Raw genomic sequence first — 72,089 nt, 5'->3', positions numbered from 1 at the left:
CTATTATAGTAACTAAACCTTAAAATATATAGAAATAACCGTTTTTTACTACATGTATATTTACATAACCTAATTGTACAACTAAGAACCTAAAATTAAAAAGCTTAAAAAAATATATAATATGATGACTAAAATATATTATTAAAAGGGGTCCCTTTAGGCAACGTTCCGAAGATACTGGCAGCGTTCCCTCTTTGAATAGCTAGACTAATTCTTTGTCCAAGGTAGCTGCCAGCTCTTCGGTCTTCTGTGATGTCGACTAACCTTTTCTTTATTTCTTTGAAAAGTCTTATAGCGCTAGGACCCCACGGACCAAGGGTCTCGACACCGAATGGGACAAAATCATATTCGGAGCCTATACCCCTGTATTTACATGTTTTGGCTTTTTCAGCCAGTTTTTTTTTTTTTTTGGTTCCATGTACATGGGATGGGCCAGCGTGTCTGCACAGGTTGCATCCCATACCAGCACCAGGCCCATCTTCCATGGAGTCAAACTCATACCGTCCGGTCTCTTACCATCGTCTCTTGCAATACCAGTCGGCTCAAGTAGACTTGGTACGTTGACAGTGGCAAGGGACCGGCGTATGATATCGTTAAGTGCGGCATGTCTCGAGAAACGGGCTGCACTTTTTTGGCATGACAGTCCGTGATGTCCTAGTTTGTCGACATCACTGCCACAGGGACATTTGTGAGGAGCGCAGACCGGAACTCCAAGCCGTAGACAGATACTATTTGTATGTTACCACTACAAGAGTACTTCAACGAAATAAATATATAAAGCATCCTGCTTGGTGGTTGAAATAGGCAGACAAAGGTACTCACGCAGAGGAAAAAGCATATCCCATCGTATAACAAAGAAACTATTTTATGATATCTATAATATATCACAATATAATTTGCATGCCTTTAGATAATCTGCTGAACATATTGTAGTCCATGTAACAATGACATAGAAATTATTCGAATATATGTACTTAATATAAGCACTTTGGAATAATCATATTTTTTATTCTACCACACATTTGGAACGCACACCGATCACAAGAAGAATGAGCAAAAAGCTTGTTGCTCTGTTAAATAGGTGTTGTTAAGAATTACGAACTGTATTGTGAAGAGATCTGTTTATAAATTAGAAAAGAAAATTTGGAACGAAATCTAATCATAAGAAGAATGAGCAAGAAAGAGTGTTGCTCTAGTAAATAAGTGTTATTAAGAATTACGATCTTTATTGTGAAGAGATCTGTTTATAAATTTAAAAAACAAACTTGGAACGCAAACTGATCACAAGAAGAATGAGCAAGAAAGCGTGTTGCTCTAGTAAATAAGCGTTGTTCAGAATTTTGACCTTGAGTATTCTAAAAAAGTCTGTTTATAAGTTTAAAAAAAAAACGACTAACCCCTCGTACTGTTCATGTTTTGCATAAACAACCACAAATAGAAATATTACCACCAAAGCCTTCATAGCTCTTCAACAACCACGCTCGAATTAAATCTAAAACTCAAAAACAATGTATTTAGTACAACTTCCAAGTAGTACTGAATCATTAATTATATCTAATATCCATCAAAATGTCTAAGATTATGTGATAAATATATATTTAGTATTAACAAAATTAGTTTTTTAAATAAGGATTTTGACGCATTAAGAGATTATTGTAATATGTACATATAAGGAATCATATTTAGTATGTTTGTGTTTTTAAGACTCGAAGGTCGGTAAGTTCAAGTTCATCATTACATAGTATAAAACAAAGTCGCTGTCGCTGTCTGTCCGTCCCTATGTATGCTTAAATCTTTAAAACTACGCAAATTTTGAAGCGGTTATTTTAATAGATAGAGTGATTCTAGAGGAAGGTTTATATACATAATACATGTACACCCGGGCGAAGCCGGGCGTGTAGCTAGTTATTTATACAGTACATTTTTAACCACTCAGCCACATCAATTTTATTATAATTATTGATCCATCGGTCGTAGTAGTTTAGTCGGCTTCTTCAGTTGAGAAGAACTGGTAAGAAAGTTAACAAGTAATTAAAATATTTTTTTACATCAATCAAATCGTCAGTCCATGGATTGACTTAAAAATTTATACAATATCTCATTTATACACTGTTTTGTTTTTAATATTATTTATTATTTTTAAGACCGTTTCTATAACAAAAACAAAGTCTAAATCATTTACACATGCGCGACATTTTTATCAAAAATTTTGTCATTTATGCGCTTAAAAAAAATACCCTACAATCCAGTTTGGATAATTAATTTAATTGAGAACAACGGGTAAGAAATTCTACCCATAAATTTTTCATTTAATGAGCCTTTTCACACTGTTTTTTAATACTTCTAATCCCATGTTTGCTATATAGTCATTTCCTAATTGTTTTAAAACAAAGTTGTAGAACTAGAAATTATCTTTATTCAAACTTAATATGAGCACTTTTGAATAGTCATACAATATTTTTTTTATTCTAGTGCTCATTCCGAAAGCAAACTCGTCACAAGAACGTGCACGTTCTTGTGACGAGAGACAATATTTGCGTGTTGCTCTTTTAAATAAATTTTGTTCTGCAACGCATATTTTGAATTATGTATGAATACTAGCTTTTGCCCGCTGCTTCGCTCTCGTTAAGAAGTATTATTATTAATTAGGTATATGCTTTACTTTTATTTACTTTCTTAGGGGATGCCTACGTCATAGTAGCTTTATGCATGCAAAGTCTCAGCCCGATCGGTTTAAAATTGACAAAGTTTCATACAAACTTTCATCCCCCATTTTATCCCCTTAGGGGTGGAATTTATCAAAATCCTTTCTTAGCGGATGCCTACGTTATAACGTCTACCTGCATGCCAAATTTCAGCCCGATCCGTCCAGTGGTTTGGGCTGTGCGTTGATAGATCACTATGTCAGTCACCTTTGAGTTATATATATTTAGATAGATAAACTGCTTATTTTTATTTAAGTGGAATTTCCAACAAGCTGCTGGCTACCTCATGACATATGAATTAAAAATACATATACCCCTACATTTTTACCCTTCTATCACCAACCCCTATTTTTAATAGAGATTTTAATTTATTATGAATAACCTTACATATGAATGATACATATGAATGATATTAAAATAAATGTAAATTGTCTATGTGTTCACAGCACTGATTACGGCAATTTACCAGGGTAGCGCCGATACACCACACCCTTCGGCCAGTAGTCCTCCTTCATGAAGGTGGTCAGCAGCTGGGAACTCGAGTCACAAACGCCTTGAAACGCGTGTTATGGTGACCCTCAATGTTAGGTTACTTTTGGTCCGTATGTAGTCGACAATGTCCTGCTCCTTAGTGGCGTAGTGTAGGCGGGACAGGTACATTGCCGTGGTCGGTATAGCAGCACGCAACACGAAGTTGGGCCTCGTGAGTGCAGTACCACAGTGGTTCCGGTTGGCCCTCTTTATGTGCCTCTTCTTCTGTACTATAACGAAGCCATAGGCATACGCTAAAGATTTTCCTTTATTGCAAGAATTTCCTTCAAATCACAAAATAGGCATAAAATAGTCACTCAAAACAAAGATTATGTTTTTATATCTGTGTGGAATTAGATTATGATTAATAATAAATGATTAATACAAAGTAGGTTAAGTTGTATCTACTTATATTGATAAAATGGATTACAATAAAAGTGCGTGTATGGTTTTCTGTACATTTGTTCTCTGAAAGTGATCAAGGACATTTGATCATAATGCTGAAGTCATTATTTTTAGTGACTCTGTCTTTCTTGCTGGTATTTGCCAAACATGAGCAATATGAAGGGTAATTGTTTTGTTTATAACTAAGTAACGTTCGGTTTAGCACACCGCCTTAATTCTGATGGTTGTGGGTTCGATTCCTCGCACGATTCACACTTTATCCATGAATATGATTATTTGTATCGGTCTATGTAATTTCTATGTATATTATGTATATTTATGGATGATAATGGAATGGTGTGGTGTAAAGGCGACGGATGAGAGACGACTGCATGCAACTGAAATGCGAATGTTGAGATGGATGTGTGGTGTGACGAGGATAGACAAGATAAAGAATGAATACATCAGAGGAAGTATGAAAGTAGCGCCGGTGTCGGAGAGGTTAAAGAGTAATCGTCTATCGTGGTATGGGCATGTAATGCATAAGAATGAAGATCATATCCTAAGGACGGTGTTACATATGAATGTGGATGGTTATAAGGGTAGAAGAAGACCGAAAAAGAGATGGATGGACTGTGTGAAAGATGATATGGTGAGAAAGGGAGTAAATAACGGGATGACTGCGAACAGAGATGAATGGAAGAGAAAAACATATTACGCCGACCACAAATAAATGGGATAAGGAAGAAGCAGATGATGAATGGAACGGTGCATCCGTCTACGCTAACGGTGCTCTGATTGGGCACCAGTAGAGGAAGATAACAAAAATATGTATTTACTAGCTATGCTCGCGGTTTCACCTTAAATTTAAATAAAAAATATAGCCTACATGCTATTCTAATGTATAAGCTATATTACTGTAAAGTTTCATTAAAATCCGTTCAGTAGTTTTTGCGTGAAAGAGTAACTTGTAACTCTTGGAAATTGTAAACCCCAAATGAATATGTGACACGTTAGAAAGTGCATATATGTCTGTACTGTTTCCACAGATTAGTCTTGTAATCTATGAAGTTGAGAATAATTACTCTGTACATTAGAAATGTGTTTTTGGTAATGCCGGTAACGGAAATGTGGTCTATTACAAAAGTACATATCCAGACGATGAACTGTTTGTATCTTGTTACAATAAAAATCTTATTAGCAAAACGTAATTCGTGTCATTATACATCACACATCCATACTCACAAGTATAAGTAAAAAAATATTATAAACTACAATTCTTCGATTAGTATAGATTAGGATTCGCACGGATGTACATGTATTATATATATAAACCATCCTCTTGAATCGCTCTACCTATTAAAAAAAACCGCTTCAAAAACCGCTGCGTAGTTTTAAAGATTTAAGCATACACAGGGACAGACAGCGACAGCAACTTTGTTTTATACTATGTTATAGGGGCGCACTCTGGCTGAGTGTAAATTGGGCATAACACTTCCCTAAGTGATCACGGAAGTGAGCAGCGCGAGAGTGGAAACACTTCCCATGCCATTGGCGCTGCCACTCGCGCTGCCCGGCGCTCCCTCGATTGTCGGTTTTTCGTGCGCGAGTCAAAGGACTGGCAGCGCGAGTGGTAGCGTGTTTTTACATTCAGCCCTCTCGCTCAGTTGTCGCCCGGCAATATTTCCGGCAGCGCGAGTGGCAGGGGAAGCGGCTGAATGTAAACGTAGCATTAATGATGATGATAATGATACTTGTTATTCCAGTTACGCAGTTTATGAAGTTACAGTGACCGATGTGGAACAAGCCAAACTCATCAGCCAATTGGAAAACAGCGTCCAGATCGATATCCTGACCCATGTTATACCAGGAAGATCAGGTCAAGTCCTAGTACCAAAAGACCAGAAGGAGTACATCCAAAACCAACTTTCTTCTTTGGGAATAGAATACAGAGTTGTTACTGAAAATGTCAGAGAGTAAGTCTTAGTAAATATCTCAATATTTTTTAAACTAAAATAGCAGTTTATGTCAACTATATACATGAAGAGATCACGTCATTATTTACAATAAATCTTTAATAATGGCAGTGGTATAACGGTTTAGCACACTGCCATACTTTTCGATGGACACGAGTTCGATTTCTAGCATAGTTCAAATATTTGTATTCATGAGTATGATTATTTGTATTGATCTGTTTCCTATGTATTTAGAAAGAAAAAAGTGTTCTAAATGTTTATATCAGTTGTCAAGAAACCATATTACAAGCTTTGCTTTACTTGAGACTAGATGGCGATTAGATTTAATAAACCTTAAATTTAATAACCCTATTTAATAATAATAGGGTTTTACCCTAACAGAATAAATACAAATGTTTCAACCGTGGGAGGAATTGAACCCGCGACCACCCGACGTAAAGCTAAACCGCTAGACCACCGAGGCCGTTTTTCATTTATGAAGGAATAAATTATTGTTACAGACAACTACTTCTTGAAGATGAAAAGTTGGCGGCCCCATCGAGAAAAAGTCCATTCCCAAGGCTTGGACTATCTTTTGACACCATTCATAATTACAGCATTGTGAGTTAAATTATATTTATTTTATATATTGTGGTCATTCAATTAATCATTATTTGGTTTAGTTCTGGATCAATATTTTGGACCCCGAGCCTCGAACAGGTCAATGTTTTTTTTATCTTTATATATATAAACTAGCTTCACACCCCGTATTCACACGGGTGTACTGTACATGTATTGAATATATATAAACTTTCCTCTAGAATCATTATCTATCTATCTATTAAAAAAAACCGCCTCAAACTCCGTTGCGTAGTTTTTAAGATTTAAACATACATAAGGACAGACAGCGACAGCGATTTGGTTTTATACTATGTAATGATTAGTATCACGTTGTTTGTACCCGTTGGAATCCTAAACTACTGGACCGATTACAAATTTGATTTGCATATTGCGTGCAATTTGATCCAACTTGAAAGATAGGATAGCTTACATCTCTATTGCCACAGCAACGTGTGAGTAGTATTCTCCCGGTTGAACTTCTTAAATGGTTAAGATGTATTATAAAGCCTAGTCATGTACTATGTAGGTATTCTTGAGTATTCGTTCTGTCTCTATTAAGAGACGTTGCATCTTCCCTTACCCAAGCGAGATAGCAATACTTTATTTATGCTACTATGATGGCAAACAAGCATATTGCCCATCTGATGGTAAACAGTTACCGTCTCCTATGGACGCCTGAAACACCAGGGGTGTCACGTGCGCTTTGCCGACCCTTAAGAAACCTTAATATACCCTTCTTGAAAAACCCCTCCAATGTACTTGGCTTACTCTATTATTACAGTAAATATGAAACATTTTTTTTATCAAATTTTTATAACGATCTTGGTTTGTTCATGCGAATGAGCTAAAGATCTTCTTTGGTGAAAAACCTCTCGTTAATTTGGGACTAGATGGCGCTGTGTGGAAATCTCCTGGTTTATTATTAATAATGTCAGATTAGTTTTAGTTAGTTAGTTTAGTTTAAGACCTGTATATGATTGTGGCTAAATCAAATTTATTGTTATAGTTACCCCATCTTGCCGAATAGTTTCTAACGTGGCAAGTGATTGACTAGTAATCCCGGTATGGCAGATCTTTGGACAGAATATTTCATATATTTTTGTTACCAATAATAAAAATAAAAAAAGTTGTGTCAATATTCATACTAGTAGTAACATAGCACATACAGCTATGACACGCTCGTCATCCTACTGCAACTGCGCGACATGCAATATTGTGCATCTGTGGCGCATTACGTTTTGCGCGGGAAAATAAAAAAGACTTTAAAAAGATCGCATACAGCTATGGCATGCTCGTCATCCTACTGCGACTGCGCGCTGTGCAATATTGTGCATCTGTGGCGCATTACGTTTTGCGCGGGAAAATAACAAAGTTTTTAAAAAGATCGCATACAGCTATGGCATATGCGCGCTGTGCATATTGTGCATCTGTCATTACGTTTTGCGCGGGAAAGTAACAAAGTTTTTAAAAAGATCGCATACAGCTACGACTGCGCGCGCTGTGCAATATTGTGCATCTGTGGCGCATTACGTTTTGCGCGAGAAAATAAAAAAGACTTTAGAAAGATCGCATACAGCTATAACATGGTCGTCATCCTACTGCGACTGCACGCTATGCAATAGCATCTGTGGCGCATTACTTTTGCGCGGGAAAATAAAAAACAAAAATGGCTTCATCTGCAGACATACTGATTAATTCTTGTGCTCTTCATTATTAATTACTTTATAAGAATTATGGCTGCAATTTTTTTTATTATAATAAAATACCTGTATACACAACAAACCGAAATATAAACTATACTATATAATACAAGTAATCCCTCGTATCTTTAATCTAATACCGGTCAAGAATGACATAATCTTGTTAGGAATATCACATATGTTATTGTTACCATTAATAAATGTACCATAATTTCCAGGTAGACCAATATCTGGTTGACTTGGCTAATCAATACCCTGATATTGTCACTGTGGCGTCAGCTGGAAGTAGTTTTGAAGGCAGAGACGTCAAATATTTGAAGATCTCAACAAGTATACCGTGAAGTTGTCACGGTATAAATATAATAGATAATGTTAACATTACGTTGTCTTCCAATTTTGAAGATGAGATTGCAGTATGGCAGTGAAATTACAGGGTAAATTATGATATCATAGTAGTAGTTCATGAGTAGTTATGTAATAGGTTGCAAAGAAGCTAACGGCCCACCTAATGATGGTAAGCGACGAACACCGTTGGTTATTCTATGGACAGTACTAAGGATATCACGTTATCACGTCACACCCATGATACTATTTCCTATGTTGCCAATACAGAGCACCTTTCGAATCGCTTATACTTATGTATTGCTATACCAGAGGACTCTTATCCTGTAATGTCACTGCTTAATCTACACTCTACGACCGAAACAGTTTATAAAGCATGCTGCTTGGTGGTGAAATTGAGGTGTCCACTGTACCCCGGTTACCTGATTTATGATATCATGATATCTGTGGTGTTTCATATACATAGACCATGGTTGACGCACCAACTATCGCATATATATATGAATCTAGACTTTGGCCAGGGACGGATCTACCTAAGGGCTTTTTGGGCTACAGCCCAGGGCCCGAGGATACAAAGGGCCCCCAGTTCCCATTGAAATGATATTTATAATATAAAAAAAAATTCTTTGGCAACCCTGAGATCAATCAACACTGCATATGTCAATAGTGCGCGTCTATCGAAAGGAACGGGGAATTTCTGGTCGCTTGTTTTTTACTTGTGTATTTTTTTTTTGTTGAGTAATATGAATTATATTACTCCACTAAAAAATAGGGTAGGCCCTAAGTAGATTTAGGCCAGGGCCCCACAATTTCATGATCTGCTGACTCGTGACTGACTGACCTGATGACTGACTTTGGTTACTGCAATTACTGGTACATAAAAATAAATAGATGTCTCTTAAACATAAACGTTTAAAATTATTAGAATCTTATGATAAACTTACTTGACTTAGTAATAAACTTTTTAATTATGATTATATGTATATTTACATATGTAATAATGATAATGAATAGAATAGAAATAATCTCAATGCAATGCAAATAAACCTAATAAAGCACTTTTGAACACTCTTACTATCTTTAGTCTTATATATTATAAGCGCTGAAATTTGTGAGTGTGGATGGATGGATGGCTGGATGTTTGTTACTCTTTCATGCAAAAACTACTAAATTTATATTTTATCTAAATTTTCAATAATATAGCTTATACATCAGAATATCACATAGACTATAAACTTCGCTGAAACCGCGGGAAGTCATATATATTTCTTTAACTCTGCCGTTAATTCGGAAAGTAGACTCATCGCAAGCAGAAAGGGCATGAAACTTTCGTGTTGCGTCTAAATAAATGTTCAACATTACATATTTAGGATTTTGTGTCAATACAAACTGCTAAATAGCATTGCATTGTTTTTAGGATACAAGCAAACCAATAGTATACCTGGAATAGGTTCTTCACGCCCGTGAGTGGATCACCCTTCCAGCATCCCTATACGCCATTGAAAGCCTCGTACTTAATGTCACTGAACACGACTTGGTAGAGGATATTGATTGGATCATCATGCCGATTGTCAATCCTGATGGATATGAATTCACTCACAGCGAGGTAAGTTTGATTTTTTTTATATCTAACTATTTTATTGTAGGTGTACAGCCAATGTTATTTTTAATGGATGATGGAATGATGTATCCTCCTACATCCAGAGTTTATGCTAGCAAGGCACCAATGGAGGACAATAAGATGAAAGCTATATCAATTTGAAATAATGTAACAGTAGAATTTCACGAAGCCAAAATAGAATTCCACTATTTCAAATAATAGAACTCTGGCTCTCGATCTGAAATAATTGTGAAGGAGAAAAATTGATGGAAAACAAATAATATAGTTCTCAATAAACATTTATATTTGCAGTTTCGTTTCTGGAGGAAGAACCTAGCCACTGGCTACGAAGATGGCGACTCCTGCTTTGGTGTAGACCTGAACAGAAATTTCGACATCTTCTGGAGCAACGCATCCAGTACCAATGTTTGTTCTGAAACCTTCCACGGCGGAGCACCTTTCTCAGAACCGGAAACCAGAAATGTCCAAAGTATTTTAGATGCTTTCGGATCTCGGATCGAACTCTTCGTTGACATCCATAGTCACGGCAGTTTAATCTTATATGGTTGGGGTATAGGTTCATTACCGCCTAATGCTCTTTTAATAAACTTGGTAGCAGTCGGTATGGCCCAGGAAATAAATAATGTTAAATGGCCATCAAAAATTGATTACACAGTGCAACGTGCACTCCGTGTTATATGCCGCTTCTGGTATAGCAAGTGACTATGCTTTACATAGGGGTATACCTCTAACGTATACGTATGAACTGCCTGCTTACAGAGGAATTGGAGGGTTGGAAGGTTTCCTTGTTGATCCTGATTTCATTGAACAGGCTGCCTTCGAAACTTGGGAGGGACTTAAGTTTGGCGCTAGATTTGCCAGAGATAATTATAGAAGAAGACATTTGTAATAAGTTACTGAAATCAGTAATTGTTTATTGTTATATAAATTTCAAAGTTGTATGAAATGAATACAAATTTAAATAATATATAATTGTTTTACTTTTTCATGGAAAGAAACTTGTAAAAAGTTAATAGATTTTAAATATACTTGTACTTATAGATAGTTTTATTTTAGAAGGAATAAAAATATCTACAATAATTGTTCCATCCATTAAAACCCCCACTGATCGAGGATATTGGCAGGTAATATCAAAATCTCAATCAAGTCAGCTTTCAAACAGAAAAAATGCATCAAAATCTGTCTATTCTATTTCAAGCTATTTTTTAATAATCATAATCTCAGGACAATTCACACAGCGCCATTTAGACCCAAGTTAAGCTAGCTAAAGCTTGTGTTATAGGTACTAGATAACTAATACAAATACATAGATTTTTTTTTCGTAAATAAATAAAACAAATGTTTGTGCCGTGCGAGAAATCGAATCAGGGACCATCTGAAGTAAGGCGGTGTGCTAAGCCGCTAGACCACCGAGGCCGCCTAGTATATAATATGATAACGTGATACTAGTATTGTTGTTTATGTATATAGGCGACGGCTACCACTTACCATCAGGTGGGCGTTGTTGACAACTTATTTATCATTCTAATTATAAATATATATATATCATATATACATAGGATAAAACTTATCTATATATCAAACTTCATATAAATCAGTCTAGTAATTTGTGTGATAGAACATGATATCACATGATAACGTGATGTCAATAATGTTGTTTATATATATATATATATATACAATTACATAGTTGAACTTGTGGAGATTAATAAAAAAACGCCATGATGGTATTTTTACATCTCTCTAATAATTTTTATTTTTAAATCAAATAATAATAACCTAATAATAATAATAATAACCCCCCTACGGGGCCACCTTGTCGTGGTGGGGGGGCTTACAGGGAGCAGTACTACAATAGAGGTCATTACATCTAGACCTGACCCCAATTTGGGAGGAACTTAAATATATGAAGCCAAAACATCTATAGGTTTTAATTACTCTCTCTAAACTAACGGTCCCAAACCTACAGAAGTGAATGATATGTCGAATAGAAGATATAATTTACGGCCGCTGCCCGGGGGTCGCCGGGGCGTATCTGGAGCCGATGCTGGATACCACAGAATGCGATCCATTGGCGACGGCGAGTTGAACAGGCGGACTCACGTCGAAGAATATATTACAGCCGATAATCGTCCATCTTCAGTAGCATCTGAATGTAATCAGTTATCGTATCCATCAACACAATCTTCATTATCTACAGAAACATTATCATCCTTATCATCTCCTCAAAATAAATCACCTCTATCTTCACCATCGTCATCTTTCACCTCATCTTATTCCTCCGATGATGTTGTACAGACAGCAAGCTCTGCTGAATTACCTGTACCCATCTTGGCAGGCCAACGTGTGCGTAAAAAATGGACTGATGATATGAACATATTTATCATGCGCACATTTTTCATACTTACTTCATTAGGAACCAATACACGGTCATATTTAACACCACTTTATGAAAAATTCATTGAAAAATTCCCTGAAATGCAAGTCACAAAACAAAGAGTAGGAGATCAACGTAGAGTAATCGAACGAAGAGGACTATTGAATACCGAAAAAATGAATATAATAAAAAGAGAAGTCAGTATTATCTTAAAAGAAAAAGAACAATGTGATACGAGATCGAACGCAATAAGCCAACAAAATAATAGTAATGGAACGAAAAGAATGAAATGGTCCGATTCACTGAATGAATCTATAATATCAGAATATTATAATATTACAGCACTTGAAACAAATAAAACTGGATATAGGCAGGCATTACACAAGGCAGTAATTAAGAAACATCCAGAACTAGCTCATGTGACTGAACAAAGAATTGCAGATCAACGTAGAACGATAATTAGTAACAACTTAATAGACTCCAATAAATTGCAACATATACGGGATAAGATTGCTCAAAAACTCTTTGAAACCACTAATACAAACAATATTTCTGTTTTTATCACAAGTCAACATCCAACAGATAACTGTACGGAAACTCAACAAACTAATGAAACTGAAATAAATGAAATATCGTCAATATCTGAAACTCAAGAGCAATGTACAAGAACAGAAGATGAACCTAAAACAATTTACTTATCATCAGAACGAAAAAGTGAAATCGAATCTCTATTTCAACACACCTACAACACTTTTAAAAATTCTGATCCCACGTCCAGACCATACATACCTAAACAAAATTCTTCAAAAAAATTGGCTACTATAGTAAATTACATAAATAATTATATTATAATAAAACATATTACTTCATATACTGACTTTCAAACAATGCAAACTATAATATATTGTGCTGCATATACTGCTGCTGTACATAATGGTACTAAATTAACAAATTACAGTAATAACAAATACCAAGCAAATAGAACACCACGATGGCAAATACGTCTGGAAAATAAAATAAAAGATCTTAGGGCAAAGATAGGGTGGCTTACAGAGTACAGCAGAGGTAATCATAGTGGTGTATTACAATATCGTGTAAATATGATAAAACAACAGTTCAAAATACATTCTAAACATGAACATGAAAATACGGATGTGTCGCACTTTATGGATACATTAAAACAGAAATTAAATGCTACAGCTAACCGACTGCGGAGATATAAAGAAACCACAGCTAGAAAAAAGCAAAACGCTCAATTTTATAATAGTGAACAAACATTTTACCGATCTTTATCAAAACAAAACGACAATTCTTCATTTGATACGCCTTCTCCAGAAAACCTTCATGAATTTTGGTCAAATCTGTGGTCCATACCCGTAAAACATAAAGAAAATAATTGGCTAGAACAAGATAGGGAACTTACATCTCATGTAACAAACATGCAATTTGAAGATATTACTCTCGAAACATTAAAACTAATTATCTCAAAAACACATAATTGGAAAGCTACTGGTACTGACAATATTCATAATTTTTGGTATAAAAAATTCACTAGCATCCATTCTCTATTACTGCATCATATAAATCAGTTTATCCAATGTCCCGATAAATTACCTCTTTACCTGGCACAAGGCAAAACATATATGTTACAAAAAGATACATCAGATACTACATGTATCTGATGTATCTTTTTGTTACCTACCCAGCTAAATATAGACCCATTACTTGCTTACAAACGCTTTATAAGATCATAACGTCATGCATAAGTGATGCAATATATAAACATATATATAATAATAACATACTTACCGAAGCACAAAAAGGTTGTCGCAAAAATAGTCAGGGCTGTAAGGAACAACTTGTTATTGATGCAGTAGTATTAAAACAGGCATACACCAACAAACGAAATATCTATACTACATATATAGATTACAAAAAAGCTTATGACTCTGTTCCACACTCTTGGCTCTTATATATATTACATCATTACAAAATACATCCTACAATAATTAATTTTTTAAAAAACACTATGCACAATTGGAAAACAAAACTAATACTAAGTAACATAGAGACAAACACAATCGACATACGCAGGGGCATATTTCAAGGTGATGCTCTTAGCCCTCTTTGGTTTTGTAGCCCTAAACCCGTTATCTAACCTTCTAAATAACAGTAATAAAGGATATAAAATTAAATTCGATAACACCTATCACACTTTATCACATCTAATGTATATGGATGATATCAAATTGTTTGGCAGTACTTTTCAAGAACTCAAAAATCTTATTGACATCACGCAAATTTTTCTCTACAGATATACACATGGAATTTGGAATTGATAAATGTAAAATGCAGTCAGTTCATAGAGGTAAAATTGAATATAACACATACCAACTCATAAATCAGGAAATAATAGATCCATTAAACCAAATTGAGAGTTATAAGTACTTGGGATACCAACAATCACAATACATACATCAAAGGGAAAGTAAAGCAAAATTGACTAAACAGTTTAAATATCGGTTACATAAGGTCCTTAAAACATACTTAAATGCACGGAACACCATTAAAGCAATAAATACATATGCAATTCCCATACTTACTTATTCATTTGGAGTCATTCAATGGTCACAAACTGATTTGAAAAATCTGCAACGATCTGTTAATACAACAATGACTTATTATCGAAAACATCATCCCAGATCTTGTACCCAGAGACTTACTCTACCAAAACACGAAGGAGGACAGGGGTTTAATTGATGTACAAAATTTACATAATAGACTAATAAAATCCCTACGATTATTCTTCATAAACCGGGCAAACCATTCATTATTACATAAAGCGATAGTAGAGTCAGATAAGAGATTCACACCACTTAACTTAAATGACAAAACTATACAACCTAACGAAACAATTACCCAACAACAGAAAAAAATTGATATCTGGACACAAAAATCTTTACACGGAAGACACCGATTAGACTTGATGAACCCAAAGTTGATAAAGCATATATCAAACGCGTGGCTCAAGCAAGGCGAGTTGTTCCCTGAATATATAAGGGTTTTAATGGCCATACAGGACCAAGTAATTGACACAAAAAATTACAAAACATATAATTCGTGACAGTACAATTGGGAATGACGCGTAAAAAGTGCCATAATTGTAGTCCTGAAACAATACAACATATAACTGGTGCATGTAAATCAATAACACAATCTGACTATAAACACAGACACGACCAGGTTGCTGCAATAGTACATCAATACTTAGCCACTAAATATCAATTAATCACCGAAAAATTAGCCTACTATAAATACACCCCGCAGATAGTACTCGACTCTCCCGATTACAGGTTGTATTGGGACAGGACTATAATAACAGACAAAACTGTACATCACAATAGACCAGATATAACGCTACATGATAAGAAAAATAAAATAGTTTACCTTATAGATATTGCAATACCAAATACACATAATCTTCTATCAACACATACAGAAAAAATTACTAAGTATACTGATCTAGCATATAGAACTAAAAATACAATGGCAGTTAGAAACAGTGAAAACTCTCCCAATTATTTTCTATCGTCCAATTGTCATCCCAATATATATACATATATCAAGATATTACAACTTCACCCACTTACCTTTCATCCTTCTCCAAAAAGCTGTAATAAAAAACACTTGTAGAATAGTCCGCAAATTTTTGTCTTCCACTTAAAAATTATCCATCCTCATTCATAATTTATACTGTCATTGTTTGGTGATTTTTACCCGCAATGATCAGTCTATTGCCCCATCTATGGGAGATATATAATATATATATATATATAAATAATAATAATAATAACCTCAGGACAATTCACACAGCGCCATCTAGACCCAAGTTAAGCTAGCTAAAGCTTGTGTTATGGGTACTAGACAACTGATACAAATACATAGATATTTTTTTTTTCGTAAATACATACATATTATACATAGAAAACACCCAGACCGATACAAACAATCATACTCATGAATACAAATGTTTGTGCCGTGCGAGGAATCGAACCCGCGACCATCGGTAGTAAGGCGGTGTGCTAAACCGCTAGACCACCGAGGCCGTCAATAAATTCGAAGTGCGAATAAATTCGAAATTCAAAATACATACAAAATAGTTTTTATGTCTCCTACACTGGACGTTTTCTATGTATATTACGTATCAATTTACAAAAAACAATTACAACTTATTATTTATATCAGTTGTCTAGTAACCATAACACAAGCTCAGCATAGCTTGGGACTAGATTGCGGCGTGTGAATTGTTCAGGGGAATTATTAGGTATTATTAATTATATAAAAAACTAACTTTTGCCCGCACCTTCGCTCGCGTTCATTTATCCTCTTAGCGGTGGAATTCATCAAAATCCTTTCTTAGGGGATACCTACATCATAGTAACTTTATGCATGCAAAGTCTCAGTCCGATCGGTTCGAAATTGACAAAGTTTCATACAAACTTTCATCCCCTATTTTATCCCCTTGGGGGTAGAATTAATCAAAATACTTTCTTAGCGGATGCTTACGTCATAACATCTACCTGCATGCCAAATTTCAGCCCGATCCGTCCAGTAGTTTGCACTGGACGGATCGGACAAAGTTTCAGTCACCTTTGAGTTATATATATTTAGATATATAAGTGTGATTTACGTTTACTACGTAATACGTTCAGTTTTATGCGAGTCATGTACATTTGCATTTTACAGTATCCATCCAAAAGCCATTAAAGAACCTCAGAAGTTATCAAGAATGCTAAACGATGGATTAACCTACTGATAACATATCAACTTGGTGACTTATCCGGATTCATAGATATGAAAAATATTCTTTCACAATGATTTTTATTGTAACAAAGATTACAATGTATATAATGTAATATTGATAAAGATTTTATGAAACACAGCAAAGCACACAAAGCAAACTGGATTATGACTGAAACCCGGTGAAATAAAAGTCAAAATTCTCTTCACTCTTGACTTCATTCATTTCTTCCCTTCATTTTTGAAAAAATACGATATAATAAAACAACATACTCTTTACTAAAACATTTTTTATAATAATATATACAAAATAAATTACAACACAATCACGATACAAATATATCGCCGGCCTTTCTTGCACCTACAACAATACCCGCCCAAGTTTCACGACACACCTGTTCAATATATACTGGGTCTAAATGGAATCCATTAAGACCACCAGAAAGACCAGGCAGCTCATAGGTATATGCCAATGGAATACCAATATGATGAGCGTAATCTTCGGACGCTCCAGATGCTGCATATCCAATAACGAGGACTGCATTACCTACTACATATCTTGGGAAATGGGATAAGGAATGGGCAACGATTTCTTCAGCCATTGCAATACCAACTACGTGCAAATCGAATGCGTTCCAAGATAAACTACCATCGTGCCCCCATGGGTACAATATCATGCTTCCATAGCTATGCATGGTGAGATACAGAGCGATTCTGCCAAGGTATTTGTGGAGAAGATTATCGACAGCTCTAGTTTCCACTTCAGAGAAAGCTTGACTGCCTGCATAGTTATCAGCGCACGGAATGTTACTAGTTCCAACTGTGTTCCAGAAGAAATCGTAGTTGCGGTTTCCGTCGACTCCTGGACATGTTGTACTCACGTTACTTTGATCTGTAGAGCGAGTTTTGCGCCAAAACCGGGTCTGAAATTAAACAGAGAATCTATAAAATCTATTAAATTCATATCCAGCCAATACAGAGGTAATTTTTGTAAAACTTGTCTGCATCTTCAATATTTCAATCACTAAGTAAATTGTATGAAGTTTGAAGGATGAAATAGGGCAGTGAAATTACAGAACCGGTGTTACGAGTATATACGGCCTCCTCACCGATTACGATTTTATAATAGCTTAGTTGTCAAATATAAATTGACATCAGTGTAAATATATTATAAAAAAGGATAATACAATTATTCTGCTGCAAACGTACATTATTATTATTTATAAGTAAACATATCATCTCAACAAAAAAGAACCCGACCACAACAACCGGTATGATAAATTAGTCTTCATCAAATGCCAACGCATGAGGAGCATCACATTATTCACACATTTATTACGTGGTGTAAATAATAGAGTATTATCCATCGTAGGTACTATTTATATCTACAGAAGATAGTTGTCACTTTTCATCTGATAATAATAATAATCTCAGGACAATTCACACAGCGCCATCTAGACCTAAGTTCAGCTAGTTAAAGCTTGTGTTATGGGTACTAGATAACTGATACATATACATAGATTTGTTTTTGTAAATACATATATATTATACATAGAAAACAACCAGACCTATACAAAAAAACATACTCATTAATACAAATGTTTGTGTCGTGCGAGGAATCGAACCCGCGACCAGCGGTCGTAAAGCGGTGTGCCAGACCGCTAGACCACCGAGGTCGTCAGATGAGCTGTCAACTTACGTTAAAAATGAAGTATGTAATTAATGTATGTAAGCTCATGTTTCATACTAGAACTGTATGAAAGACGAGCATCTAAATATATATAACTCAAAGGTGACTGACTGACATAGTGATCTATCAACGCATAGCCCAAACCACTGGTCGGATTGGGCTGAAATTTGGCATGCAGTTAGATATTATGACGTAGGCTTCCGCTAAGAAAGGATTTTGATTAATTCTATCCCCAAGGGGATAAAATAGGGGATGAAAGTTTGTATGAAACTTTGTCAATTTTAATCCGATCGGGATGAGTGCAATGCAAAGTGCATGCATAAAGCTACTATGACGTAGAAAAGATTTTGATAAATTTCTCTCCTAAGGGGATAAATTGACGCAAGCGAAGCCGCGGGCAAAAGCTAGTATAAGATATGACCGTAAAATTAGAGGCCACAAAAATTTAATTCTAATGATGATTATGGTGTTATTCATATAGATGAGAATTACCACTTTTTATCAATTGACAGCTTTTCCTTTCCAATTTAATAAAAATATACATTAATTTTCTACTCACATCTGTAAAAGTGTATTTGTATCCATCAGGATTTACTACAGGTATGAGGATCCAGTCGAAACGCTCTAAGAGGTCAGGCTCTGTCACATCTTCTAGAAGCTTGTGTATAGCCCACGTTACTGTTGGGGGAGAAATCCACTCCCTAGCATGGATACCACCATCGATAAAAATGACAGGCTTGCTAGTATCCTCGAAATTGGTTGTAGATATCTTCAGGTAGTTGATGGGACGTCCTTCAAAGGAGTTATCAGCGATGGCTAGAGTGGCTACGTCTGGATACCGGCTAGCAACGTCAGCGAGATAGGCATCGATCTAGTATAAATAATAACACGAATAAATTAGAAGATGACGACATAGTCTTCTTGTATGGGTATCTCTGTAACACTAAATTTCATCAGCTTCTTCTAGAAGCTGCATTTCATTTTAAAGAATGAGATTTACCATCGAAATTACATGATTTAGAGGCAAGGCAACTTAGCTCTCAGAAAGGACAACGCATGAGAGATACCATGGGTGTTATAAAGTATTTTGTATAGCCCGTGATAGTGTTCATATGTATGCGACAACTTTTACTTTCTAACAGGTGAGCTTGTTTGGACTTTCCGATTATATTATAATTATATAAAATACTACCTATCCCGCAAACGTTGTTATACCTTAAAATAAAATAAAAAATTAGGGGTGGACTACCCCTAACATTTAGGAGGATGAAAAATAAATGTTGACCGATTCTCAGACCTACTCAATACGCTCACAAAATTTCATGATAATCGGACAAGCCGTTTCAGAGGAGTATGAGAACGACAACTGTGACACGAGAATTTTATATATAAGATTATTATTTATAACAATTTTGATATCAAATTGTTGACATCAAAATTGTTCAGTTTGAGTTCAGTTACCAAGGATTTAGGGATTTGAATCCATCGCTACTGCAGGGGGCGAGTCTAACTATGCTGCCTATCGTTTTGTTTTTTTTTATCGCTGCTTCTATCACTATAGAATCAGTCAGAAATATTACTTGCCACAGCCAGATTTTCTGATGCTGGTCTAATATAAACTCGTTGTTTGTGTCTAAGTCTGGTAGTAAACCACGACTATTATTATTTATTACTAGCTGTACATGCGACTTTGTCCGTGTGAAATTTAACTTAATTATCTCAAATAATAAAATAAACGTAACCTATGTTACTCCTTATTACATCAGATACCTGCCAAAAAAAGTCCCGTCAAAATCGGTGCAGCCATTTCAGACATTAGCCGGAACAAACAGACAGACAGACATAGATTGTAAAAAATGTTATTTCTCTGTACGTACCGTATTCATATTCACATGCATGTAGTAAAAGACGGTTCTTTCAATATTACAAACAGACACTCCAATTTTATTTATATGTATAGATGTATTTATAATTATTATCTTCATCACTTACCACTTCCAATTCTTGATAATTGTCATATGGCAACTCTTTACCGTTTCGGGCAAGATTTTCTTTCCTTCTAGACTCAATGGCTACATCATCCAGATCTAAAGCACTGGAACAATAGAAATAGACAAATTAATGAATAACTAATTATACTATTATTAAAAAAGTTGAAGAGTTTCATTGTTATTTTGACGTACTTGAGAAAAAAATTACGCTTTTGAGAAAACTTTCTAAATTTATTAGGCCAATTCTAGAGGTAGAGAATAGTCTACAAAACATCATACGACAAGTATTAGGAGCTGAGCAAAGAAAAAGCGTCAGATTGCGACACTAAGCGAAAAAGAATAAGCGTGGTCACGGGATGCAATATGATGCGTTACAGCATTTGACAATAGTGGCCGCCATTTTGTTAAACCAATTTATACGTGAAGCTGTAGTGCAAAGGAAACTATCAATACTAATACATTTAAAGTAATACAAATACTACATAAGAGATAAAATTTTGTGAGTTTTGATCGGATTGTGAAAATTCTTTTAGTATCGGATAGCCCATTTATTGAGGTAGATTATACCTATGCTATATTAAATTGCAGCGAAAAATATTACAAAAACGGGCAAAATGTTACGCAGACTGGGTCAGGTATTACAATAAAATATGGTAAAAAAATCTAATATTTTTCTAAAATTATGTTTAAAATAACGTTAGATTAGTCGCTTTATCTAACGTCACGTAACTCTCGTAGTGTTTTGTATAAATAAATAATCTCAGAACAATTCACACAGCACCATCTAGAAATAAGTTAAGCTAAAGCTTGTGTTAAGGGCACTAGATAATTGATACAAATATTTAGATTTTTTTCGTAAATACATAGAAATAGAAATAGAAATAGAAATAATCTTTATACAAATAAATATATTATACATAAAAATCTCCCAGACCGATACAAACAATGACACTCATGAATACAAATGTTCGTGCTGTGCGAGGAATCGAACCCGCGACCACCAAGTAAGGCGGTGTGCTAAAATGCTGGACCATCGTGGCCATCAAAGTATACTTAGATATATATACTGTTCTAATAACTAGTGTAAGTTAGAGCAGCAACATTTAAGAATCAAAACACACAAGTTCCAACCCTACAATGCGTATCTTTACTCCTATCGCCGATCTTATCCTTCCTTTACACCTACAACAAAAGAAAATTTTGAAAGGAATATTTCCGAGGAAATGTTCATAACCAATTTAATGAATCGACATGGCTCCGATAATTAATAATTAGTCACGTTTATATTAATATTGGTAATCAATATTATCTATATTATTAATACATTATTGTACAGCGTATCTTAATTATTTCATGATTATAACAAATACAACATTATCATAATATCAATGAATATAAAAATCATATTTTATTGATAGTAATGGCGATGCGTTATAAGAAACTTTACCAAAATTGCATTAAAAATAGTTGTATATTCCGAAATAGAAATTTGTAATTGTACAAGGCTCGTAATAAAATTCAAAAGTTTTTACGACCACTACGATATTATTATTATACGATATATTACGATACGATTATTCATTAAGTAAGAATATCTTTGTACATTCAATCTACCCAAATGCATGCCAAATTTCATGACAATTGTGATCACTCCACGCCTTTAAGATGCCAAGAGATAACAAACAACAATAGAAAAATACATTTTCACATTGCAATAATAATATTGATATAATAAAAATTTTAATTATTCCTATTGAATATTAATATATATACAAGCAATATTAAATATTACAACATAACAGAGGTAGAATACAATGCATACATCAACAAATTCCTAGAAAGCCGAAAGGCCGAGCGTCGCCGGTATCACGCTGACATGCGATATCTTCACTTCGGGTCTTCCGCAGGTCCGTGTGGACCGCTGGGTATGAGCCCCGAGCTTGCGCTCCTTGCAAGGATATTCTGCTGAGGTGAACCACCCCAGCGTCGTTCTTTTACCGGCCGTGGAGGTGGGCGAGGTCACGCAGGTTCGCTTCGCGCGTCAACCGGACGACGAACTGCTCCACCGATGGGACCTTGAGGTCGCGGGCGATCACGTCATTACGTACCGTCCGGCATTTGTGCACAGATGGAGGGCGGCGTTCTGTTGGACCTGCAGTCTCCTCCGCTGTGAGGCCGAGCACAGTGCGTACCATGCGGGGGCGGCATTGTGAGCCGCGGACGAATGTAGGTCTTATATTCTCTCTCTCATTAAAACAGCCACAATAGCCTCAATGCATTACAGTCGGTTTTCGACAATAATCTTGCAATTTAATATTGTTGGAAAAAAAACTAATATTAAAAGCTATCTTCTCAGATTTCTTGGATAATTGGTGTAATTCTAATAATTATTGCATGCTCATAATAAGTTAACAAAAATATATAAATAAAGTGACTAAAAATTATCAGAATAATATAAGTTAAATAGTAATATAAGAAATGCATGTAATATCATTATTTTGGAAAATAAAAGGCTTTTTTATTTATTTATTTATTTATCTTCTCAGATTTCTTAGTTAAGAGTTATTGAATACCAGCTATCTGTTCTGGATTCGGACTAGTATCGTTTTATTATATAAAATTACTCTTGTATAGATTTATATATATGTATAAATTTACTCTTGGATTGCTCTCTTAGATCTTTATTGTGTACTAGCTACCAGCCCAGCCCTTTCGCAGGGATATACTTGTATTATACATATAAACTTCAATTCATACTATGTTAAGAAGAAAGTAGAAAGTTTTTTTTTAATATTGAAAATGAATATGCTCTAATGTTAATAAAAGATAACTTCACGACTGTTGTCTCATATGGGATAGTCACAGTCAAATCAAAATCAAACCAAATTTATTTGCGATAATTTTTATTTGAATCCAACATACCAGAAGTTTGTTTTATTAACTTATTTTATAAATATATAGCCATCACTAGAGAATCAGTCGGAAATATTAATTTAATAACAATATTTGAAGTTACGATCTTTCGGTTTGAGTCATGGTAATAAACCACTAGACTACAACACATACACGTATTTACTAAATATATTCTTAAAATTTATGACCACGTCGCTGTAATGCCTAATTTCTTATGGACGTGAAGTAAAAACATATATATATGCTGTTATCTCAAGCTAATATATTTGGGAGTATAAAAAAATACTAACTTAGCCAACAGCCACACGAAGCTCCAAAATGAATAGCATGTTATAAATTTATTTCTAAGAAAATGTAAATGCCAATTAAACTATTGAATGTTTCTTCTTTCTTATTATATTCAAGACTTGCTGTGCCCGCTGCTGCAGTCGCGTCGAATTTACAGCCTATACGTTATTCTGATGTATAAACTATATTATTGAAAGGTTTAATTAAAATCCATTCAGTAGTTTTTCCATCAAATATCCATCCATTCATCCACACTCACAAACTTCCGCGTTTATAATATTAGTAAGTTTAACTCACGTTTTCACATCAGCAGAGTGAATCCTGTAAGCGATGCCCTTTTCTTCCAATGCTTTAATAAATCCATCCTGGTGCTCTGGTTTCACTAGAACCACTCCCTCACGTTCTATGTTAGCATAACTAAGAACATCCAACTCGAATTCTTCGGCCAATGGACCAATAGACCTTAGTTGCTCCTGAGATTTTGGTCCATAATAGTAGGACTTCCATCTGGAATTAGAAATAGTAATGATCTTATTAAATTAAATTATTTATGTCGGCCTCAGTGGTTTAGCGGTATTGTACACCGGTTACTTCCGAGGGCTACGGGTGCGATTACTCGCACAGAACCGGGATTTGATTGAATTGAATGAGGGATAGATCGGAACCACCGATCGATCCCTCATTCAATTCGAACGGGGATCGATGTTACGACGGCCTGAGCCGAGTTTCAAACCCACAGCGCTGTATCTAAAGTCCTAGCCGTCAGGAGGGAGTTGGCCTTCAGCCGCTCCATAAGTCCTTCCACAGGTTTGGGTGCCATTTGCACTCGCTTTCTGTCGTCCGGTGACGCTGTAAAGACCGGCTAAGAAGCAATAGTAGAGTAGCCCCAAAAAAACGATACAAATATTTGTTTCTTGAGTATGGATGTATTAATTGGGTGTTTTCTATAAACATGATATATGTAGTTACAAAAAAATGTATCTAAGTATTTATATCAATCTAGTACCCGTAACCCTACACTGCTTAGTTTGAAACTAGATGGCGTATGAATTGATCTTGATTATTAATTAATTTTAAAACAAGAACATTGTCTCAATACAACGTAGTTTTCATTATAATTTCCATAATCTATTCTTAATCTATATCAATACTGTATAAGCCACAACAACTTTGCAGTTTCATGTCTGTAAACATAATAGTTTGAGAGATTTCGTGGCTGATCAGTTTCTTAGTCTTTGATTGATCCACATTCCCCTAAACTTCTTAACTAACTTTATCCTTATATGATCCTGATACTATAGAAGTGGAAATTTAATACGCTGGTGGGAGAGGGGATTATTAATAATGGGAACTAGTGATTTCATTCCTAATAATCCCCTTCATGTTAGATCACACTACGCTCGGTTCCCCTTGGATTCTCATATTTAATTCTGAATGAATTCACCACGATGGGCTGACTGACCTGACTTCATCCTTATCTTATCATCATATTGGTACTAAACAATTAATAGAAATACTTAAATATGTACATATTTTTATATCTATACGTACATAATATACATAGAAAAGACCCAGATCAATACAAACAATCATACTCAGGAATACTAATGTTTAGAGAGTGCGAGGAATAAAACCAGCATCCTTCGCTGTGTTATTTTTTTAATACAACGAAAATAATAATCTCAGGAAAATTCACACAACGCCTACGTAAATAATATAAATCCATCGTTATTTTTTTAACATAGAAAACAACAGATACAAACAATTGTAAATACAAATGTTTGTGCCGTCAGGAATCGAACCCGCGACCATCACACACAGCGCCATCATCAAAACTTTTGTTATCGTTCTTCTCCTTCAAAAATAACTATAACAAATATGTCTTTATTAATTACATAGCAAAATATGTTTATTACATTACTTAATAGATATGACAATAACGAAAACATATTAATAGCGCGTTTTAGAAATTTGTATGCAAAAATACAGCGCCATCTAGTTGTACTAGTATGAAACAATATTGATTCGAACAGCTTCGGCAACCAGATGACGTTTCAAACAGTGAACACTAGTCTTCCAAACAACATTCATTGTAGTAGTATGTCGCAGATCACTTATGGGGCAGGACATAGCCCTTCCGGTGACGGCGATAATTTTTTTTTTGTGGATGATATTGTACACCTGCCCGCGCCAACGGTTTACGCTGGCGGGGCACCAATGGAAGATGATTAAATGAACATGAGGTCAGGTCAGTTAGCCCATCGTAACAAATTCACCAGGAATTTATCACATGGTTTCCAGAGGGAACCTCAACCTGACATGAGATGGTACATTGCTTGGAATGGGTTTTTTAATCCATATTACTCACAATCCCCTTCCCGCCCCGCGATCAGGTTTCCGCACTGAAGGTTTGTGGTCTCACAGATGCTAATAGTAGCGGATTTAGCGTGATCTATAGGTTCCATAAAACCAAGTAGCCTAATTTTTGGACCCTAATATCTACAACGTCTAGAAATATAAATTAGCAACTCACCCAGCATACTGTTCATGTTTTGCGTACACCGCCACACAAAGAAGTAACACCGTTAACAGCTTCATCGTTACACTACATTCACGATTATACAAAACTAGAAATATTTTTAGGCTTTATAAATTCTCGTATTGCTGATAAATGAATGTAATTAATTAGATATGCATGTATCATAATCTGATAAATATCAATTTTATTAAGGAAACATGAATCAAAAATTGTAGATAAATGTCTGTGATCTACAAAAAGTTATTTTATATTTAACGTTTTAATTGAGTGTCATGGCCTAGTGGCAAAATATCAGGAGTTCGAAGCTGGTAGTTATTATTATCAAATTGTACGTCATTTGCTGTTTGACTATACATCTGGTGATGGACAGTGATGACACTGATATTATATAAAAACCACAGAAATGGCTCTAGGTACGCCCCTGGCAGTTTGATTCGTTGATTCAAATACACCTAACTAAACGAAGGTCACTATGGGAGACCTTGGCTTTGTAAGAATGGATCAAGTATTGCATTTATCATGATATCTAATTTTAACAATACCTCTATCTACCCTACTTAGGATAATAAACGTAAAGGTATATTATTATCATTATTTGATTTCATAATTTTTTTTTTATTGAGAGATTTAGGCTATTAATGTGTGCAGTACAAGTGCTATAGACCTGTAGCACAGCGATCTATTATCCTCACCCTTTTCCAAAATTTGGTTCCCAGCCCCGTGAGGAACAAGATTTGAAGGATATTTTTAGGAGCGATGGTTTTTATCTCCTCAGGATTGGGTATATACTTTCCAAAGCAAATTTCGTTACTGCATGTGTGGACTACAAACACATAGGATGTGATTTCTCCTGCTGTTGTGTTTCCTGTGTGCGTTTTCTTTAATTTGTCAAAATCTGCAAAATTTATTGAGCACTGACTCAAATTTGCTACATATGTGTTTTTTCAATTTGCAGTGTCATTGAGAAACCTATCATGGGTTTTATGCATAGCAATATTTCTATCAAAAATGATTAGTCTATTGGAGTATGTGATTTGAGTGTCATTGAGAAACCTAGTCATGATTAGAAATAGGTTTTTGAATGTGTACTGATTTAAAAAACCCATGAATAATGTGTGCTAATCTTTGCATTTTCCGTTAGTGATTCAGTGCTTCCTGTTTGGTTATTAGATTGTGACGTTCCAGTTTTAGGCATCGAAGAACGCCACAGAAAGGTTCAGGGCCCTGTTGGGCGGTATTTGTCCCTAACTTTACCAGATGGTCGGTATTTCCATTGGCCAATGTTTGAATACCCGGAGACCCAACTTAATATAATATTATTTCTGCTTCCTACATCATTTAGTAGCAAGTTAAAGTATCTAATGAGTTTAGATCGGTTTTCGTATAAGTGAAGTACTAGAAAAGCAGCTAGGCTGTCCGAATAAATGAATATATTCTCATTGATGTAGTTAAGGCTTAAAATTAGTTCCAAGCATCGTATTAAATTGTAGAGCCTGTATAGTCGCAGATTTTGGGCTTTACTCCGCATATTCCGTATCCTATATTTTGGATTCGTCTGTGAAACAAATTAAGTCTTGCTATCTGACTCTTTCTTATGAAATAATAGGGTACCGAGAAGTATATTTCTATTATGTGTCATAACACAGAGATTATAGTAAAAACTGACTATATATATCGCCTTTGCAGCATGCGGAGGTATAATAAAATTAAAATGGAAATTAAAGAGTTCATTATAACTTTCATAGACTGAAAATATCAGTGGTAAAACGTTTAACTACACCGACTTACTTCCGATGATTTCGGATTCGATTCCATACATTGATTACAGACTTATATAATTATTTTTCTTATTAGATATTTTCTTATTTCAACTATTAGTATGGTTAACAGTATTAATGTTATTGGGTTTATAATCAATAATCTTAAAGAATAGACTTTTTTTAATAGGTTAGTATAGGGTTAGGATCTTTATAAAAATCTTTCGCGTATACAATGTTACATTATCAGCGATTAACTTTTATATCATTTTCAAACCAATTTCATATACTTTCAATCAGATAATAGGACAAGTGTAAAAAATAAAAAGCACAGTTTTATATTAATTAGTGTTTAATGAAACATTACAAGAAATCATAATTCAATTACGTTCTGCATAGGGAACAAATAAGTCACCAGCTCCTCGAGCGCCTGCAACAATACCTTCCCAAGTTTCATAGCAGACCTGCTGAATATACCTCGGGTTTAAATGGAATCCATTAAGACCACTATCAAGTCCTGGCAACTCCACGGTATACGACAGCGGAACTCCAATGAAGTGAGCATAATCTTCAGATGCACCGGACGTTGGATATCCAATAACGAGTACGGAATTTCCTACGGTATATCTAGGGAAATGAGGTAAGGACAGAGCGAAAATTTCATCAGCCATCGCAACACCAACTATTTGGAGAGCGAACGCGTTATTGGAGAGGCTACCATCATGACCCCAAGGGTACAGGAACATACTTCCATAGCTGTGTATAGTCAGATAAAGGGCTATTCTGTGCAGATGCTCGTGGAGAAGACTTTGTACTACCCTCGTCTCTGCTTCAGAAAACGCTTGGCTACCAGCGAATGTGTCAGCACAAGCATTGTTGCTAGTTCCGACTGTATTCCAGAAGAAATCGAAGTTTCTGTTTCCATCTACACCTGGACAGGTTTCGCTAATACTGCTTTGGTCTGTTGAACGAGTTTTGCGCCAAAACCGAGTCTGAAATCAAATAAAAACAATTAAAAATATTGTATTTTATTTCATAGCAAAACCGATTTTAAACGATCATTAATTTGTGTGAATTTGGAAATTGAGTTTAAAATTTATCACCGTAATTGATCCAGAAGTTATTCCATGTCGTATCACCAAGTAAATAGTGTGATATTCTTCCTACCTCTCTATTTCCGAATAAATATTCTTCAGATAAATGGAACAAGATATTTGTCTCGAGCTCTATAAGTCTTAGTTCCTCTTGATGAGGAAAGGTAACATATATAACGGATTAATCGTAAAACCGATAAAAGGGACTAACCCTAAGTTAGAGCCATATACAATCTTAATCTTTATTAATATTATAAATGTGAATGTAGGGACATATGTCATGCTTTCACACAAAAACTACTGAACCTGTCATTATGAAATTTTGTACACATGGTCTTGGAGGTATAAGAATAAATATAGGATACATTTTATTAAAAAAATAACATTTAGCTACTTCAGCGCTATCTAGCAGCCAGTAATGAAGTTATTTAATTCAATGCAAGTGAAGTCGCCGGTAAAAGCTAGTAATATTATAAACGCGAAAGTTTGTAAGTATGGATGTTTGTTACTCTTTCACGCAAAAACTATTTAACAGATTTTGATGAAACTTTACAGTAATATACATCAGAATAACAAATAGGCTATAATTTTCAAGCAGGGAAAGCAACAGGTATACCTAATATTTAAATAAATTTAACTGTGTATTTGAATTATCCTCAACACTAAAAACTTACGATTGCAAATAAATGGCTACCTCATTAACGTATTAATAAAAGTTTTAGAATGAATATATATGATACAATTAACTCAATAAACTCGATCAGAGTACTTCATTCAATAAAAGTCCAAAATTTCATTGTGATATAAATTTTATAATATCACTCACGGTTGTAAAGGAGAATTTGTATCCATCGGGATTAACTACGGGTAACAGGATCCAGTCGAACCGATCCAAAAGGTCAGGTTCAGTCACGTTCTCTAAAAGTTTGTGTATGGCCCAAGTGACTGTTGGAGGAGAAATCCACTCTCTCGCGTGAATACCACCATCAATAAAGATGACTGGCTTGCTGTTGTTCTCGAAATTGGTGGTAGAAATCTTTAGGTAATATATGGGACGACCTTCGAAGGAATTGCCGCCTAAAACCAAAGTGGCTCTGTCTGGATATCTGCTGGCAACATCGATGAGGTAATCATCAATCTGAAAGAGAGAATGCAATATTATTGTCTACCTAAGTAGTAAACGTTATTACTGCCCTACAACGCTTCCTAATTATTCTTAAAGGTTATCTGATGCTGAATGCCATACTTCATTAAGCTCACCTTTTTGTATAAGTTTCATTGTGCAATAAAGTATGAATAAAATAAATAATTGCTGTTGTAAATTGAGGCATCAGTGAACCTTTGGTAATAAGGTATTAAAGACTTTGTCAAACTAGTCCAAAACTGTTAGTCGCAGGCGCAGCTGACATTTACAGTTTTACCGAACGATATAGTGGCTTATACAAAAGGCATTTCAAACCCACGGAATGACTTATGGAGGAACTATATACATGAAATTGTTTTGATAATATGAAAACAGAAAATGTAAATTTAGTGCGATGTAGATTTAGCGCCATCTAACGCTGAAAAGGTAAAGTGCTAACAGTTATTGGTGAAATGACAATAGATATACAGTATCTAAAACATCATCAGAACATCTGTTAAACCATATTTACTGAGCGAAGCTAATTCATTAAACGATTACTTGAATAATGAGCGTGCATGGCAATAGTTATTCATGCACGAGATTTTCATTTAATATTAGACATAGACATCTATATAAATATACATTGTAAATAAACTGGATTTAAAAAAAAGTAATTCAATGGAGTTTCTTGAAGGTCTTCTCAATTGGATCTATATACTTAACTGGACTGTAGGGAAAAAAATATAATTATGAAATTTGACGCTCATAAGCGGCTAAAATGTCTACACGTATAAGAAAAAAAACGCAAATCTCGTACTCACCACTTCAATTTCTTGATAATTATCGTATGGGAACTCTCTTCCGGATCGAGCCAGATTTTCTCGGCGTCTTGTCTCAATAGCTATGTCGTCTAGATCTAGAGCGCTGAAAATTAATAAAAGTAAATGAAATATTTGGAAATAGCAATAGAAAAACTAACAAACTGAATAGTCATATATTTTTGATTCTATCATTTATTCGGGAAGGAGACTCATCAGAAGAAGAATGAGTATGAAATAAATGTTGTTCAGAATTCGTATCATATCATCAATTCATTCAGATTTAGAATTTTATGTGAAACAAACAAACTGACAAATAGCAATAATGACGAAAGTAAATAAATGTAGTAGCTACTAGAGTAACAAAATAGAATAATGGAAAAAGAATAAAAGTAACAATAGGTAGATAATATTTTCTGAGGAAAATATAGTAGAAACGGAATAAAGTAAAGCAATAAAGAGTAGCTACGGCATACAGCATTAGTATAATAAAAAACTGCCTTACAATAACCAAACTTCTTATCAATCAAAACAAAAAAATACTTGATAGTTGGAATATATGAGGTGAAATATATTCAAAGTAAAAAGTTACATAGTATACAACAAAGTCGCTTCAGCTGTCTTTTCGCTTAAATCTTTTGAATTACGCAACGAATTTTATTTCATGCAGTATTTAGTAATAAATAGTGATTCAAGAGGAACGTTTATATGAATATTAAATGTACACCCGTGCGAAGTTGGCATGGGTAACTATAGCTATAAATAAATAAATTGTTATACTTGTAAAGAACCATTTCAAGATAATATTATTTCTTATGCAATATTGTTAATCACGTACATTGATTAATCATTAATGACGTCGATGTTAATACTGGTATTAACATTATCCTAACTAATACTTATTAGAATACATTGTAATCTAAAATATTTGTACACTGTTTATTATAACGACATGGAATATTTCAACTATCATTTAGTAGGCTGCTAATTATTTCATTGTATATTCTATTTAATGAAATAATGAAAATCATTTGAAACATAATAATAATGATATCCAGGATAATTCATATAGCATCAATCTCAAACTTAGCAAAGCTAGCTACTAGTCAATTGATGGAAATTCTTTGATACATTTTTTTTGTTAATACATAATATACGTAGAAAATACCCAGATCGATAAAAATAATAATACTCATGAATACTAATTTTTGTATAGTGCGAGAAAACGATTTAGCTACCATAGGAAATAAGGCCTTTGCTAACCTAGGCAGGCAATCGAGACAGTCTCTAATAAAAAGAGGTATACTGTCTAAAGAGACTAGAGAATCTCTAATCAAAGTCCCTATGAGGCTAGCAGTATTTATATGCTGAATCGCTAAAGCAATAGATACTTTAATATATCGATCGATATAAACTTTAAAACTCTTTAGACTGTAAAGAGTAGACGCATAAAATTCGTGGGTACTTCAGTTTTACCTATTTCAGCAGCCAAGCAGCTTGATTTGTAAGGTGTGTTTCGATCGCTGAATGCAGATTAGGTGGGGAAATTATAGGATGAGAAGTATGACATCTTAGTTCTCTGGAATGGCAATGCATAAGTGGTAACATGGGTGTTATATCGTGACATGCGTGGTGCTGCTCCTGTATATAAACGACGGTCACTCATTAACCATCTAGTAGCCTGTCATCTTGTTTGCTATTCCAATTACAAAATAAAAACAAGATTAACAGTTTAAATGAATCATTAAAACTTTAACTCACTTTTTGACATCAGCAGTGTGAATCCTGTACGCGATGCCCTGTTCTTCCAAAGCCTTGGTAAATCCATCTTGGTGTTCTGGCTTTACGAGAACTACGCCCTCCCGCCCTAAGATTGGATGACTAAGAATATCCAATTCAAATTCCTGAGCTAATGGCCCAATAGATTGCAGATGCTCTTGAGACTTGGGTCCTACATAATAGGATTTCCATCTGAAATTGAATTTATAATAAAGTTCTAAATTATATATGTAGATTTGAAGAAGACAACTTAAAAAATACCAGATTGTTAGCATGTTTCATTAATATTGATGATGTCTTGATATTTCATCATAGCAACAACCATGAACACACGAATACTTATTTGGATTTTCTGGTGTCTTGGATCCGTTCTTTTTTTATCTTTACATATAAATAATTACTATGTCAATAATACACAAAAAGCACCTAATTTTGTGTACATTTTACCAAATTAGGTGTTATTTGCGTAAGTTCATTTCAATACTACAAGATTGGTCGCCGAACCATCAACACTAGGCTTCTAAGCTCCGAACTCTATTCATTGCCTCATGATGACTCATTTAAAGGCTAAACACGTGCTGCAATATGGGTGTAGATCCTAAAACGGCCGATATTTGGTCCCTAATAGGGAAGATCGTAACGCTTTCAGTAGTGGTGGTCAAGTTTCTGCACAAAATATTTGTAATCTCACACATGCTGATGATAGCGGAATTAAACAAAATTATATAAATCCGTTAACCTAATTTTGTGATGACGGCGAGACAGATATTATTATGAATCATAGAGAAGATATTGTTATCAATTAAATCTGAGCTTCTTATGTAATTTTGTAGTGCTGTGGCAAAATGATAAGATAGCGATAAAAATATTGGATGACTCGGGATTAAATACAGATGCACAAATATGTACAGGGACTATATGTAAAACATAATATCTACAAACTTGCGTATTTTTCAATAAGCTCATAATTTAAGAAGAAACTGAAATTCCCAAGACGGCAAAAGAGAGTGAATCGTTATTAATCTGTAAATAAGTGAAATTTAAGCCAAACTTTAAGGAGAAAAAATACAGATTTAGCAATAGTTATATTATAGAAGGTAATGTAACTTGATAATGAACTAACCCTATATACTGCTCATGTTTGGCGTATACAGCCCCGCACAAAAGTAACACCGCTAACAGCTTCATAGTGCCACTACACGACTAAACAAAAAATCTAAAATGTTATAGGCTTTATACTTCTCGCAGTGCTGATAAATTAATATCATTTAATTAGTTGTTTAGGTATTTTATATAATCTGATAATTATTTTGGCCGTCTGTACAATAATAACATGTGTTTAGATGATAATGATGAAATTTTTAATTCATCCATAATTTTTTAATCCATCGTCTGTGGGAACTTGTTTAATCAAAGGTCAACAATATTAAGTGTTTAATAGTAGAATAATACTATTAAACTAATATCTGATTTAATATATAGTGTAATTGTGACAATTTTGTTTAGATTTAATATAATTTCATACTTTACGACCACTTATGCGCCATCTACTACATTTTTTTGTAAATACTCACTTTCCAAAGATTGTATGGATGAAATTGCATTACCAATAATACCGCCATTTTTACTTAGTTTTTAATTTTGTTCATCTCTATTCAATGTGGGTGTAATAAAGTGATATAAATAATAAAAATATATAAGTCAACCAGCTTACAAGTCATGTTCCAATTAACAATAGAATAGAATAAATCTTTATTGCTAACTGTGTCCATTTGAATGAAATATAGGAAAGAATGGCTAGATATTGTCATTTGACAATGTTTAAAAATGTTTGTGTTTGTATACAAACATTTAAATCTATAAATAAGTCATTTAAGTCTATAAATAAAAAATATATGAATATGTTTTGAAAATAACTGAACTTTCAGAACCTGATTATAAAAAAAATATTGGGCAACCCGAATTTCATCCGTGACGAACTGATATAAATAACGTCTGAAATAAAAGTACTGAGTTAATCCTGATGTTATTATCTGAATGTCAAAAAGCTAGGGACGACTGAAAACAAAAAACAAACAGCTGATAAATGACACAAACAAACAACTTTTTTTTAATTATTTTTCTATACAAGCATAAGTATCTTATACAATTGTTCAAAATCTACCCTATACCATCGTAAGCACAGATTATTATATTAGAGTTCGTTAGTTTTCTGTTCCCGCGTCTTTCCTTCCCCTCCCTGACCTAGTAACAAACGGACCGTACAGCGGCCTTGACGCGCGCGCGCATTGTGTTCCAATTAAAATAAATTAGAGCTAAACCTACTGTAACTGTGTGCATTTGAGTGAGATATGATAAAGAATAGCTAGATGTTGTGCTTTGACGATTCAAAAATGCTCATAAAAATATATCTATCTAACACAATTAAGTACATTTTACATACAGGCATTTACTAAAAAGCTGTTAACTTAAAATTACAAACAGACACTTAATTTTTTTTATACATAGATTTAAAATATATAAGATTCATAAAAAAATAAATGGAATGCAGAATTATCCTAAGGATGAGCATTATTTCAGGTCATCTTCGAATAAACGATGAGAATAATTACACGGCTGTTGAGTCAATTGTCGAAATTATTATGTCATATATAGAATTTGATTATAACGCAATATTGATTAGATATTTCAGTCTGAAGATAAATGAGTAATGATAAATAATTATGTAATTATGCAATAATGTTCGAAGTTGCATTTCAGCGTTTCACGTGAGTCTGTAATAGACCTAAATTAATAAAGATAGTTTGATTTTATTTTATTTTAATATGAAATGGTGCACCCATCTGCGCTATCGGTTTACGATGGCGGAGAGTATTGGAGGATGATAAAATGAATATGCTGTCAAGTGAGTTAGCCAATTTTGACAAATTCACGAGGTCAACCTGATATGGTACATTGCTAGTAATGGGGTTAGCATTTAACATTAGCATATTACTAATATTCCCTTTCCGCTTATTTTCATTTATACCCCGTAAAAAAACGAGATGGTTATAAATAATGACTTGGATTCTAAATCTAATAAGAACTTTGTTTACAAAATTGAGGGCTTATTTAATAATAATCAATCATCCATTGGGCCATCTAGACCCAAGTTAAGCTAGCTAAAGCTTGTGTTATGGGTACTATATAACTGATACATATACATAGATATTTTTTTTGTAAATAAATACATATTATACATAGAAAACACCCAGACCGATACAAACAATCATACTCATGAATATAAATGTTTGTGCCGTGCGAGGAATCGAACCAGCGACCATCGGTCGTTAAGCGGGGTGCTAGACAGCTAGACCACCGAGGTCGTCGAGTTATAAAACATTTGAAAAACATCCAGAACGATATCAACAATCATACTTATGAATACAATATATAAATATTTATAGACCATCCCCGTCCCACTGCGAGAGGTACTGGGAGTGTGATGTGTGGAATTCTTACCTACTAATAAGACCACACGGTGTATTTACGAGCGCTATTGACGGGGAAAATTTTTCTAATAAGCCCTTTCAGAAAGATTAATTTATATTGAATAAATAAATAAATATTTACATTTTTTTTGCGATAGATGATGATGATTGACAGAAAGGTTTTCTTATAAGCCTTTTCGTCCGCGAAAGATTCATTCATCTAATTAAATAAATAATTTCATTTTTGTTTTATAGATGCACCGTGTGGGGGACGATAAGACGAACATGAGGTTAGGCCAGTTAGCCCATCGTGGTAAATTCACTATGAATATATCACGATTACCTGAGGAAGCACGTGGATGTCAACCAGACATTAGACGGGTATTAGTTCACATTGCTAACAATTCCCTTCTTGCCAATATTTACATATGAATGTTGCTCATCATCACTCATCTCAAACGGCTTGACCTAATTTTATGAAATTCTATATGCATATTCAGTAGGTCTGAGAATCGGCTACTATCTATTTTTCATACCCCTAAGTGATAAGGGTTGTCCACCCCTAACATTATTTTTTGGGCAAATATTTTTTTTTATTTTTTATTATGTGTCATTAAAAAATACATACAACCCTAAATTTTCACCCTTCTATCACCAACCCCTATTTTTTTATAGCATTATTAATTTATATGGCAAAACAACGTTTGCCGGGACAGGTAGTATTCTCTATAATTGTTGTTCTATGCCCAACCACCTTGGGTAGTAAGCGTGATATGGGTAAAATAAATTACCTTATAACCAATACGGTTACGAGATAACGAAATTAGGAACATATGATGAAATACAAACATTTTAAGCAGATTATTAAAGTACAGATAACACATTATCTATATTTAAGTACATACATATAATACATATATATGTATGTTAAGTGAATACAGTTTTGTGTTTAGTGCGAACTATTCAGAAATTTTTAATAAGCTTTCAGTCTTTTTAAGCGTGTTTTTTGTATTATTCAATTATGACTTATTGTTTTATTTGTAGACCTTTGAGTGAAAATAAACTAAGAACTGTTAAGGCAAAACACCATCTATAAAAACTGTCCGATGTTAGTATTTTGTAAAATGATTAATACAGAATTTATATTAACAAATACATTATTTGACGACCTCGGTGGTCTAGCGGTCTAGTACACCGCTTTACGACCGATGGTCGCGGGTTCGATTCCTCGCACGGCACAAACATTTTGTATTCATGAGTATGATTGTTTGTATCGGTCTGGGTGTTTTCTATGTATAATATGTATGTATTTACGAAAAAAAAAATATCTATGTACTTGTATCAGTTATCTAGTACCCATAACACAAGCTTTAGCTAGCTTAACTTGGGTCTAGATGGCGCTGTGTGAATTGTCCTGAGATTATTATTATTATTATTATTTCTCAAAATTCCCCCAAAAATCTCCACGACGTTCGATCCAGCGCTGCTCGTGTCTAACGCTTTCCAGCAATCTTGACCTGATCGTAGGTCCACCTGTCGGAGGTCTATTTCATTATGACTCATTCCCTTCTGTTTCTATTAGTCCACTGCTGGACGTATGCCTCTTGCATAATTTTCCACTTTATTTGGTCTGTGGCACATCTTGTCCAGGTCAGCCATGCCGTCTTTTTGATTTCATCAGACCTGGCAGTTGGTCTGCCTACACTTCTGCTTCCCATCCTAGGTCGCCACATTTGGGATTTTTATAACGATATTCATTTATATGGCAAAACAACGTTTGCTGGGATAGCTACATATAAATAAAATTGGAGTGTCTATAAAATAAATAAATAATATGTTTTACAAATTTTGTCTGTGTGTCTGTCTGTCTATTTATTCCAGCCAATCTCTGAAATGGCTGCACCGATTTTAACTTTTATTTTAGAGAATTAAAGTTAAATTCGACGCGGATGAAGTCGCGGGAACAGCTAGTAAAATAATATAAATCCATTAAGCATAATAAGGACTTTCGCACAATAACACCAAAATCCATTAAATATACAAATTAATCACTTGAACCATATGCATACTAGTGCAACCATATCTAAACCATTTAGTTTAAAAATATTCCAAATTTCGTAACAAACAGATACTGGAGACGATAAATATTAGATAAATTCGAGTGCATGCCCATTTTCTTGGCATTTCTCTAATACTCAGTCACAGCAATGAAGTTATGGACAGTGTTATCTCTATGTGTATTCGTTTGTGCTAAACATGAGCACTATACGGGGTAAACCAGTGATTTCAATTTGTGCTATTTAAGACATAAGACGCCATCTTATTTTTTCTTATTAACGATGATGCTACAGTGTGTTTGAAATTATTAAAATCAATTAAATATCAACTTGTAATAATTACCGATATATAATCCAAACCTGAAGACTCGGAGATATACAGCCGTAATGCATGTTAAAAGTATAGGACATTAAAATCCTTTATTTCTTGAAACTAATTAAGAATGTACAAATTTATTTTTTTCTTACTTAATTCTATAATTAACTAGCTGAACTTGTATTCCAGTGTCAAATAAAATACAAAATATGGCAGTAAAATTCCAGAGTATACATATAACAGGGTGAAAAATTGTATTCAATGGTGTCAAAAAGTACAAATATAACAGAGAAATATAAGGGAAAAGGAGTAATGTAGACTGATAACACTAGTGTGTAGAAGTGTTAGCGTAGTCGGATGCACTAGTACATAAATATATACACATAATATTTGTATGTACATACACATTATACATAGAAAACACCCAGCCCGATACAAACAATCATACTCATGAATACAAATATTTGTACCATTCAAGGAATTAAACCCGCTACCATCGGCAATAAGGCGGTGTCCTAATCCACTAGACCTCCGAAGATATCCGGAATCGATGGCGACTTTTCATCAGGTGGAAAATTAGTTTATTTCTCTATCCACTTATATAAAAACATATGATATTTAATTTTCAGATGGCATTCCTACTACATAGAACCTAGCACCCAGGAACAGCTCCAAGCATTAGGCGTGATACTCCAAGAATATGCTGTGGATGTTCTGAGCCATCCAATCTTAAAGCGACCAGGAATCGTCCTTGTAAGACCTGAACACCAACATGGCTTCACAAAGGCTTTAGAAACAGAGGGAATCGCATACAGGATGTATTCTTCTGATGTGAAGAGGTAAGTACTTGATTGAAAATCATCATCAGTAAAGGATACTAGGGAATTGCCGTAAGATTTATATTATCGTCCGTGTGGAATTTAACTTTATTTTTCTAAAATAAATGTAGCCTAAATTACTCCCCATTACATCAGCTACCTGCCAAAAAAAGTCCCGTCAAAATCGGTTCAGCCATTTCAGAGATTACCCGAAACAAACAGACAGACAGACAAAAATTGTAAAAAATGTTATTTTGGTGTATATACCGTATTTATATTCATATGCAGTTTGACGACCTCGGTGGTCTAGTGGATTAACACACCGCTTTATTTAAGATGGTTACGGGTTCGATTCCTCGCACGGTGCAAACATTTACATTCGTATTCATGAGTATGATTGTTTGTATCGGTCTGGCTGTTCGTCTGGTTGTTATGTATATTATGTATGAATTTACAGAAAAACAAAACTATCTAAGTATTTTATCAGTTGTCTAGTACCCATATCATAAGCTATGCTTATAGTGAGACTATATGGCGCTGTGTAAATTTTCCAGGGTTATTTATGTATTTATTAACGAAGGCAAAATTGTATTTTTTAAATTTATTTTTAAATTAACTAGTGACTTCAAAAAGCTATCTGCATGCGTACATCAGTCTCACCTGTTTCAGTCCCCAACCAGCTTGCTTCGTAAACTATATTATGGATGTACTGTGTAGTTAATTAATTAGTCAGTGAAATTACAGGATTCTAAATCCTCCGGAATGACAAACGAAGTCGCGGTCAGAAACTAGCTTTATAATATTACGAAGCCTAAAGATCTCGAGTACGTTGATTCAGTTTTATTTACTTACATTAAACGGTCTAAATGGTCCAACGGTTTAACACACCGCCTTACTTCCAACGGTCGCGGGTTCGATTCCTCGCACGGTGCAAACATTTGTATTAATGAGTGTGATTGTTTGTATCGGTCTGGCTGTTTTGTATGTATATTTACAAAAAGGTATCTAACTTATATATATTATATCACTTATCTAGAACTCATAATACAAGCTCTTAACCTGGGACTAGATGGCACTGTGTGAATTGACCATGGATATTATTATCTAAGACTTCCGGAATGGCAAACAAACTCGCGGTCAGAAACTAACTTTACATCGGAAGTAAAACAGTCTGCTAAACAGCTAGACCACCGAGGCTGTCAAATAATATTATTTGTTCTCATTGAATGCGTTTCAAGTTTTATTATTAAGACTAAACATCTCGAGAACGTTAGTCAAAATGATTCAGTTTCACGTACATTAAACTTGAATTTCAGATTGTTATAACTATGTATAAACTTTTGGTTTGATAAACAAACAAACATCCCACCTTAGGACTAGTAAATCAGCAGACTCCCACACACTGTACAAACTAATTTATAAACATTATACCATACAGATGCCTCTACAAATGATTTCTAAATAATATAGATTCAACAACTGTTTTATTTAAAAAAATATATATTTTTGAAAATTCACATAAGTAACCACCAACTTGGTCCACCAACTCAAAGTCGCTCAACGAGCTATGGAAAGGGCTATGCTTGGAGTTTCTCTGAGGGATCAAATCCGTAACGAAATAATTCGCCAGAGAACTAGGGTCGGCGACATAGCTCTTCGTATTTGCAAGTTGAAGTGGCAGTGGGCTGGTCATATCTGTCGTAGAACCGATGCTCGCTAGGAGTAGGCGTGTTCTAGAGTGGAGACCGCGAATTGACAAACGTAGTGTAGGACGTCCCGCAGCTAGGTGGAGCGACGACATACGTAGGGTTGCGGGTAATAACTGGAAGAGAAGGGCTGAAGATCGTGCCCAGTGGTGTGCCTTGGGAGAGGCCTATGTCCAGCAGTGGATAAGTAAAATTTTGTTGCGAATACGAAAATCAAATTATTGAATAGAAATAGAAATATAAAATTATTTATTCAAATAAACTTACATTGAAGCGATTTTAAATAGTCATCACAGTTTAAATCTACCGCTTATTCGGAAAGCTGTCTCATCACAAGAAAAACGGCACAAGAAACTTGCGTGTTGTTCTTATAAATAATTTTATTGTTACTTTATATTTTAAGTTGAAGTGTGTGAATACAAACTACTAATTAGCACTATAAATCTATACCTACATATAAATAAAATTGGAGTGTCTGTTTGTAATATTGAAATAATGGTTTTTTAGTACATGCATATGAATATAAATACGGTACATTCACCAAAATATTTTTTTATATTTTTTGTCTATCTGGCTGGACCGATTTTGACGGGACTTTTTTGCAGGTAACTGAGCTAGTATAATAATATAATTGGACGGCACAATTACACGAACCGTTATGTTAGTAATAAATTATGTAAATATATTTAGAATGGTAAACAAAATTCACGGCCGATGTAAAGTTTATAAAAGAGAGAATGAGATATATTACATAGAATTAAGGATAAGAGACATGACATTCATATTAGTCATACATAATATAGTATTTTCGTTTGTTTGTTTTTTATATTGTAACATTGTTGAAAAGCACTGAATAAATATTTTTCCTTTCCTTCTTTCTTACTTTATTCCTACGGAATGGCAACGCATGATAACGTGATGTCTACAGTGCTGCTTATTACCTCTTCAAATTAGAAAAAAAAAATACACTACAAAATATATATAATAATTAATGGTTGGCAACACTGGCCGAGACTCAGAATTTGCCGTGTTAGCTAACTGCCGCGGTGCTGGTATTCTGTGCCTGCCGTAAGTGACATAACATACGGCTCGGTGTCTCTGTTCCTTTGCCTTTTGGTAGACTTAAAAAACTCCACACCGATAGCGACAATTGACAACTAGCAAAAAATGTTTCCCATGTGTTCCAAACTTGCCACGCATATAAATACAAATTATATTAAAAAACGTGTAATAAAAATATACCATCTCAAATTGAGATATTATTAATTTAATTAATTATTTTTTATTAAACCAAAAAGTAGAAATTCTCAGCTTAATTAACATAATTCAGATATTGAATGAGGCTAATTTGATTTTTATTAACTGTCACTGGTGTAACAAAATATCAATACAACAACCGTACTACTGACATTGATGAATGGTACGTCATTAACACGTAATTATAATTTATCAAAAGCGCGAATTAGCTAAGTATAATTAATGGTTACCCTGAAAATGCTATTATACGGCCGATAAATAAAATCCTATAAAAAATCTCTGGTGAACCAGGATTAAATTTATGGAAAACTAACTTCTGGCGGCGACTTCGTTCGCTTGATTTGGATTGATTGAAACAAACAGTAAATCTACATCAGGGGTGGCCTACTTGATTAGACCTGATATCTCTATATTTATTTCTCTATAGTTACATACTTATTGAAATCTTAAACGAAACGGCATAGTTCAGTACACAATCATGTAGTGTTTTTTATTTTATTAAGATAGAAAACATAAATGTGAATAGAATAGAAAATCATTTATTTAAATAAACTTAATTTAAGTACCTTTTGAATAGTCATAATATTTGTTTTATCTACAGCTTGTTCTGAAAGCTGTCTCATCACAATAAGAACGAGCTAGAAACTTGTGTGTTGCTCTTTTAAATAATCCTTGTAAGTTTACATTTACAAGTCGAAACGTATGAATACAAACTACCAACAAGCACTAATTTATTTGGGTCAAATATAAATATAGACTAAGATTAAAACAGTCGTAGTGATAAGAGCAGACCAGTCCCTACTAGCAGCACTCGTTCACGATTATGATGGATGTTTAATTAGGGAATTTTCTATAATAACAATGAAAATTGTAATCAATATACTTCTTTATTTTGAAGCCTTAAATATTTGTACTGTAGGTACTTCCAACCATTACATCACTTAAAAAACTTTTAAAACTGTATTTCAGTGATAAATATGACAATATATATATTTTCTCTACAGTTCGCTTATGGTCTCTATATTATTATGTATTTTTTAAATTTTGGCGCCAAAATATTTTTTACTTTTTTTTATGTATTTATCCACACTAAGGAACATCCTATACAGCTATATTGGTATTATAAACTCTTATTATTATTTTTATCAACATATAAATCGTAGGATATTTAACAATGGATGAGCCAGACATCACTGCGCTCGCGCATATTTTAGGGAGCCCAATGACCCGGGAATTATTCTTAGTAACTAAGTACTTATTTACCTATACTAGTGTGAGTATTGCGTCTGAGCATCTTCCACTAGTTTAGCGTAATCAGATTTGTAGTTGGAAATTGCCAACCTTTTTTACGATTACGTTGCGCAGTCTGATCTATGTATTTATATTTTTTTGCATTGCCACGATCTACTGGACCTGTTGGCCACCCCTGATATATACCCTTCTCGATTCTGGATGTTAATTATTCATAGAGTTAATCCAAATCTAAATGTGGTCTTATTGTAATTTTAATTCATACTATTCAAGTTGCCAAACAAATTACTTCACTACATTCTTTTATGTAATTGAAATGGTAATCTGTATAACGCCCCATCCCATCATCCCTTCGAATTTTATATTTATACATTGGGACCTTATTCACAAATTTCTTCTTATAAACCTATACATATGAATAAAATTGAAGTGTCTGTTTGTAATATTGGAATAACCGTTTTTCAGTACGTGCGTATGAATATAAATACGGTACACACAACCAAATTAATATTTTTTTCAATTTTTGTCTGTATGTTTGTTCCGGATAATCTCTGAAATAGCTGGACCGATTTTGACAGGCAGGTAGCTGATGTACTATAATAAGGAGTACTTTGGTGACTTTTATTTTAGAAAAATAAGGTTAAAATCCACGCGGACGAAGTCGCGGGAACAGCTAGTATATTATAAAAACTTTATAGACTAACATATTTATAAAATAAAACCTTATATATAATAATAATAATAATAAATAAGCTGAGAGAGTGAGACGATAGAAAAAAATAATAATAATCTCAGGCCAATTCACACAGCGCCATCTAGACCCAAATTAAGCTAGCTAAAGCTTGTGTTATGGGTACTAGATAACTGATACAAATATATAGATATATATTTTTTTGTAAATACATACATATTATACATAATAAACACCCAGACCGATACAAACAATCATACTCATGAATACCAATATTTGTGCCGTGCGAGGAATCGAACCCGCGACCATCGGTCGTAAAGCAGTGTGCTAGACCGCTAGACCACCGAGGTCGTCAAATGTCAAATTATATACGTGGATAATATGGACCACTAAGTAGCCAGAAAAAAATCAAGATATAAAAATATTCTTTTTCATGTCAGGGCTCTTGATCATGACGACAGACGTATGCAGGCAAAGAAAATTGAAAATCTAGCAAGACACAAAAAGGAATTGCCTTACGACAATTATCAGGAATTGGAAAAGGTGATTAAGAACCTATAATTTTAGATCACGCAGCGAAATGGAAAGGTCCTCTTGCCTATGTGAGGGCTCTTCAATGCGAACCATGCAGGGGCCTGAACGAATGTAAAATCATTAGCTTCAGAGATATATTCGAGGAGGAATGGCTGTCAGATATTCAACCGGTAAAAATCCAGCAATTCCCAAAGGTCCGTATACCAATGGAGCACTATGAAAATTTTCCTAACGTAAAAGAGGGTACTGTTCGCGTCGACGGTTTTCACCTTCCATTACTTGAACTGTCAGCTTGTTTACAGTTTCTACTTTTCTTTCAGATTGACGAATACCTAGTCGATATTGCAAACCGTTACCCTGAGAAAGTTACACTTGTGACACCAGCAAATTCATTCGAAGGTCATCCTATCAAATATTTAAAGATTTCCAGTACCAATTTCGAGGATATCAGTAAACCAGTGATATTTATCGATGGTGGTATCCACGCCAGGGAATGGATCGCTCCACCTACCGTGACATGGGCTATTCACAAGCTTGTAGAAAACGTGACAGAACCTGACCTTTTGGATGCGTTTGACTGGATTCTCTTACCGGTGGTGAACCCGGATGGATATAAATTCACTTTTACTGGCGTAAGTTTTACATATATGATTAATTTTTTTATTAATAAGCTAATTTCACATCTTTTATTCCTGATGGGTTAGGATTGCCTCTGGCATTGTCAATTGTCGACGACTTGGTAAATACAGATATGTGTACATTTTAATCGAACTTCGTAGAGGACATTTTTTCCACAGTCCACAGACCAAGATTAATTTGGTCTTTTCTGTTCATTCAATAATCAAAAATACACAGAGACAAATATTTTTATATATAAAAAAAAATATTTTGCAATTGCCATTTTTACAATATTTTGCACTTGCCATTTTTGTATTTCAAGAACAATATAACATGACTATATTTATTTCAGCCTCGCTTCTGGCGTAAGACGCGTTCCATTAACGAGGATCCCTCAAGCATTACATGTCCTGGAGTCGACGGTAACCGCAACTACGATTTCTTTTGGAATACCGTTGGCACTGATGACAGTCCATGCACTGAAACATATGCTGGCAGTGAACCATTCTCAGAAGTTGAGACTAGAGTCGTTAGGGACATTCTTCATGAACATCTTAACAGAATAGCTCTATACATCACCATGCATAGTTATGGAAGTATGATTCTTTATCCGTGGGGACACGATGGAACTTTTTCCAACAACTCTATGGACCTCCACGCAGTCGGTGTGGCTATGGCTGATGAAATACAAGCCAAGTCTTTATCTCACTTTCCAAAATACGTTGTCGGCAATTCCTTTCAAGTTATTGGATATGCAACATCCGGATCTTCAGAAGATTATGCTCATTCTATTGGCATTCCTTTGGCATATACTATTGAGTTGCCTGGTCTTGGTCAAAGCTTTGAAGGATTTCATTTGGACCCGAGCTATATCGAGCAAGTTTGCTCTGAGACTTGGGAGGGGTTTGTTGCGGGAGCAGCCTTAGCTGGGGAATTATTTACTAACAAATGATCTTAAAATTAAGTTTTTTTTTTTATGATTTTGAATTTTCATAAATATAATTAATTATTTGTGTTATGGTTATTAATATTTTTTCCTAAAAGATAAAACCTAAGCCATTAAGCCTAAGCTGATATCACTTTATCAGAATGTAATGTAAAATTGTAAATTACAAAAATATTTCTAAATAGTTGCCACGGCTGACTTTTTAAGAATTTTTGACTTATCATAGAAATCTTCCATAGTAGTATCTATCTCAATATTATTCTGTACAAATATAACTTGTGCGACAGAATAAACTATTTATTATAATATTTGTATAATCATCTGACGACCTCGGTGGTCTAGCGGTCAATCACACCGCTTTACGACCGATGGTCGCGGGTTCGATTCCTCGCACGGCACAAACATTTGTATTCATGAGTATGATTGTTTCTATCGGTCTGGGTGTTTTCTATGTATAATATGTATGTATTTACAAAAAAAATATCTATGTATATGTTTCAGTTATCTAGTACCCATAACACAAGCTCTAGCTAGCTTAACTTGGGTCTAGATGGCTCTGCGTGAATTGCCCTGAGATTATATTAATACGTGAAACAAAAATCGTGGGGTCAGCAGCCTCGAGGGAAACCAGTGTTGTGCTAAACTGGTCTATATTAGCACTCAATCAGATGAGGTTTTAAATCTAACCCAAGTCATGATCATGTAGTAAATACATATACACAAAAAACTTCGTACCCTTTATTACGACAAATACTCGGACGGAAGAGTATGAAATTTCGCACACACTCACATTTTATATTAGCGAAGATTATTACTTGGCATAGGAGAATTTAATATAAGCAATGTGTAAAATTACACCATTAATCATCCTAAAATAAATAAATAAATAAAATATATAGAGAAGGATCTTGCTAATATTTTCTTTACATTATACACTATTATGTATATGACTCGCACACAAATTCATACTCTGTTGTTTAATTGTCATTGCTGATTCAAAGATCTTTTTGTATTTTTTATTACGGTCGAATTTTACCACTAATAATAACAAGGGAGCGTTTAAGAAAAGCATACAAATCTTTTCTACGATACCACAATTCTAGGTCTTCGTGGATTTCAATGGAATATTTTGAATTGGAAATAGATCTGCGCTCCGCGCAAACTTCCCTCTAGGCACGGTGCGAAAATTTCAATTAAATTCAAAAGTTCACTTGCACCTCCGTCTAAACCACTGAATATGTTAATTTACTCTTTAACTTTAATTATTGGGGAAATATCTTGATTCACGCTTCAAAGTGAAATGTTATTTATATAAAATATGACCTAGCATTTGGTAAGACCTTTTTTTTTTTTAACTTGGAGAAAATCCCTCATGGAGACCCGCCGGCCCCGGGGGAAGCCCGCGGGTACTGTGAGACTCCTACTCACTAAAAAAACGCGCGCCACCTTCTCGGGCTTAAGACCTAGCGTAAGGCAAGAACTGATTAAGTTTGGTAATAGTTGCTTTATTTATGACTAACGTCCTTTTCTGTTTTGATAAGTAAAATTTGTTTTTAGTTAATTTTTACAAACAAAAAATAAATCTTACTTCCATATTGTATTAATTTTTCTTGCTTTTGTTCTTGTTTTTGTAGGTGTTCTTATTTCTTATGGGTAATAATAGAATGGTGCACCCGCCTGCGCTAACGGTTGACGATACTCATCTTATCTCTGATAAGATGAGTATCTCTGATAAGATGAGTATGAGGTCAGGTTAGTTAGCCCATCGTAATAAATACACCGTGAATTTATCACGATGGTTTCCAGGGGACAACACGTGACAATCAACCTGACAGGGAACATTGCTAGCAATGAGGTTATTAGTCCACATTATTAGCAATCCCTTTTCCTACTTTTAATGTATGTTTACAAATTAATTGAAAAAAAAAATATTCATGTAGGACATTTTAGACGCATATGAACGTACCGCCTAGTTCAGTCCCTACCGTCCAGTTCAGTATACAAATTCAATTGAGGAGAACTGGCAATAAACTGAATTTCTTTTATTTTTAAAAGTTTATTTATATTATCCGTAAGTAATATATAAATTTATTTCTATAATGCAACCCTGTAGGACAACATTAGGAAGCCACAATACAGCCGGACAAATAAGAATTTATGTCTACAGATCAGAAAAAGAGGAAATAAATGTACACATGACCACATTCACAAGCAACCCTTGCATTAGTATTCCTTCGGCGTGACCACAGAACCATTAATTTGTGTCCAGACCAATTTTTTCATGGACCCACGGATATAGGACGGGTCACTCTGCTTCTGTGTCACTTAACTTTTTTACCGTTTTAATTTTTTTTCTGCATTTTTACTATTAGCTGTGCTCGCGACTTCGTCCCCGTGGAAGACCAAATAAAGAAACAATATTTAATGATCTAACCTAAAAAACAAAAGAAAAACTTTCATCGTTCTACCGTCTTTTAGTTCACCCCCTTAAGAGTATTTTTAACCATAAATGTCATTTTTTAATCAACAGTAAAACTAAAAAATAAGTTTCAAACTTCTTTTTTAGTTTTACGGTTGATCTTCTTCTAGCTGTAAAAAATGACGTCTCTTCCATACAACCTTTTCAGTTCATTCTATTTCAGTGTCTATGTGTGTACCAAATTTCATTTCGATCAGTTGTTTTCAAATCGGAACAATACTTTTGGCGTTAAAGCGCAACAGACAGGCAGATAGAGTTGCTTTCGCATTTGTAATATTAGGAAGGATTATTTTAGTTATAAATTGGTGTACTGAACCGACTTGGCCCCAAAATTATATACTCCTGAGATTTGTTTTATCAATTTTATTTAACCAAAAAGATGAAATAAAATGGATTATAACAATATATATAATATATAGGTTCATCCCCCGCCATACAACTCACACAGCGCCATCTAGGCTTAAGCTAAACAAAGCTTGATAAAAACAATCATACTCATAAATACAAATGTTCGCACTGTGCGATGTTTCGGATATATAAATATATATAACAGATAAGCCGTCATCAACAAATTGCGTAATCCAAGGTAACCGATACTTATATAATACTCATCTTTCAAATCGATATAATTGGGTTATCGATAAAAGATAAAATAAACAACGCTATGATGAAATAATGATAACATTTACAAATCTTATATTTTCTTTGAGACACATGAATGAAATGCCGGATTATATTTTTAATTACTATTTATATATCTTATTAATATTATAAACGCGAAAATTTGTGAGTATGGATGGATGTTGTACATTACTGTAAAGTTTCATCAAAATCTGTTGAGTAGTTTTTGCGTGAAAGAGTAACAAACATCCATCCATACTCACAAACTTTGACGTTTATAATATTAGTAACAGAACAGAAACAGAAATTTTGTCTCCTTGAAATTTAACTTAACTTGAATTTAACTTTTTTCTATTAATTTTTTTTTTTATAATTATATATAAGATTAGTCTAAGTTACTCATTTTAACATTAGCTATCTGAAATATAATATACAATATAATTATACATTTAAACATCCCAAAGAGCGTATTACATTTAAAAGTTTCCTTCCTATTTTTCTATTTTATAATTTGTATCCATCTAAGTATTATTTCTATTTGTTGTTCAATTTATTAATAAATTCAAAATAATAACAACATGTATAAATTCTCGAAGTTCGTAGTGATGATAGTGTAATCACAGAATGTTGAAGGAATACAGAGTGAAATCTCAGCCGGTGCTCATTTTCAAACGTAGTGGTTGCACAGTGTCCCGTCCCGCATATGACGCCAACTGTGCTGTGTACTGGTTAACGTTTACTAAACTGTAGTATATATATACATTATTAAAGTTTTTGTTTTGTATACTGACATGTACTATAATGATGGTTTTTTTAAATACATATTCCTTTGTAATGTATAAATAGAAATAGAAATAGAAATAATCTTTATTTAAATAAACTCATTACAAGCACTTTTGAATAGTCATATTTTGATTCTACCACTCATTCGGAATGCAGATTCATCACAAGAAGAATGAGCAAGAAACTTGTGTGTTGCTCTTTTTAATAGATGTTTTTTTTATATAAATAATTACAGTATAACAAGTAAGAGGCATGCGATAATCAACATAGAAGTCGCTACGCACTCATTATTAATGTAATCAGATAATATTGTCAGTGCTATAGATTTAAAGTTTTTCTATAAAAACATTATTATCGTTAACGAATTCTTCAATTTTATATATGCCTTTTTGCAAAGGAACTGTTTTATTTGATATTTAAATCTTTTTTCTGGCAGATTTATAACAGACTCTGGTATTTTATTGTACAACCTTACGCAATTGCCATAAAACGAATTACTAACTTTAGCCAAACGACATTTAGGTAAAATTAGTTTGTTATTGTTACGTAAGCTTTTATTAGTGCAATCACTAACTTTTTTGAAACTGTCTATATTCCTTCTGGCATAGATGATATTTTCATAAATGTATTGAGAAGATGATATTTTCATAAATTCAAAACATACTATACTTGAAACATTTTAGAAAATGCTTCACCCATTTTCAAAAATGATTCACCTGCAGATAAATTCAGTATAAGCAAGTAACGTAAGCAATATTCCATACGAGATACACTTACACAAGACTTCTGCACCCCCTAGAGGGGTGAAGGTTGTGGCTCCCCTTTTTGCCCAGCTCTCCAGAGACAATAACCCACGGGGAACTATATTGTATAAATTGAAAACTAACATAACCTAAATCTAGGACGTAACAATACAATAAACTTAATCTACTTTAAGATCTTACTAGCATATTTTGAGATTTTGGTTTTCTTTTTAAATTATTTGTTAATTTTACACTTTCACATTAAATTAAGTACCTTTGGTTCCCTCCCTGCCCGCGCATTGCATACTTGCGGGGTCTCAACCTTGGAGAAATTAGCTGAGGGCTAATGCGGGGCGGGAGGGATGGATAAAGCTAGTTAACTAATATAACTTTGTAGGGAGGAAGGTGATTATTATTAATATGGTCTATTGAACTAATTTCTAACAATGTACCATGTTAGATTGACCTCCACGTGGTTCCCACTATTTTCCATCGTGATAAATTACTGGTAAATTTGTGACGAATGGTTAACCGACCTGGCCTCATCTTATGATCCTCCGCTGGTGCCCCGCCAGCGTAAGTCGTTCACATAGACGGATGAACTGTTCTATGTATTATCATCACATTATAATTATTATAACTTTACAAATTGCGCTAGTGCTCAAGTTTGCAGTCTGTATAACATATGTAATCCTTTACGTAACCATATCAAAGTCTCGCTAGTTGTCACCGCAGCATAGTTCCATGGAACTTAAACTAAACTTAACTATGATCGTATATGTTTGTTGCCGGCGGAACTTTGACGGCCCGTCCACTTAGTAGTTAGGGTTAAACTGAGGTTTTAGTGTAATTTAAGTGTTAAAGTTACATTGCGGTTAGGATCGAATCAACATGCTGATTTTGGTTATCAGGGTACTTTCATTTTTGAACATTCTGCATAGTATATGCCATACTAGCAGATCTTATTATTTTGTGAAGAAAGTTTGTGAGTATATATGGATAGACAGATGGATGTATGTTTGTTACTACTTCACACAAAAACTGAAGAACGGATTTTTATGAATAAAATATAGGTTATACAAAAGAATAAGACATAGGCTAACAAATTCCTGCCGGCGAAACTGCGCACCTGAAATATATAGCCATAAAAAACACCCAGACCGATACAAATAATCATACTCATGAATAAAAATACTTATGCCCTGCAAGGAAGCAAACCCGCGATCTTCGGAAGTAAATCAGTGTGCTAAACCACTGGACCATCGAGGCCGGCAAATGAGCTAGAGCTCATAATAATTGAAGAAATTTCTGCAAAATGAAAACCTAATTCTGTTTTGAAGTCGATTAAATATGCTTCAGATTAGAGTTTTGTCTGGCACAGTTACTCAAGTTTCCAGTTGGAGCAGAGGCATAAAATGAGCCAAAGTGCATTTCAACTGAAGAACTACGTACGTTGTGAGTACTCTAAAGTGCTTTCAAATGAGAAATTTTAATGAATTCTTACCATCTTCTTCAACTGTCACAGATGTTATAAATACTGGATGTGGTATCTGATTTAAATTCAGTGCCCTTTGTTATAGGACCAACGAGGACGCATCTCATATTGACGGTGAGTGATTACCAGCGTACAAAGAATATGTTGTAAACCTGGAATAGATTTCGCTTAAAAAATGGTTGGGAATTTAGTTGAAAGTTTGCAACACGTAACATCTAAAATTATATTAATTCATTCATTAATCAAGCAATAGATGATGTAGTTATTGTTTGACCATCAGTAGATGTTCGAAGTCACGGATACACTAGTTGAATAATATTCAACAGTAACTTCAGAACAAATTAAGCAGCGCTATCTAGACCCAAACCTATGGCTTATACTGATGAGCTAGGCTTATGGATACTAGACAACTTATTTGAATACTTAAATACATTTTTTGTAAATACACACATCCTACATATCGAAAACACCCATATCGATACAAACAATAATACTTCATGAACACAAATGTTTGTACCGTGCGACTAATCGAACATGACCATCGGAAGTAGGGCGTTGTGTTAAACCACCGAAGTATATAGAATGATGATATAAAAAAAACTCAACCAGTTATGTGTGCTAAACCACTAAACCACTATTGCAAAGATTAACTTGATGTCCTAAATACTAAATAAAGTAACGTAAAAACACTTTAATTTCAAAGGGGAAGCGATGTAATCAATGTTAATGATCGTTAGTCGGATGCTTCTGGAACGGCAGGATTAGGCGTATTCAGTGGAGCCAGCCATTTGTGTGATTAAACTGTATCACAGGCCGGAGTGCATCTCAAAGGCTGTATCTGTTAGCGCCGTCATTTTCATAGACTGAAAGAAAATGTGTACCAATAGGACGCGACGGTGTATTAAAACGTTGGTTTACTTTGATCTTAATGATTCGGGTTTTGACTACCTTAATTTCGTAGGTGGTCGTCGGTTTGATCTTCATACAAAAATTATAAATGTAATAGTATAAATATAATGCCTTGATTTTTTTTTTTGTCATGATTATTTCTGCACTGTCAACAATTTTTCTCTGTACTACCTATAGTTGACTGGTAGAAAATACCGCATGGTGTTCAATCCGCCAAATGTACTGTTACTTTTGTATTAAAGTTATATAAATAAATAAAATAAGCTGCTTATATTAAAAAAATAGTTTATATTCATGCAATTCAACTTAAAAGTGTAAGTGTACAACTAAATTATTTAAAAGAACAACACGCAAGTTTCTTTCTGGTTGTTCTTATGATACCTTTATATATTACAACATTTAAATACAAAAGCATCTTACCACACGCTGGAAATTGTAATTACCAAATGGATATATGACACGTTAGAAAGTAACAGACTGCAGTATAGACATATGTCTATATTGCTTCCACAGTTTAGTCTTGCAATCTATGAAATTGTCTCTGTAATTACTCTGTACATTAGAAAAATGTTTGCGATACTGCCAGAGGTGGTCTATTACTTAAGTTCATATGTAGGTCATGTATCGTGTCTTATTATTATTATTATTTCATTTATTTAGGAAATGTATCCATATTATATTAGTAAACAACTAAAATATATTACTAAATTACAATATTACATTTAATTCATATATTTAAGTCTATGTCCACGTCCAGAAGCCCTGGGTCCGCAGCAGTGCAGCGATATACAGTGCCTCTGAAGTAGAGAATCCGACATATTGGATATGGTGTTTAGGAGGCTGTTTGTCTTGTTTGTCATTGCTTATTGCAATAAAAATCTCTTTAGTAATACGTAATCTGTGTGTAATTAATTTTACGTAATTTTATCTGTATTACTCCAGATATTAATAGACATAAAATTTAAAATTAATTCAAAATGTCTGTTATACCCATAAGAGATATTGTGAATTAATTGATTTAATTATTCAAAATATCTGTTAAATCATATTTAACAGGCTAGGCCTAGTTTAGACACTACTGCACTGGACTTGATATTAAATAGTTAAGAACTATTGTATATATATGAATTAATATAGATATATAACCTTAGTTAAGTCCCTTTTGTATTTGTTTTTTTTTGCACAATAAAGTTATTATTATTATTTTTTTTTTCCCAAAAATTCTCATCTCCCCTCTTAAGGAGAGGAGATGGCAACATGCACAATAAAGTTATTATTATTATTATTATTATTATTATTATTATTATTTACTAAGCAAAGCCTATACTCACTAAACGATTACTTGAATGACGAGGGTGCATGGTAATAGTTGTTCATGCACTGGATTTTTATTTAATGTTAGACATAGACATCTATATAAACACGCATTGTAAATAATCTGTCTTAAAAAAAAGAAGTAATTCAATTGAGTTTCTTGCCTGTTCTTCTCATTTGGATCTGTATACTGAACTGTACGGTAGGGAAAAAATTATAATATAAGAACTTGACGTTCATAAGCGGCTAAAATGTCTTACATGAATAAAAGATTTTTGAATTTGAATTTACATATATTCATTAACTTACGTTCATTCATACGTCTCAAGCACGTTATACATTTGTCTTCTGATAACAATACATTTAGAGTTCTTTCCTAAACTTTTATATCTCTGACTTCACCCCCGTGGAGCAGGTAATTAACTGAGATTTTAATGAAAATTATTATTGACCCGGAGCCAACTGTTTTCACTTGATTATGTGGATCGCGTTTAAAAATGCAAACACTACACTCTCATTGTAAACATTCATAACTTTTTTAAACACGAAAACAAACTAGTATTTCTTGTGGTATATTTCTATACTAGCTAATCACCCCGGCTTTGCACGGGTGCACTTGTATTATACATATAAACCTTCGTCTTGAATCACTCTATCTATTAAAAAAAACACTTCAGTTTAGTTTTAAAGATTTAAGCATACATAGGGACGGACAGCAACAGCGACTTTATTTTATACTATGTAATAATAATGAATATAACAATATGTTATTGACGGGCTCGATGGTCTATCGGTTTAGCACACCACTTTACTTCGGATGGTCGCGGGTTCGATTCCTCGCACAGAACCAATATTTGTATTGATGAGTATGATAGTTTGTATCGGTCTGGGTGTTCTCAAAAAAAACAGCATAACTAGAAATATAATTAAATCATTGCGGCTTATCGCGGCGTCAGGTGACGGTTTTTTTTATGGATGATAATGGAATGGTGCACCCGCCTGTGCTAACGGTTTACGCTGGTGGGGCACCAGTGGAGGATGATAAAATGAACATGAGGTCAGGTCAGTCATCAGTTAGCCCATCGCGATAAGTTCACCAAGAATTTACCACGATTGTTTCCAGGGAGAACCGCGTCGAGGTCAATCTGACATGGTACATTGCTAGCAATAAGATCATCAGTCCACATTACTGATAATCCGCTTTCGCTACTCAGGTGAGGGTTCCGCTAGGACAGTGTGCATGTTCCCATGTGCCTCTCATTTGTAGCAATACCATAATGAGAAGAGATATACATAGGTATCAGGGTTGCGGAAAATTACTTGCGCACTCCCGTAACTCTGACAAGAGATTAAGAGAAGAGAGAAGAGGGTTGTAAGAGGGGTTTTTAGCCGGTTAACGTCCCGCAGTACCAGTCTACCTCCCCCGGGGTGGGCTGGGATATCCGCGAACGAGGATTTTCCCCAACTTAAAAAAAAGGACCGTATGTAAAATAGCCCCGTTATTTCTACAAAGTTAAAATTTGTAAATTCTTTCTTTCCGTAATATATAGATGAAGAATAAGAAAGTTACATGTAAATAATAAAGAACGATAGAGAAGAACAAAGTTCTTGACTCAAAATGTTATATTGTGGGACAATTGAAAAATATGAAATAGTATTTTCAAACATTATATTGTGTATAACGGACTCTTGAACAAGATTCGAGAGGAAACTAAAGAAAAACTTAATAACAGTCGGAAATGAAATCCAGTCTGCACTTGTGTACCAGTAAGACTGAGACTTATGTGGAGTTGTTAAATACCCCATTTGACTTGTCTAATAATATATTGTGAAAGAAATCATCTCAATATTCTCTTCGGATTAGTAGAATTGACTACAAGTAAATAGCAACTTTATGACATTAATACATAATATAATTGACAGCCTCGGTGGTCTAGTGGTTTAGCACACCGCCTTACTATCCGATGGTCGTGGGTTCGATTCCTCGCACGGTACAAACATTTGTATTCATGAGTATGTCTGTTTGTATCGGTCTGGGTGTTTTCTATATATAATATGTATTTATTTACAAAAAAAAAAATGTATCCATGTATTTATATCAGTTGTCTAGTACCCATAACACAAGCTCTGCTTAGCTTGGGACTAGATGGCGCTGTGTGAATTGTCCTGAAATATTATTATTATTATATTATTAATTTGGAGGTACAATTTTTTTACACTGATTTTCCCGCAGACAATATGCCTACCTCATCGATTCTCAAACATTTCTATGTCGCGACTCACATCTTAATATGTAGGATTATAACACTGCCCTACAATTTATTCCTTTAATAAACGAATATTTTGTATTTATTATTTTTCAACAGATTGCGGCCCTTTCCCTTTAAAAACAAACAAGCAAGGGTGGTGACGTCCCGCTTGAGAAACGGTGGTCTAGCTAAAGCTAATTGCTAAATGAATGTATTCGTACATTTGTATATAATGTACTATATAATATATATGTTTTATAATAACCTTGTAACGACGTAAAAACGCGAATATAAAATTTTATATGTATATTTACGTAGTTTCAAAGTTATGTGGAAGTATTGAAGTCATTCTTGTTAAGTTATTGTCAATTTTTATGTTTACTTTGTTAGTTGTAGTTTAGAACTTAACTTAAATTGCTATAGTCGTCGTCGATCTCTTATTAATATACTAATAGAGGCTATAATATAATAGCAGAGAGGGTGGACTCACTGCCCCCACTGAGTTATAGACTGTTTTGTTTCCTTCATTGCTTTTAAATTTTATTATTGTATGCGCAACAATTGTGTTCGTTTTCGTTTGAGGCAAATAAAGATGATTATTATTATCATTATTATTATTATATAGTCCTTAATACTAAAATTAAAAAAAATAATTTAATTATTTTAGATTTTCTATATTTAAATATAGAATAAGATTTTATAATAGAAGTAGGAAATTATGTACCCGGCAGAACCAAACAGCAACATCTACTGCCTGCTGCTGCCAGCTGACGGAGCTTGATTGTCATTCCAATAACATAAATAAATAGATAGTATTTCGTATTAACAGCTCCTAATGGTGTACAACTATATAAAACGGTAAAATTACATTAAAAGTTTGAGTGTAACTTTTTTTTATTAACAGTCCAGCCGCAGCCACAAATCCAGCATTCTCGATAATCGAACAAACTCGAAAGAAAGGACCGATTATTGGACCAATTTTAATAAAACTTTGCCCCAACTTCATAGATATATAGTTGGAGATGTTTGCGTGAACTTTGAACTGCTAAAGTTATATTGAAAATTCAATTTGCTATGTTATTTAAACTCGCCTATATAGACAGCATTCTCTATGGGAATGTCTGTATATAGATATCTCTAAGGTATTAGACTCTATTTTCTTATTGTTCTATGTATTAGAGTTTCTAAAGCAGCAAATCTAAAATGATGTCTAGAACTCGCTAGGGAATAGAATAGAATTTTATATATATATATATAGAACTTTATATTTACAGACTTTCTTTTAGGCATATTAAATTTTTCTGCCTACAGAGTGCAGGCGTACGATTAGATAGAGATAGTTTCCTTTTGTACTGCCTCATACAAACTGCAAAAGACAAGAATTTTGACCGGTGTCTTGGTGGTCTAATGGTTTAACACATCGCCTTTTTCCGATAGTCGCGGGTTCGATTCCTCGCAACGGTACTAACATTTGTATTCATGAATATCAATGTTTGAAATATGACTGTTTGGTCTGAGTGTTGACATAGCGCCATCTAGTCCCACGGTAAGCAGAATTTGTGTTATGGATACTAGACAACTGATATGAATACTTAGATATTTTTTTTTACAAATACATACATAATATACATAGTAATCACACAGACCGATACAAATTCATACTCATAAATACAAATGTTGAATCGAACACGCAACCATCGGAAAGCGATTTGCTAAACCACTAGATCACCGAGAATACAAATGTTTGCATCGTGCGCGGAATCGAACCCGCGTCCATCGAAAGCAAAGCAGTGTCCTAAACCGCTGCACCAACAAGGCTACCGTATCGTGATCTTATAATATAAAATTCTCGTGTCACAGTTTTCGTTCGCATACTCATCCGAAACGGCTTGACCGATTCTCATGAAATTTTGTGAGCAGAGTCGGTCTGTGAATCGGCCAACATCTATTTTTCATCCCCCTAAATGTTAGGGGTAGTCCACTCCTAATTTTGTTTTTTTTATTTTAAGTCAAAACAACGTTTGCCGGATCAGCTAGTAATATAATAATAGTATCTCAGGACAATTCACACAACGCCATCTAGTCCCAAGCTATGCAGAGCTTGTGTTATGGGTACTAGACAACTGATATAGATACATGGATGCATTTATTTGTAAATAAATACATTATACATAGAAAACACCAAGACCGATACAAACAATCACACTCATAAATACAAATGTTTGTACCGTGCGAGGAATCGAACACGCGACCATCGGATAGTAAAGCGATATGCTAAACCACTAGCCCACCGAGGCTGTTAATATAACATTTAACTTTACCTTCCAAATGAACCCTACAACAAAAAGTCCTTATACATAATTAACACTGGTCTCCAGAGATTAGAAGATCGTGATATTAAAAAAACATAGCATTAGGCGAGATCTCGAAGCATTAAGAGCGGAAGTATCAAAGGAAAGTACTAGAAAAATATGATGTTCATTTCGTTACTAAAATTGAGAATAGGCTAACACAGAAAAATATGTACTTTTTGTTACTAAAATTGAGAATAAAATAACCGCCCACGAGATGGAAAGGTTCATATTCGACTACAGGAATTGTAACTCATGAGGATATATGGCAGTAGTCGCTCATATGAATGTATTTTTTGGAACTAAAATTACCAGCTAACCCAAGCGATGGAAAGGTTCATCTTTGACCTCAGGAATAGCAACACATGGGAATATATGGCAATATATATAGTCGCTAATACACCTACATTATATAAACTTATTTTTTGTAGCAATTTTACTAACGAGCTATCCCGAGTGATGGAAAGGTTCATCTTTGACCTCAGAAATGGCAACGCATGGGCATATATGGCAACAGTCGCTCCCATACCTATATGAACTTATTTTTTGTAGCAATTTTAGTAACGAGTTAATCCAAGTGATGGAAAGGTTCATTTTCGACTTCAGGATTGGCAAAGCAAGATTATTAAGGGTATCAATAGCAGTATGTACTTATAGATCTCATGTTTTGCCATCTCGAGGACTATGTTTGAAGGGTTTGGGCATGTAATAACATACTCGGTGTTTTAGACCTGTAGCACTGCGACTTACATAGATCTATTGAGCTCGCCCTTTTTAAGAGTTCTATGTCTAGGCCCGTCAGGGACAAGAATTGAAGGATATTCTTAGGAGTTGTTCCTACATTGCTTTTACTAACATTAGATTTAATAAATTGTTACTAACACTATGAATAGTATTTTTTATTAAATATATTATATATAATTGACGGCCTCGGTGGTCTAGCAGTCTAGCACACCGCTTTACGTCCGAAAGGTCGCCGGTTCGATTCCTCGGACAGCACAAACATTTGTATTCATAAGTATGATTGTTTGTATCAGTCTGGGTATTTTCTATGTATAATATGTATGTATTTACGAAAAAAATAATGTATGTATTTGTATCAGTTATCTAGTACCCATAACACAAGCTTTAGATAGCTTAACTTGGGTCTAGATGGCGCTGTGTGAATTGTCTTGAGATTATTATTATTATTAATACAAACTATACTACGGTTATAGCATCAAAGGAATAGGTCATAAAATCATTTTGTTCTGACCCACAAACGTTCAGTACCCCAGAAATATTATTTTGATAAGAATCATTCAATTATATTCTACAATCCAATATTCCTCACCTTTCATTTCTTTGAGGATTTTGAAGGATTTCCTCTGAATTAGGTTTGAGTGAACGTAGTCATTCAAATTCTTTAATAAATCTTTGGATGTGACCCAAGATGTGAGCTGAAGCGGAAAACACGATTAAATATTATCGACCACCTCGGCCAACTAGTGGTTTAAAAAAATTTGACCTCAATAGAAACATTATAAATATACAAAATGTAAACCAATTTTTATGATTCATTATAATATATTATAGAGTTTATAACAATGTATACCAATTGTCTAATTTGTATGTTGTAAAATGTGAACTTACAAGGATTGTTTAAAAGAGCAACACACAAGTTACTCGCTTATTCTTCTTGTGATGAGACAGCTTTCCGAATAAGCGGTAGATTTGAAAAAAATGTTGACTATTCAAAAGTGCTTAAATTAAGTTTATTTGAAGAAATGATTTTCTATTCTATTCTATTCCAAGGGGAAAGGTATTGTTAATTGGATAATCCCCTTCCTTTCGGAACTGTTGATGGTTAGTATTGTTATTGGCTATTGTTAGTTGGTTAACACTGTTAGCATTCTACCATCCAATCATCGTGACCATGGGCTCACCAGATCCCCATGCCTCGCCGTTAGCGCAGATGGGTACATCATTCCATCAACATTAATGAAAAAACCCTATTTCCTACCTGTTTTTCTGTATTTCTATACATTTTGTTTCTGTTTATTGTTTTCCTATTAATTTATTTGACAATTACAGCTTGGTCCTGTTGCTTGCTTACTTATATTAGTTACGTGAATATAGGCTATTTTATAAGTAATTTATGACAGATCACATAATTTCATCTTGTTGCAAACTAAACCTAAAAAGCCTTATTAGCAATTATAACTTCTGTAAAATTAGCTACTATTCAATTTAGGTGATCTTAGTTACATTAGCACATGGCCGTACTGTTAAATAGTTAGGTATTCGATTTCTATACAATACAAATTATTACATTAACAATAACGTTGGCTTTGGACGATTTTCTATGTATGTTATCTATGTATTTAAATATACATATTAACATATATAATAATAATAATAATCTCAGAACAATTCACACAGCGCCATCTAGACCCAAGTTAAGCTAGTTAAAACTTGTGTTATGGGTACTAGATAACTGATACATATACATAGATATTTTTTTTTTGTAAGTACATACATATTATACATAGAAAACACCCAGATCGATACAAACAATCATACACATGAATACAAATGATTGTGCCGTGCGAAGAATCGAACCCGCGACCACCGGAAATAAAGCGGTGTACTAGACCACTAGACCACCGAGGTCGTCTATATATATATATATGTCTAGATAAAAGATATTTTAGAAATTTCCCTTTTCTATAATTAAATAATCGCGGTCTCTTCTCACTTGGACCGTAAGTACAAAATTGTGAAAATCGTATAATCTTCATCCCTTTACGAGTCGGTCGGGTAACTGTTGATTGAAATTCTTATTGCTATTGATTTATGCGATTGTAATAACTCCGAACATTTAAAAAAAATTACAACGTTATCTTCATACCTTTTCAACCGACTTCAAAGGAGAGGAGATTCTTCTTACAACTTTATCAACCTGTTATTACTTCTTTGTTTGAATGCTCTTGCTTCGCCTGTGGTTCTATGTAAATTTGATCAACATGTGATCAGTAATTTTGGAATTATCCTTAAAAATGCAATTGAAGTCAAGTTCTTTCATAGCCTAAACACAGTAATAAGTAATCTAACATTTTCTATTAATCAAAGCATATTTAAATGTAGACAACTAAATGTTATATATTGTTACGGCTTTGATTGCCTCGATGGTTTAGTTTAGCACACCGATTTACCTCCGATGGTCGCAGGTTCGATTCCTCTCAGGGTGCAAACATTTTGTACTCATGAGTACAAGTAGTTGTCTGTATCAGTCTAGCTGTTTTCTATGTATATTATCTATAAAACAAAGTATCTAAGTATTTATATCAGTTGTCTAGAACTCCTAACACAAGCTCTGCTTACCGTGTGACTAGATGGCGCTGTCTGATTTATATATATTTAGGGTTATTTCTGATTTATTAATTCACAGATAAAGCTTAAGAAATGGTTGGTATATATACTACTACTTTCTATTATAATAACTAAATAGATATATTTATTTATTATAATAGAAAGAAAATGAAAAGAAAAGTAGCACAGACATTGTATGGAAAAAAGTTAGTAAAGGTGACGATCAAACTTTAGTAATAAATAGCAAAAATATTAAGTAGTGTTTACTGAAAGATAAACCGACAAACTAGTTATACTAGTAACTAAAATAGTTTGGCAATTTATTTATCTCAATTCTTCGAATATAACCAAAACATTGTTATTTATTACTTACGTTTCGTTATTATTAGAGTAACTTAGTTCAGTTACTTTATAAATATACAGTTATTGAAAAAAACATCAATCATCGCCCATTGGCCGTTGGTATAGTAAAGTCTTCGAGTGGCGACCGCGGACTGGAAGACGCAGCGTGGGAAAGCCTCCAGCAAGGTGGACCGACGATCTGGTCAAGATCACAGGAAGGCGTTGGAAGCGAGCAGCGCAGGATTTTTTGCGCAATTTTTTGGTGGAGGCCTTTATTCAGCAGTGGACATCTTCCGAGCTGATGATGATGATGATGATCTATCATCAGGTGGTGCTTGTAATATCCGTACTGCAGACTTCGAATTAGCTATATATGTAATATATTGAAAAAAATATCAACATAAACAACAACTAATTTCATCAATAATTTACTGAAAATAATTTTTATTTATGAAAATATATTTTTAATTTAATAAATTTTAATGTTTGGCGATAATTGTAAAAATAAATTGTATACTTGTAATTATATACTAATTCTTTTAAATAATTTAAAAAAAAAACTGTAGGGGAGCGGGGGGCACGTTGTTACAGGGGTAGGAAGTTACAACTTTGATGGATATAATTTGACTCATTTGTGTTCTTATAACGTCGTGCACTAGATAAAAACTATCAATGACCCGCCAAGCGCCAAGGAGCTAGGTTGTGTGCATGTGTCTCGATTTCAACCAAGTAAGTAAAAAAATCTTTTACGAAATTTTTTATTCCTGATGTCTATATCTTTTATTTCCTCAAAATTTTTAACCTTGAACGTTCATTACATATCTACCTTGTATTTGCAATATTATTTTATTCTGATATTGATATACATTAATGATGACTTCAATTTATATTAAAAAACGTATCATGTAGTTATTAAGTTGTTACATGTAAAAACGATAAAATTGAAGAATTCGTTAACGATAATAATGTTTTTATAGAAAAACTTCAAATCCATAGCACTGACAATATTATCTGATTACACTAATAATGAGTGCGTGTTATACTGTAATTATTTATATAAAAACATCTATTAAAAAGAGCAACACACAAGTTTGTTGCTAACTTTGCAAGTAATCCAATGTATAATTTGTTTCATAGCTTTTGTCATATTAACATTTATCTAAAAATTGTATAAATAGTATATTAAACAAGATACCTGGTCGTACAAAATCTTCAAAGAACAAAACAAAGCAAATTTTACAATTACAAGCAAAAAGGAAAATTGGGTTCATACGAAAATTAGACTCGCCAATTGAGGGTAAGCAGACTTTTTAAATTAACCCCCCGTAACCCGAATTTCGTAGCGAATTAAGTTTATCAGCGATACGCTAATATTGATTCTCAATCAATCAACGACTCAATCGTCATTCAATCCACGTCTCGGCCGTAGTACATTTTATTTTGCCTTTCTTCTTATACCTGACGTGAATATATTGTCTTTTGGAATTTTTAATGCACCAAAATTGGGGAATCTTCTTTTGTAAGTTTGTGTATTCTGTCATCAAAGGACTGTGGACTCTCTTTTTTCCCATCGTAATACTACGAAACTGAAATTGTTTAAATGGCCCGCGAGTTTAAAACGCATATAAGATCTATTCTTACTCAAAGCCACATTTTTATACCAAACGGTAACAATATGAAAAGTCTGCAAACAAGCATACGACCTATTGAATGATAAATGTACAGTAGTAATGTAACTATAGTTGTTGTACCAAGAACATAATCAAGCATACGGCCCATCTGATGAACAGTTACTGTAGCCTATAATTTATATTTGACCCAAAAATTAGTGCTTGTTGGTAGTTTGTATTCACACGTTTCGACTTGTAAATGTAAACTTACAAGGATTATTTAAAAGAGCAACACACAAGTTTCTTGCTCGTTCTTCTTGTGATGAGACAGCTTTCCGAACGAGTGGTAGATAAAAAACAAATTGTTATGACTATTCAAAAGTGCTTAAATTAAGTTTATTTGAATAAATGATTTTCTATTCTATTCTATTCTATTCCTATAGACGCCTGAAACAGGTCCGCGTTGTCGATGCTTAAGAAGTATAATATTGAAATACCCTTCTTTAAATATTTATATGACGTTTTCCACTCTATATTGGAGAATTATTAGTATGTTTGTCAATTGAGTGCCATATCCACAAAAATGTATGTTTTTTAGACATTCATTAACAGTATTTTTATTTATTAATTGCCTAAGACAGTTAATAAAATTCAATTTAGCTGACAATGCAGTCAATTTTGTAACTGAAAAGGAAATGCCGTCCGTTAAACGTCAGGTGACGAGAAAGAGCGAATCAAATTGGCGTCAAAAGGGAGAACAATTAAGGATTCAGCTGAACCCTTGTGTCGGTTGTTTGCATTCCCACTCAAATCTTCAGCGGATCAAATTATTTAATTCTAACGAACTTAGAATTTTTGTGATCGAATGACAAAGAATGTATTTTCAACAGACAAAGGAAAGATTGTTATACTCTTTATATATATGGTATTAGGCAAAGACAAATTTACAAAAACGCTAGCTACTCTGTTACTCGCAACATCGTCTGCTTTTTTGAGAAAATAAGTAGGTTTTGTACATGTTAAGCAATATCACTACATGGAGCTCCATTACCGATCAGCTCCGATTTCCGATATCTAGGTTCTCTCCTCCAAAGCAATGGTGAATTAGAGGACCACAAAGCACAGGATTAACGCAGGATGGATGAAGTAGCGGCAGATTACGGCAACGACGTGTGACTCGCGTGTTCCCCTTAAGCTTAAGGGAAAAAATTACAAGACCATAATCCGGCCTGCTATCTTGTATGGATCAGAGTGCTGGCCCGTAAAGGCGACGGATGAAAGACGACTGCATGCAACTGAAATGCGAATGTTGAGGTGGATGTGTGGTGTGACAAGAATGGATAAGATAAAGAATGAATACATTAGAGGAAGTATGAAAGTGGCGCCGGTGTCAGAGAGGTTGAAGAGTAATCGTCTCTCGTGGTGTAGGCATGTAAGGCGTAGGAATGAAGATAATATTTTAAGGAAGGTGTTACATATGAATGTGGATGGTTATAAGTGCAGATGAAGGCTGAAAAAGAGATGGATGGATTGTGTGAAAGATGATATGGTGAGAAAGGAGGTAAATAACGATATGACTGCGAACAAAAACGCTATTAAACAATAGGGGTTGATACTAGAAGGGTGAAAATTTATGGTTGTGTACATTTTTAATGAAAAAAAAATATCATGTGGCATTCCACATAATAAAAACATAAAAATAAATAAAATTTTTAGAAACTATGAAAAAAATTTTTTGAAGGATGAGCCACCCTTAACATTTAGGGTTATAAAAAATACTTATAAACCTATTCTCAGACCTACTGAATATATATATAAAAAATTTCATCAAAATCTGTTTAGCCGTTTCGGAGGAGTACAAACACGAAACCTGTGACATGAGAATTTTATATATTATACCAGCTATTCACCCCGGCTTCGCATGGGCGTACATGTATTATACATATCACCTTCCTGTTGTATCACTCTATCTATAAAAAACCGCTTCAAAATACGTTGCGTAATTTTAAAGATTTAAGCATACATAGGGACGGACAGACAGCGACAGCGACTTTTTTTATACTTTGTAATGATATATACTATATAATGATTATGTTTATTTAAATGAAGAAATGAAATCTCAGATTATATTACAAAAACAATAAACCATGACGATCCCTACTCACAATATATATTTCAATGATGTTTCAACATACCCAACTCAACGTATACTCACTCCTTCATAAAGGATCATGAGGATGATGATGTACCACAGGTTCCAAAACATATTTCGTTCATTATTACATGAAGAATAAAATTGTCAAGAAGTTGTGAATTGTAAAATGCCACCCACAAACTCGCTAGTTAAAATTTTGCAATTTATTTTCAATTACAGACATAAGATATATAGGACACTAGCTACACGCTCGGCTTCGCACGGTTGTACATGTATTACATATATAAACACATGTAAACACATGTACATGTATTATATATATAAACCTTCCTCTTGAATCACTCTATCTATTTAAAAAAACCGCTTCAAAATCTGTTGCGTTATTTTAAACATTTAAGCATACATAGGGACGGACAGACAGCGACAGCGACTTTGTTTATACTATGTAATGATTATTGACTAAATATGGATTTTTCATGAAGTGTATATTAAGGTTTCTTATGGGTCGGCAACGCACGTGATACCTACCCCTGATGTTTCAGGCGTTTATAGGATAAGATAACCGTTTACTATCAGATGGGCCGTATACATGTTTGCTGCCATCGTAAAATATATAAACACAAACTGAGATACAACCTTAATCCCTTATTACTTTCAAATTATAAATAATCATCATATTTCGCCCAATTAACGTACTATCTTTTAAAATTATAGCCTATATGTTATTATGATGTACAAGCTAAATTACTGTAAAATTTCATCAAAACCCGTTCAGTAGTTTTTGCGTGAAAGATTAACAAACTTCCATACTTACTAACTTTCGCGTTTATAATATAATTAAGATTAAGATTTATTATTATTCTCACATACATTCTTGTGGGCGTTGCCGTACACTTTGAGAACCACTGTGTGTACCCTCACACAACCCTTCATATTGCGGCTCGTGTACATACACAATGCACATTAAATTTCACGTCAACGTACACACCCCGTGATTACGGAGCGTGAAATGCGATTTAGCATTACGTTACACTTGTATTTACAGACGCAAAATTCAGTCAACTGTACTTACCAAATATAGACAAAGTACATTTAAAAGTACTTTGTAACTGAGCTTGTATAGATTGCTACATATTAAAGCTGGAGTAAAGGTTTGTTTGAATTGGAATAGAATAGAATAGAAAATCATTTATTCAAATAAACTTAATTTAAGCACTTTTGAATAGTCAACATTTTTTTAAATCTACCGCTTATTCGGAAAGCTGTCTCATCACAAGAAGAATAAGCAAGAAACTTGTGTGTTGCTCTTTTAAACAATCCTTGTAAGTTCACACTTGTAAGAGCACGTGACTCATTGTTTTCCTATTGAATTTCTATTACAATTATATTCAACAAGCTTTTGCCCGCGGCTTCGCTCGCGTTAATTTATCCCCTTAGGAGTGGAATTTATCAAAATCCTTTCTTAGGGGATGCCTACGTCATAGTAGCTTTATGCATGCAAAGTCTCAGCCCGATGGGTTTAAAATTGACAAAGTTTCATACAAACTTTCATCCCCTATTTTATCCCCTTGGGGGTAGAATTAATCAAAATCCTTTCTTAACGGATGCCTACGTCATAACATCTACCTGCATACCAAATTTCAGCCCGATCCGTCCAGTGGTTTGGGCTGTGCGTTGATAGATCACTACGTCAGTCACCTTTGAGTTATATATATTTAGATTACATACATGTATATTTCGATATATTTACTAGATGTCCCGGCAATCGTTGTTTTGTTATATCAATTAAAATCGCTATTAAAAAGTAGGGGTTGATTGATAAGAGTGAAAACGAATTTTTTATTTTGCTATGGATGATAATGGAATGATACAACCTGCGCTAACAGTTTACGCTGGCGGGGCACCAGTGGAGGATGATAAGCTGAACATGAGGTCAGGTCAGTTAGCTCATCGTGACAAATTCACCAGGAACTTATCATGATGGGTTCCCAGAGGGAACCGCGCGGATGTCACCATCGTAACAAATTCACCATCAATTTATCATGATGATTTCCGAGGGGAACCGCGTGGAGGTCAACCTGACATGGTACATTGCTAGTAATGGGGTTATGAGTCCACATTACTAACAATCCCATTTCCCCCCAATGAAAACGTGTTTTAATGCCAAGCATAGAAAAAAAATTGCCTAAAAATAAAAATAAATGTTAGGGGTGGACATCCCCTAATATTTATTTTTATCACTTAAGGGTATTAAATATATAGCAGCCGATTCTCACACCTACTGAATATGCATATATTCATAAAAATCGATCAAGCCGTTTTGCAGGAGTATGGTAACTAACATTGTGATACGAGAATTTTATATGGAAGATGATATTGTTCCATTATCATATATTTTTATGCTATTCGAATGGCAAACAAGTTCATGGCACACTTTATGGTAAGTGACTATTGGCTATATACAAAAACAACATTACGAATATCACTTTTATTTTTAATTTCATACTAGCTATTCTTGCGACTTCGTTCGCGTGGAATTTAACTTTATTTATCTAAAATAAAAGTGCCTAAGTTATTCCTTATTACATCGGCTATCTGCCAAAAAAAGTCCCGTCAAAATCGGTCCAGCCATTTCAGAGATTAGCCGGAACAAATAGACAGACAGCCAAAAATTGTATAAAGTGTTATTTTGGCGTATATACCGTATTTATATTCATATGCATATAGTAAAAACGGTTATTTCAATATTACAAACAGACACTCCAATTTTATTGATATGTATAGATAAAACTAAACGTATATACGTAAATACTGGTAGAGCTCACTGTACCACGGAAAACAATTATACCTAACTACCATCCAATAAAAACAAATAAATATTACGAACTAATAAACGAATTAACTAAAATTGGCTATTATTAAGATTAAGATTAAGAGGTATTTTTTTTTTTAATTTATTTTGGTACAAACAGTCATTACAATTATAATTACAAATATATATATATATATAGATAGTTAGGTATATAGGTAATAGTATTATAAACGCGAAAGTTTGTAAGTATGTACAACGTTGCATGTTGACAATAATACAGATTTATTTTTAAATTCAAATTTGGGAGAATAGAATAACCACCAGCATATGCTATTGCAAAAGCAAATAGTCTAATCAGTGATCGTAAATCGAACAGACCCGCCCCCACAAGCAACACCGTTTACGAGTATGACGGATCATGGCCATCAATGAACAAATATTATTATGTTTATAATATAAATAAATAAATGTTGTACATGTTTACAATAATACAGATTCATTGCCAGTAGTCTCTCTCTCTCTGATAAATAACATCTAATAAAATTATTTATCTCCTAAACTACAGATCTGTGTGTCAGCGGTCAGCCTCCGAGGTAAACAGAATTAGTTATTGCCAGCTCGCATAGCGTGAGATGACTTGCTATGTACATTTATATTATTAAAATATTCGCTTGTTTTCTAGAGGGAGACTTTGTACAAAGTCGTCTGTATGTGTATCTGTTACATCTAATTTAGCCACCAAGTTGTGTTCAAGAGTTAAATTATAGGTTATGAAGATATTCGAGTAGAAATTAGAAAATTCTTGAACCTTTTGTTATGATCATGATATACATAGACAATGTATATAAATTTCTTGATCCTTTTGTTATAGTCATGAACAATGTATATATGCCACGTGTAACATCAAGCGCTGACGGGACGTATATTTTATTTATCATCTCCGTGGATTGTCAATTATCATTTATCATTATCAACAAGAGGAACAACCCCTACACCACGTTTATCAGATCCTATTAGATTCAAAGTGAATTAACAATCTTTTCTAAATGCAAAAAGTCTGCATACGACTCATCAATGTTGATCTCATAATTTAATGGGTTGAAACAGTTCCCTTGTAAATCAACTTGTTTGTAATACTTTTTGTAAATATAAATTGCTTTAAATTTTGTAGTGTAATGTACGTACCATTTGAGATTCAAAGTATACGTACATTACACTACAAAATTTATAGCAATTTATATATACAAAAAGCATTACAAACAAGTTGACTTACATATAATATTTGTTAGTATTACAGTTGAAAAAGTCTTTGAATATTAATATGTTTAAAGTTCATTTTTTCTATTCTGCAATCGAATATTTTTAAATTTTATACATGTTAACTAACTCACTGTCTCTATTACTACCATTAAAATATTTATCCAGTTATTTGCTTTAAAGATTTACTTATGACATATGCTTTCAGAAGTACACTTCGTAGGTTTCATTTCATTTCATTTATTCGTAACAATTTATATTCTGTTGAATTATAATTATAATTTATTACATATCATAGCATAATTTTTAATTAATAATTAATTAAATACAAATATAGTACAAAGTTGTGTTGGTAGGCTTCTCTATCTTACCTAAATTAATTAAAATTAAATTACAGGCTTCAGAGGCATGATATCATAGTCCTCCAGAATAGCAACATGAAGGGTAACATAGGCGTAACATGAAGAACTAATATCCGTTCAAATATACGACGACAAGCGACGCGTTTGAAATCAGGTGGGACTCTTCCAAACGATCCCCCGTCCAATTCAAACGGAGATCGAAATTATGACGGCCTGAACAGAGGTTCGAACCCTTGGCGGTGCCCTCAGACTAAAGACGTATCCGTCAGGCGCGAGTTGGCCTTCAGCCGCTCCCTAAGTCCTTCCGCGGGTTTGGAGCGCCATCTGCACTCGCCCCCTATCGTCCGGCGAAGCTGTAAAGGCCAGCAGCGGCCATCAGAATTACTTATTTTAGCTGCTAAAACGAGTAATTTTGATGGCCGTTGGCCGTTGGCTCGTTTTTCTTCAGATAGTATATAATAATGAAATTACAGTGTACATAGTATGATATAGTAGTCCTTCGGAATGATAAGGGCGTCGTGTAATAATGTACCACCTATAATTAGGTGGCCCAAATCATCA

The 72,089-nt window shown here is 34.0% G+C and overlaps 4 protein-coding genes and 1 pseudogene across 4 annotated transcripts in view; 2 read left to right on the top strand and 3 right to left on the bottom strand.

Moving 5' to 3' along the window:
• Nucleotides 1–1,462, bottom strand: part of LOC131853943 (carboxypeptidase B-like) — a 6,387-nt gene extending 4,925 nt beyond the window's left edge. The window contains exon 1 of the mRNA XM_059205034.1: nucleotides 1,398–1,462. Coding sequence (XP_059061017.1) covers nucleotides 1,398–1,462 — 65 coding nt within the window. The remainder of the gene's footprint in view (nucleotides 1–1,397) is intronic.
• A 2,271-nt stretch (nucleotides 1,463–3,733) lies between these two features.
• Nucleotides 3,734–10,748, top strand: LOC131854001 (carboxypeptidase B-like; annotated as a pseudogene).
• A 6,614-nt stretch (nucleotides 10,749–17,362) lies between these two features.
• On the bottom strand, nucleotides 17,363–26,516 carry LOC131854006 (carboxypeptidase B-like). The gene is made up of 5 exons (XM_059205129.1): nucleotides 26,452–26,516; nucleotides 24,216–24,425; nucleotides 20,719–20,821; nucleotides 19,286–19,597; nucleotides 17,363–17,959 (listed from the first exon to the last, which is right to left on the bottom strand). Exons 1-5 carry the CDS (start codon nucleotides 26,514–26,516, stop codon nucleotides 17,363–17,365), a joined length of 1,287 nt encoding a protein of 428 aa, XP_059061112.1.
• A 2,078-nt stretch (nucleotides 26,517–28,594) lies between these two features.
• LOC131853971 (carboxypeptidase B-like) lies at nucleotides 28,595–34,219 on the bottom strand. Its single transcript, XM_059205075.1, has 5 exons — nucleotides 34,155–34,219; nucleotides 33,014–33,223; nucleotides 31,256–31,358; nucleotides 30,135–30,446; nucleotides 28,595–29,206 (listed from the first exon to the last, which is right to left on the bottom strand). Exons 1-5 carry the CDS (start codon nucleotides 34,217–34,219, stop codon nucleotides 28,595–28,597), a joined length of 1,302 nt encoding a protein of 433 aa, XP_059061058.1.
• Nucleotides 34,220–38,708: 4,489 nt separating this feature from the next.
• Nucleotides 38,709–46,701, top strand: LOC131853942 (carboxypeptidase B-like). The gene is made up of 5 exons (XM_059205033.1): nucleotides 38,709–38,773; nucleotides 39,504–39,713; nucleotides 45,038–45,140; nucleotides 45,452–45,763; nucleotides 46,102–46,701. Exons 1-5 carry the CDS (start codon nucleotides 38,709–38,711, stop codon nucleotides 46,699–46,701), a joined length of 1,290 nt encoding a protein of 429 aa, XP_059061016.1.
• The last annotated feature ends 25,388 nt before the right edge of the window (nucleotides 46,702–72,089 follow it).

The sequence above is a fragment of the Achroia grisella genome, unplaced genomic scaffold (assembly GCF_030625045.1).
Source record: "Achroia grisella isolate CSIRO2021 unplaced genomic scaffold, CSIRO_AGI_Agris_v1 utg918, whole genome shotgun sequence".
Lineage (NCBI taxonomy): Eukaryota > Metazoa > Arthropoda > Insecta > Lepidoptera > Pyralidae > Achroia > Achroia grisella.
Note: the sequence above shows the minus strand (reverse complement) of the source record. Positions and strands in the feature narration are given on the sequence as shown.

What these genes read in the sequence shown, in the direction of transcription:
- LOC131854006 (XM_059205129.1), bottom strand. Translation starts at nt 26,516, where the DNA reads ATGAAGCTGTTAACGGTGTTACTTCTTTGTGTGGCGGTGTACGCAAAA. An exon ending in AAACATGAACAGTATGCTGG is followed by an intron (nt 24,426 to 26,451) that starts GTGAGTTGCTAA and finishes TTCTAATTCCAG; the next exon opens with ATGGAAGTCCTACTATTATG. An exon ending in ACAAATACACTTTTACAGAT is followed by an intron (nt 17,960 to 19,285) that starts GTGAGTAGAAAA and finishes GTTTAATTTCAG; the next exon opens with ACCCGGTTTTGGCGCAAAAC.
- LOC131853971 (XM_059205075.1), bottom strand. Translation starts at nt 34,219, where the DNA reads ATGAAGCTGTTAGCGGTGTTACTTTTGTGCGGGGCTGTATACGCCAAA. An exon ending in AAACATGAGCAGTATATAGG is followed by an intron (nt 33,224 to 34,154) that starts GTTAGTTCATTA and finishes ATTCAATTTCAG; the next exon opens with ATGGAAATCCTATTATGTAG. An exon ending in CACACTGCTGATGTCAAAAA is followed by an intron (nt 31,359 to 33,013) that starts GTGAGTTAAAGT and finishes ATTAATTTTCAG; the next exon opens with CGCTCTAGATCTAGACGACA.
- LOC131853942 (XM_059205033.1), top strand. Translation starts at nt 38,709, where the DNA reads ATGAAGTTATGGACAGTGTTATCTCTATGTGTATTCGTTTGTGCTAAA. An exon ending in AAACATGAGCACTATACGGG is followed by an intron (nt 38,774 to 39,503) that starts GTAAACCAGTGA and finishes TTTAATTTTCAG; the next exon opens with ATGGCATTCCTACTACATAG. An exon ending in TATTCTTCTGATGTGAAGAG is followed by an intron (nt 39,714 to 45,037) that starts GTAAGTACTTGA and finishes TTTTCATGTCAG; the next exon opens with GGCTCTTGATCATGACGACA.